This window comes from Eupeodes corollae, chromosome 3 (genome assembly GCF_945859685.1).
Source record: "Eupeodes corollae chromosome 3, idEupCoro1.1, whole genome shotgun sequence".
Taxonomy (NCBI): Eukaryota; Metazoa; Arthropoda; class Insecta; order Diptera; family Syrphidae; genus Eupeodes; species Eupeodes corollae.
Genome location: NC_079149.1, coordinates 46672183 through 46744271, shown reverse-complemented (window position 1 = coordinate 46744271; position 72089 = coordinate 46672183). Strand labels below are relative to the sequence as shown.

The 72089-nt window shown below is 33.7% G+C and overlaps 1 protein-coding gene across 1 annotated transcript; it reads left to right on the top strand.

Moving 5' to 3' along the window:
- The first annotated feature begins 29066 nt into the window (after nucleotides 1-29066).
- Nucleotides 29067-38465, top strand: LOC129949853 (uncharacterized). The gene is made up of 2 exons (XM_056061531.1): nucleotides 29067-32597; nucleotides 37880-38465. Exon 1 carries the CDS (start codon nucleotides 30140-30142, stop codon nucleotides 32528-32530), a length of 2391 nt encoding a protein of 796 aa, XP_055917506.1. The 5' UTR covers nucleotides 29067-30139; the 3' UTR covers nucleotides 32531-32597; nucleotides 37880-38465.
- The last annotated feature ends 33624 nt before the right edge of the window (nucleotides 38466-72089 follow it).

The following is a 72089-nucleotide window of genomic DNA, read 5'->3' as shown; positions in this document are numbered from 1 at the left end:
ACAAATATTGGAATTTTTTTGACAGCTTGTTTATAGCTATTATTAGAAATTTCTGTAATTGAACAAAATTTCCTGATTGAAATCCCCCGAAAAATGTTTACTAACAGAAATCTGGCATCGGAGCTGTGTGAAATTAGAGCACAAATCAATGGAATGATTCTTTTCACTTTTGAACATTAAGGTACCGGTTGTTCAGGAAAATGAATTGCCGTCCGGGAAATAGAAAAATGCACACTTTTTTATCAAAAAAAATCTTTGTTTGATTTCCAATCCATCAGTACATAATTTTCCTAATCAAAGGGAAACACCATCAAATATCAATTCAAAAAATTTCCGGATCAATTTCAATATATAACTGGACTCTTAACTGGAGGGCTTTGGATATAGTAATTAGAAGATATAAAAAAGTTGTCAGTTGTGTCTAGAAGAGATAGAACACTGATAGTGTACTTATCAGGGCTAAAATAGAATTTGTTTGTAATGATAACTTGAAGTTAATGCAATTGATTCTGTAATGATTCTTAGCTTGACTCCAAAACCGTGTTTGCAGGAACACTCTTTTAGTGCTCCAGTCAGCCAATTAAAACTTCTTGTGCATTGAAGAAAAACGTGTATAAAATGACAGCTCCAAAAGTGGCAGCTGCCCAAACAGCGGGGTTATTCAAAATAAAACTTCTTGTTGAAAAACTTTTCACGTTTAAGATCGATGTAGTTTAAATGTTTCAAAGTATTTGTTGAATGAAATAAGTTTAATTAGGAATTTTGACTCTTTTTGCTTTAAACCCAAAGAGATTGCAGTTTCGGCGAGCGAGAGAAAATCTTTTATGTTTTTATTTTTATGTTTTACTCAATTTTCATAGTTATTTACCTTAAAAAAGTATTTAACTTTTATGAGAAAATAAAACAAACACTAATTCCTGATTTAATTTAAACTTATTTATAAAATATGCAATTATTTAATCATTTGTTCGATCTCTTACTATAGTTTCAATGCTTTTTTGAGTTTATTTCTTAAAGATACAAATGTGGAGATAAAACAATAAAGAGTATTAATGAGGTATTAAATATGGGACACGTGACCTATACAACATCTTACTTTTCAAAAGCCTGTGGGTTCAAAAAAGATAATGAAAGACCCTTGAAACACACGATGCTGTTGCTGTTGTTGTGACTGCTATTTTGGAATAGTGAATGGAAGCTAATGAATGAGAATGAGTCTTTGCAGCTACACACTTGTCGTGCCATTGGCATTTAATATCTATACCTACCTATATAGTCGTTATTGTCACTAAAAAAAAAAAAACAATTGATAAATTAAGATAAAATTATATGTGTAGATACTTTATTTTGCACCTATAAAAATCGATATCTTAAGTCAATATCGTATAGAATAGAGTATTTAAGAGACGGCCTTTATCTTATGCAAGTGTTCTTAAATTTAAAAAAAAAAGTCTATCTTGGAACAAATGTTATATTGACACACAAAATGTTATGACACATTGTTTTTGTCATAGTTTATATATTTGAAGGTATAACGGCTTTTATGTTTGTATACTGTCACGATTTAGTCAGCATCATTGCCGCCAGAGGCCTCTATAAGTTTTTGAATCTATTTAATTTGTGTTTTTTTGTTTTAAAGCTCGAGGCAATAATTGCAAATCCTGTTACTGTTACTAAAAAATCAAGTCAACTCGAAACTATCACATTCGGTGCGTAGCTTGTTTATTAGAGACTCACCACGCCTTCCAAATGCACATATGTTGAATTCACTGAACCAGTGAGCGGCTGTGGAACTGTGAAATATTAGTGCATTGCATTTGATTAAAGGAATGCAGATATTGTATATCTATACGAGATATTTTATCCATGACGACGATGACAGTCGAAGAACAGTAGAACTTTTTAATTGATAGCTGCGTTTTTGAAATTTTTAAAGTGTTTAGTTCGTTGTGAAACTTTAGTTCCTCGATGGACTCCTTTAAAATGCTGTAAGATAAATTTTAATTTTATGAACTGTCAGCTGTCAAAAAATAAAAGATCCAAATATATTTGGTCCGCTCTTCGATCTTTAATCATGTATCAATATTTTCGAAGTGATTTTATTTCCAACAAAATAAACTTTATGTTCCACACCCTGAGCTGTAAAATGTCAAGTTCAAGGAATAGAACCAGTATAATGACTTATACTCAGATCCTATGATACCTTAAACCCCTAAGTACTAGTACCAATATATTTCAGGAAGTTTGTAGGAATTAGTAAGTATTGTGTAGTTTAATCACATACTATTTGAGTAAAACTTTTAAGTTAAGTTAAGACTACTGCTCATGTTTTTGAAATACTACCGAAGTAATGGAAGCACTGATCTAATATTTAAAGCATCGATTAAGTACTTTAAATGGTACTTAAGTATCTGATTCTTGCTTTATCCTCAAGCTTTACATTTACTGGTAATTGAGTATTAAAATCAAGAACTTGTTTTTCATTTTTTTTTTGGGACAACACCCCATTTATTCGAGCACACAAACAACGATGGTCAGCGCGTTCAACTGTTATGCAAGAGGTCTCGAGTTCGATCCCTACCTATGCCATTTAAAGTCTTTTTCACGGGTACTGCCTCTTGCGAGGAATTGACAAATTCTCTAAGAGTAATTCTTGTCATGAAAACGTTCTTTCTCAAATTAGCCGTTCGGTATCTGCTTAAAACTGTAGGTCCCCTCCATCCTTGACAACAGTACTCGCACACAGGACTGGTTGGTTATCAACGGACTGTTGCGCCATCCATTTTTTTTTTTTAACTTAATAACGAATTGGTAAACACGTGGGGCTCGTTAAAGAATACGTTTTGGTGAAAATGTCTTTAGCAAGAAGTACCTGTATTGAAATGTTTTCTTTCAAATTATTATTCCATGGGATGCAAGTTATAGGTTTGTTTGAGCTTTAAGAGGTTCAGTAGGTTGGAGATAACAGAGATGAGTATTTCTTAAATTGCTAGGATAAGTAAAGATGTAGTTGTAATGGTTTGGACAGTTGAAAGAGTTGGAAAGGAAACGATAAATAAACAACATGTCAGATATATTCTGTCTAAGTTCTTCCAAAGTATTGGGATTAATTATTTGATATATAAAAAGGATCAGGGGATCTATAAGGAAACAAAAACTGAGCCACTTACTAATGGAAAGTACGGACAAAAGTAATATAGAGAAATCTATTAACGTAAAGGTTGGAAAATGCCCTTGTCCAACATTTTACAAAGCCAAGTGCTGAGTTGGCTTTAAGTATAAAGAAACTTCTTGGACACATAAGCAGAGCCTCAACTGACGTAAATAACCTTAAAAAAGGGTGGATTATGGAGAAAGTATTGGCAGAGTGAAGTTTGAAGACATATTTGTGAAAAATTAATTGTTTGACATTTGTTTCGTTTAATATAAAAGCAGTTCTATTTACATCAAGTTCAGAAACCATTGAGGTATAATTGAATAAGTTAAGAGTCATTAATCGACCTAATGGTCCCCAAAAACATTGTGTCATCAGCGTAAAGTAAGAAATGTGAAATATCTGTAATAAAAACTTGGGTGGCGCAACAGTCCGGTTGAGAACTAGGGCCTAGTGACTGACAACTCTCAACCATTCCTGTGTGCGAGTACTGTTGTTAGGGATGGAAGGGACCTACAGTTTAAAGCCGAATCCGAACAGTAAATTTAAGAAAACACTTTTCATGACAACAATTACTCTTGGAGAATTTGTCAATTCATCGCAAGAGGCAGTACCCGTGAGAAAAACTTTAGGTGGCATAGGCAGGGATCAAAACCAAGACCTCTCGCATGACAGTCCAACGCACTAACTATCATGCCACGGGTATTACAAAAATATCTGTAATGGTTAGGACAAAAAGAAGAGGACCGAAGTGACTACCTTGGGGTACACCAGAGGTAGCAAGAAAAGTGTAGGAGGGATCACATTTGAAGCTTGATGAGTTTAAATCTATTAAATATTTATTCAAAGGCTTTATCAATTTAGATTAATTAGTTAAGAGTGCAAAGGCCACAAATTTCACAAGGCTGGTAGTTGTTAACTTAAATTTCTGAAAATCCTACGTTGTCTAAGGGAAATGAAGATTTGCAATGAAAACCTTATAAATATCGTACGAAATGCTTTCAAATAGTTAATACGGATAAGTTTTGCGATAATTTTTTTTTGAATTGATGTCACTTCAAATATTGAAGTTTCGAAAAAGTTGAAAACTTAACAGTTGAAACCTTAATTCAATGAATTTCAAGAGCCATAGTATTGTTTATCTATTTGAACTCTGCCTCAATATGATGTCTTGAAATTTAAAGCCCACCACCCCACTGTTCTATGTGGCGGTGGCGGTTGGTCACAGCGGATTGCAGTCAAACACGCACGTATTCGTATAGTTAAGTTGTTGGTCGATAACACGCATACACGCATGCATATTGAACACTCTTTGAAAATTCGCACAAAAATTGCAGCCTTTTAGTTGGTGGTGCGTTTTGTTTATCGATATACTACACCACGGAATGGATGGCGTGTGTGGTCATTTTGGTAGATCCGAACGGGTTTTATGAAGTCGCATTTATGTTTCTGTAACTTTTTATTTTTGTTATTTTGTCAATTTATACTTGATTGAATGCAGCAAGTGCCACAGCTCAGTTCAACTCAACTTAGCTCAGCTTGTATTCCAAGTTCCAACTCCAACGCTTGCTTGACTAATAATCAAAGCTTCGAAGTCGATAAATTGGTTTGGTTTTTGGTTTTGGTGTGGTGCGCTGTGCTGCGTGCGTGTGTTATCGAAATTACCGCAGAGTCTATTGAAAGGGACAGAATTGGGTTAAGACGACGACGATGATGTTGTTGTTTTATTTGCTTGATATATACCTTCTGGTTGCAAGTTGTATGTACGTATGTAATACGTCTTGTTGCACTTCTATATAAATTTGCACACATTTTTCATGACGATTTTTAAGCGTGTAAGTGGTTTAATATATAATTTTTTAAATTTTGTTTCAATTGAACATCGTTATGCAAGTACAAACCGGGTGCAACATTTTTAAGTAAGTAGTTATGCCAATATGCGTAGATTTTCGTAGGAACGTAGGCTGCATTCATATTATATGCACTGCAATGGAATTCACCAATTTAACTTTTGGTCGTTTCATTCGTTGATAAGATGAATATGAAAAAAGATTCAAGATAGTATGTTAAAATGTATATTTCGAGTTTTGAACTAGTTTATAACCTTTTTTTTTAGCGGCCGACTAACCACGACGCATGTGTTATAAGTTTTCCATAAGAACGACGAACGGTGGAGTCTTATATTATTGAAGGATATTGAGATTCTGAGTTCGATTCAGAATACTTTTGCAAGGTATTTAACATCAACTATGTCTGTATAAAGCTTGTTTTTAAAAGGCCTTCGTTTTTATCGAGTTTATTCAATTAAAACTTAATATGTATAAATTTTATTCCATAATCGAAATGAATTCTCTGGTTTGATATTTTATTCCTTCCGTAATGGAAATAATTATTGAAAACGTTTATCACGTCGATTTGTTTTTTATTTTATCAAAAAATCTATAATTGTTTTAAGGAAATGAATGTTGTCATTTTATTTGATTTCTTAATTGTATTTAAATGAATGAAATGAAATTAATGTAAATGGATAGACTTGTGCATTGACTCGTAAATGTTCCTTCCGAAATAAAACATTCGTCAACGCCTTGGAATTGACTGATTTGGATCGTTTGCTACCGATAACGCCTGAACGGCAAAGATATTTACGACACTTCGACCAACCCGTTTTTCCACATAAACGACAGTATATCACACAACCAATATGTAAGTTCAAATTTTTGAGCTAAATTTGTTTTTTTCTGTCAACTAGAGCCAGAACTACGACCAAAATTTGGAGATATTGCTCTTAAAGTCACTGACGAATTTTAGCAGAAAATTTTTATCAAATGCATTTCTTGGTGCTTTACCATGACAAAAATTTTGAATACATTTACAAATAAAATATTTCAATGATAAGTGAAAGGATTCGTTTACAAATTAAATTCAAAGTTGTCAAGTTCCGATTGGAAACTCGATAGTATAGCTATTTGATCAAGATAAAAACAATATTAAGACGATCAGGGGAACATCGTAGTAGAACCGCAGTCGATTTTGAGAATATGGAAAGACCACTTCTCCAAATTATATAACGGCGATGACGAACCGAATTCCGATGAAAGGGAGATAGAACCACTCAACCTAGGCGACGCAGATCAACGAGTCCGCCTACCCTTCAAAGCAGCAGGTTTGGTAGGGAGCATGCACCAACTCACCTGCAAAATGAAAGCATGCCCGATAAGTGGAATCTCAGCATAGTGTGCCCGATACATAAGAAAGCAGACCCTCTAAATTGCGCCAACTGCAGAGTATTCCGTATTCTTAGAGCGTCTGAAGCTGTTCGTCAACCTGATTGGTCCTTACCAGTGTGGCTTCAGACCAAGAAAGTCCACTATCGACCAAATATTCACACTACGGCAAATCTTGGAAAAAACTTCAAATCGACATCCACCACCTCTTTATAGATTTTAAAGCCACGTATGACATCACTCATAGTGAAGAGCTCTACAGAGCAATGTCTAGTTTTGGCATCCCTGTCAAACTTATCCGTTTGTGCAGAATGACGATGGAGAATGCACACTGCTCTATCAAGGTCGGAAAAGATCTTACCGATTCATTTGATGTCAAAAAAGGTTTTAGACAAGGCGTACACTGTCATGCGACTTCTTCAACATCGTTCTGGAAAGAATTGTGCAAAACTAAACCGTCAACACTAGAGGCACAATCTTCGAAAGGTCCATCCAATTACTCGGATACGCAGATGATATTGACATAATTGGAAGATCAAAGCGTGATGTCAGTGGAGCGTTTTTGAGCATTGCGACGGAAATGAAGAAGATGGGTTTAGTGGTCAATGAGGGCAAGACCAAGTATATGCTGCCATAAAAAAAGGACACTGAACATCGACGTCTTGGACAAAACGTCACCATGGACAGCTATAACTCTGAGGTAGTTAAGGACTTTGTCTACCTAGGCACCGCTATTAATGCAGGCAACGACACCAGCGCTGAAATCAAACAAAGAATAACTCTTGCAAATTGCTGCTTCTTTGGACTAAGAAGGCAATTGAGAAGTGAAGTCCTCTCTCGATCATCTAAAATCATCATCTATCTCTCATCATCCCGGTTCTCATTTATGGCGCTGAGGCCTGGACCCTGTCAAAGAAAGATAAGAGTGTCTTAGGATGCTTCGAGAGAAAAAATCTTCGGGTGATTTTTGGTCCCGTATGCATAGATGGAGAATGGAGGAGAAGATATAACGACGAACTGTACGGGCTGAACAGTGATTCTGACCTAGTTAACAGAATTAAAGTCCAACGGCTTAGATGGGTAGGTCATGTAGATCGAATGGACATCAACGGTCCAGCCGGGAGGGTCTTCGAATCCAATCTCGAGGGACGGGCAGTAGAGGAAGACCGCGACTCAGGTGGCGCACTCAGGTGGGTGAAGACCTCAACAAACTTGGTGTGCGAAACTGGAGACAGCTAGCTAGGGACCGAGCTGGCTGGAGACGAATGTTGGTTGAGGCCCAGGTCCACCCCGGACTGTAGAGCCACCTTTAGTAAGTTAGTAAATAAGAAACAATATTAACGATAAAACAACAAAATTACCCAAAAAGTACACTTTGGCGTATACGCACTTTTTATAATATCAACGAATCGGAATTTTATTTTTACAACCACGGTTGCCACTAGAAATTTTGCATGACCAAAGCTGAAAATAAAAATGACCAATCGTACCAAATTAATTTGTGTCCTCACCAGTTTTTAACTTCCGATAGAAAGTTATTGTTATTGTTTTGTCGAATTGCAAATTTTGACATTTCTCGACGTTTCAAGGTGTGCAGAGTCTAAATAGAAGATTTTTAGTGAAATGTCTGTGCGTGCTGTGTGCGTACATTCGTACGTCCGTACGTTCAGGAAGTTTTTTTCGTAGTCCATAAAATCAAATAATGCAGAAAGATACAGAAAGGACCCTCAAAAAATTAATTGCGATTTTTTTTACCGCAGCAATTTAAACAAAACAAGATTGGTTAACTTAAATAAATCACGAACCAATAACGCTAGCGTCTTTAATTATATTTTGTATTATAAAATATATTGTAACGTGATAAATAATAATAAACAAGTATTTTTTTGGAAAAAGATCCAATTTACGTTTTTTTTATAAATAAAAAAAAATGACAAAAAATAATTGTCACCCCTAATATTTAACGAACAAAAATGGTAATACCTCTGAAATAATTGTATGCAACGAAGAATAACGTTTTTGACATCTGGTAAAATTTTAAGAAAAATTTAATTTATACTTTCGACTCAATTATATTTTAACAAATTAAAAAATCTTGGGTTCAAACTAATTGAAATTTAAAAATATTTTTTACGACATTCGGTAATTTTTATATAAAAATCCCACAGTCAGTTTTTTCATACAAATTTAAGTCTACAAAAAATAGTACGTAAGTGCTTCTAAAATTGGTAAAAATTGGTTTTCGACTAAAAAATCTCGTTAACAAATATAGATTTTGAAATCAAACTATTTCATTATATTCAAAATATTTTTGGTAGTTTTAGAATTTTGTAGAATAATACAACTGACAACTTTTTTTAACAAAATATAAACCCTTAGCAAGATTTAAACAAGACAAATCGGCAGACGGGATCTTAAGTTACGGGATGTGAAGTTATCAGTTATACCAGCCTCTTTTTTTTAATAACATTATGTCAGGAGATCGAATATTATCGCTTAAAAAAATGTACATAGACCAAACGCTATGGTTATTTTTCTCATCTTGAAGCTCTTTGGCCAGCATTATATTATTAATAGTATCAAAATTTAGTCTGTCTTTCGTTTTAATCATAGTTAATTAAGAAAAATGTCCCCTTAGCAGCAACTGAGCTGTAAAGAAGTAACATCAAGTTATAAACGCACTTACCTAAATTTTTAAAACATTATTCATTTAAACCGTTTTTATGATAGCTGACTTATTCCCAAAATTCTGACATGTCCATTTTATCCGTAAGATTATGATCTTGAGATGTGATAACTTTGAGATGTTGAGCCATCTGTCAGTGAATTGTGGAATGAATGCATTCAGCGTTCTGAAATGAATGCTTTCATGCATTTGTTATGGGGTGCGTTCAATTAAATACATTTATGTACCGTTTACAAATGAAATTCATTTTATTAGAATAGAATAGAGTAGAGTTGTTTTCTTCAATTTCTTTAAAAAAGGAACCAAATGGAATAAGAAATTACCATGCGACTAAGTAGGAAAATTATGACTAAATTTGGTCTTAAACGACCAAACTGGCAACCATGCTAACAACATATGTATGTATTTTTTTTCGACGAGAGCTTCTCAATTTGGCAATAATTTTTCAAAGATGGTCTTTTTGACAGCTGTCATCTGATTAGTGCTTAGTTGGGTTTGCCATTTTATAATAAAAAGATATAGTTTAGAAAAACATTTGCAAATCATGCAAATTTATTGACAAAATAATGGTCCGGTTCTCGCGATGCATCAAGTTAGTGAGGGATACTTTTAGCGAGTGCATTATTTTGCGTTATGTGCCTGTGGAATAGCGTCCAAAATCGAGCAATTTATTACCGTTGGATTATTTTTTGTCGCTTGTCTACGCAGATAAGCCCTACACGATTGATGCCTTGTAATTGTAAGAGAATACTCGGCGTGTTAATGCTGACAAACGGCCGAAACCGCTGCAAAAAGTTTTAACTACGTAGGTGAACTAAATTAACACATTTTTAAGACAATCCCTTATTGATAAGAATGGAATTGTAAACATAGCTATTAAATCATTAAGCAATATGTTTCAACCATTATGAGAAACAAGTTGAATTCCCTCCCTACTAAACTCTTCTTAAAGTTAAAGATTAATTTGCTGAAAAATATGAAAATATTCTTGAGAGATTTTGTTCTTTTAAACAGAAATATTTATTTTAGTTTAGTTTTTAGGTTTAGCTAAAAACAACAAATATTTCGTTATAAATTAACAAAACCCAATGCAATGCTGTCGTACTTATCATGAAGAGAACTGTATATTTTTGTGTGATAAAACCGATGACATTTTGCTTTGATCTACAATCATCTATTAAAAATCAATTTCTTAGCAATTCAACTATCAAAATGATAATTTTCCCAAGAAGAAGTATGCAAATGAATATTTATAGAAAATCATCATTAGTTAAATTAAATTAATTCAAAATCAAATAAAACTCAAAACTTGTTTAAATTTGTCTGTTTGTCATTTGTTTTAAATGACCCACATAATTCATCAACGTATTTATATACAAATGAAAACAAACCATTAAACAAAATTAAAGTTGTCAATTTAAATAAATTAAATATAAATTTATTGATGTCAATATAATGAATAAATATTTTTTTAAAGTTTTCTTTATCTTGTCCAAAGAACTGTTAAGTTAGCTTCTGGTATTAATTTTAGTGTAGTCCAGCACTTAAATTCACACCACTATCCAAAACCATCAGCACCACAGACGAGGAACAAGATAAGTTTCTTATAATTTTATTTTTGTAATCAAGGATACAAGATACAGGCAACTAATTGAACTAAGATACACATCGTAAATCAGGAATTGAAACTCAATAAAATACGAAAAAGAGAACGCTGGATGTTTGCTTCTTCTTTCTTTTGGTATTTTGTTGTTGGTGCCCTTCAGTTCCCAGCCGGGTTTTATTTTTTGATATTTTTTTTAAAGCGTGAGTAGCGAAGGGCATCCAACTTTCGTCATTCGTGGAGGAACCCTTTGACATGGCAATCAAATTAAATTCAGCCCACCAATTGTCTAAAGTTTCGAGCCAATCAATAAAAAGTGAAACCAATACGAAGACTTACGATAAATATATTGAAGTCATCTTTTAGGGAAAAATAATGTGAACATGTCGAGGGTATAAGCACAAAGCTACATAAATTTCAATTAAATTTGAGAAATACAAAGAAAAAAATTATTTTCAGCGATTTCTGTCCCCGATTTTTATTTGTTTCTGCAAAATCAAAATTTTAGAATTGCTTTATTTACATTCATTATTTCGGCTAATTTTGTGTTTTTGTAGGAACTTAAGTATAACATATTAATATTTTTAATTTAAATAATTTAATTAATTATATGATAAAATCTACAATTTGGACAAAGTGTTACAATTATTTTTAATTGGCGCCCGGGACAAAATTGGTATGAAATTTACTTTGTTGGAAAGATAATCTTCTGGTAATTTGATTTAAATATGATTTCTTGCATATGATCGCATGGTTCACACATAGTCTAATTTTGAGGTCCAATGATCGATTACTTTTTTCAACATTTGTATCCGTATATCACGACGAATGTTGCGGTCAATAATTTCGGGTTTATCGGAGTAGGTAGCTACGTTAAATAGAACGATCGAATTTTGTGTTACTAAAAGTTTCCTTAAATAAATCAATTGTGGAACGATCTGTGTGACATGAAAACCACAACTCCTGAAAATTATGGTAGTTCAATTAATGAAAGTACCGTTTTTAAGGTATTGGTCCAAATTAATTATGCCACCAACATATAAAACACTAGCGGTCCGTCCCGGCTTCGCGCGGGTAGACATAAATAGGCAGAGATATTTTAGTTATAAGCATGCTACTTAAAACGATCATGAATCACTTAATTAGAAACAAAATGTAAACTTATCTTAAAGCCTCCCTGTACACTACGTTGGCTATAGTATTTGTAGGTGGCAACAAAACGTATTGCTTTTCGGGAGATTCTACTCAGGAAAAAACCACATACAATTGCCCGTGGGAATTTCTTTCCTAACTTTCGATATCCTTAACTTGATACCAGCTATGGAAAAAGTTTGTCCCTGAGATTTATTTATTGTTATGGCAAAGGATATTTTTAAAGGGAACTGTAACCTTTTAAAAGATATGAGCAAATCAGTTGGTATCATCGGGATCCGCGGAACATGTGATACCTGTCCGGCCGACCGCGGAAACCGTAATGATAGTTTCTAAAATCACATTATCTCTTAGTTCTTTGATCAATAGTCTTGTACCATTACACATATTGGGCGGGCTTACATTTCTTAAAAGCATAACAGGCCTACCTATTTTTAACTTTAGTTCATGAGGTTGCAAGCCAGCAGGATTGTGGGCAGTGAACTGTATCTTCGATATTGCACACGGTGTCAACAGATTTGTAACATTTAAAATCACTTGGTAATTTGTCAATAACAATTTTGTTTATCTCATTTACTGAGTAGTTTCTGGGTGACAATATTGCTCTTGAACAGAACCAATGGAAATTTCTTACTGTAAGATTGTTGATGTCGGGATAGATTGTGTCTATAAGAATTTCTAGACTGTGAATAGTTTTTTCCAATTCAATATCCAACAGTACTTGGGAGCTGTTTGCAATTGGAGCAGTAAATTTTCCGTCTCCTAATTTAAGTATATTTTTTGAGAAATTACCAGCGCGGTTATTGCATAAATGTGCTCTCATAGGTGAAGATTTGAGGAACGCTTTAATAACGTTTACCTTTTGTTACAATTGGTAGAGTTTGGAGAAAGCCTCCAGCTCTATGGCTCATGGTGCACTCATCATCATTAATCAGCGAAGTGACCTGTTGGGGCTTTCCAAGTGGACCATTTTTACGGATTTAACATTCATACTGTTGATCTCAAGAAACAGCCAACGGTAATTTAAACTTAGATTGAGCCATTTTCTCATCATTTAATAGGGTTGCAGCAATTCCTGATTATTCCACTGCAAGTGCTAGTGACGTAACTACAATAGTTAGACATATGGTCCCGAGAAGTACTAGTTGAAATGAAGGAAGCCAAAACACCTGGAGAAGATCAAATCCCTCACGAATTTTATAAGTATTGTTCTGACGATTTTGCCAACTGAGTTTTACATTAGCTCAATGAAAATGATTATATCCCTCCATGCTTTGAAACATCTGTTATTCTTCCAATTTTCAAAAAAGGAAACCAAAATGTGGTTGAAAACTATAGAGGGATTTCACTACTTGATACAATCCGCAAGATATTTGGAAGTATTTTGTATAAGCGCTTAACCAATTGGGTTGAGGACCATCAGATACTAAGTGATTTTTAAGATGGCTTTCGTCAAGGATATTCCACTGTGAATCAAATTTTTACACTTAGTACAATTGTCGATATCAAACGGAGTAAAAAAGTTTATGCTTATTTTATAGACTTTAAATTCGCATTTGACAGTGTCGATAGAGATTTAATGTTTTATAAACTATCGGAATTAGGGCTACAATTTAAAGTGTGGAAAACACTAAAAAAATGTATACAAATTGCTTAGCAATAGTTTGGGACGGGACCTCAATGTCGGAAAGTTTTTTGACTTCTATGGGATTGAGACAACGATGTATCTTGAGCACACTACTGTTCTCCCTCTTACTGATGATATAGTTTGTTATTCAAACGGGGCAGTCTAATCAAAGTCTTGATGTATGCTGATGACATTGTGATGTTAGCCAACACTCCCATAAAACTTCAGATAATGATTACCAAATTGGAAGAGTATTGCAAAAGATGGAATATAACCGTAAATCGTGCAAAATCTCAGATAATGGTGTTTGGTAGTGGTAAGGGACTTCGGAGTGGTAATTTCAATTGGAAACTTAATACCTTGGCTTGATGATGACGTCACAAAATAGTATGAAATTTCATTTAGGAGAAAAACTAAAAAAATGATATCAACTCTGCTTGGTTCAGCTGCATGAAAAATAAAAATATTGGTCTACGAGCAAAATACCAGACATTTGAGGCTTTTGCTCGATCAAACGAGTACTACACATGCCCATGTCAACGCCCACTTATATTTTACATATTGGAACTGGACTTCCACCAACACTGAAACTACATTTCGACTAAATCCTTAAAGTGCTTAACATGAATGTATCTCGTCTTCCTAAAACAGTAGCAACCTGTGCCTTGGAAAAAAAATCGTCATGTTTTAAAAAGTGGAAGGAATTGGCTGAGAAGACCGGATGTCCGCTCAATTTAGAAGCGTTTAACTTTCATCAAATGAAATCATAGTTATACAATATTCGTCGGGTTTTTTTTTTTTTTTTTTTTTTTTTTTATAATTAGCAAACACTAAAAGGGTTTTTTATACCTTTAATATGCCAAAGACACAGTGTGAGCATTAGGAAAAGAGGGAAGGGTTGGATAGGAGGTGTCGGTGTACATTGGTTTTAAATTTCTGAACATTGCAATGAAAGGGAAAGATAGAGCGTGGCAAGGCGTTCCACATTCGCGTAGTACGGCTAAAAAAAGAATCTCTGTACTTCATAGTACGTCCGAAGTTGGGCTCAAGGGTAAACTGATGGGCATTCCTAGAAGCGCGGGTATTACGGTTAAATTGTTTAAGGGGAGGAATGCAACTGGCTATTTCACTAGAGCATAGTCCGTTAAAATAACGGTAAAAAAGGGTCAGACAAGAGACCTTACGACGATGTTCAAGAGAAGTAAATGAACTTATGATGATATTATCATCTATCAATTTAAATGCTCTTTTTTGAATACTGTCCAAGAGGCTTAAATAAGTTACTGGAGCACCAGCCCAGAGATGAGAGTTATATTCAAGTTTCGGACGTATATAGGTTTAATAGATTGTAGCCAGATCAGACGGAGAAAAAAATTTCTTGCAGCGTCTCAAAAAAACCTAGACATCTTGCGGCATTTTTGGCAACATCGCGTATGTGATCGTTCCACAAAAGGTGGTTGCTGATGCACATTCCGAGGATGTCAAGATTTTCTGTTTCGTTGATGCAAGTGCCACTCATAGATAGTGGCAAAGACGGTTTATCTCGCTTTAACGAAGCAAGACAGCATTGCGTTTTCGAAGCATTAAATTCCACACGATTTTTTTTTCCCCATTGTACAATGCTGTGTAGGTCGGAATTTAATGAGCTAATCATATTTTGCCGTTGCAGTTCCACATCCGAAGAGGAGGGTTGTGAGTCTGGAAACGAATATGAAAAGCTAAGAGTGCTATCGTCAGCGAAACTATGTATTGGATTAGAAGTAGCGGACAGGAGATCATTTATAAAAATGAGGAAGAGGGTCGGAGACAAAACGGAGCCCTGGGGCACACCAGCGTTTATTTTATGAGTTTCAGACTTGAATCCGTCCAAAACAACTTGTATTGAACGGTTCGAAAGAAAATTTCTAATCCAACGAAGAAGAGATTCGTCGATACCGAAAGCACGCATTTTCGATAAGAGAGCAAGATGCCAAACTTTATCAAATGACTTTGAAATATCAAGTGCAATAATCTTACTTTCTCCAAAACGATGTAAAGATCTGTTCCACTGTTCGGTGAGATGAACCATGAGATCACCAGTGGACCTATTGCTACGAAAGCCGTATTGCCGGTCATTAAGAAGCTTCCGTTCCTCAAGATATTTCTTAAGCTGATAGTTAATCAGCGTTTCCATGACCTTAGAAAGAAGGGACGTTAGTGCTATCGGTCGGTAATTTGTGGGAGAAGAAGATTCGCCTTTTTTTGGAATTGGCTGAACAAATGCAGTTTTCCAACTACTCGGAACGAGCCCAGAAGAATAGGATAGATGGAAAAGCTTACGCAGTGGTTTTGCTAGCGTGGAAGAACACCTCTTCAGAATAATAGCGGGGATACCATCTGGGCCAGCGGATTTATGAATGTTGAGATCTTTAAGAACTCTCGCCACAGTTCGAGTACGAAAAAAGATTGGTCCCATAGAATCATTTACGCGTTCAAGAACTGGAGGAGTCATGACACTATCTGGTAAGGTGGAATTTTCGGCGAACTGCCTTGCAAATAAGTTAGCTTTATCAATAGAGCTAACTAAAGGAGTGTCATTGACAACAAGCGTAGGAACCGAGGAAGAGGAAGAATTCCTCATGTTTTTTACAAATGACCAAAAATTCTTACTGCCTTTGGGACATTGCAGTATTTTTCGCCGTAATTTTTGGTCATGTAAAAATTTGGTTCTTCGAATATAGGCGTTGCAGGCCTTCCTGGCTTGCTTAAACTTTTTCCGGTTTTCCTCAGTTGGGTTGGCTTTAAAACACCGGAAGCTCACCTCTTTCTCCTTGATAACCTCTTTGCAGCTCGAATCGAACCATGATTTATCCTTGGGTGTAATACTTTTAACCCTATTCGGGATAAACGTTTCCATTCCCAAATGAATCATACTAGAAATCATATCTGCACTGGAGTCTATGTCGCTATCGAGGAAGCATAGCGACCAGTTAAAGATCTTGAAAAAATTATTGAGACCGTCCCAGTTGGCTTTCTCGTACTGCCAAACGGTTCTCTTTGGAGCTCTTTCTTTAACTGGATTTGTTTGACACGAGGAATTAGCAGATATAACACTATGGTCCGATGTGCCTAGAGGCGTCAATACACTGATTGTGTACTTATCAGGATCAGAAGTGAGAAACAAGTCAAGAGTATTTTCTGCTCGGCCGTTAACGTCTGATATTCGAGTAGGCTCATTGACAAGCTGAGTAAGATGGTTAAACTCAGCAAAAATCTCAGCACACATTCCTTCGGGCGTTGTCTGGCCCGAATGGCGAAGCCACGAAGAATTGTGAACATTGAAATCGCCCGTAATAACGATTTCAGTGTGAGGATACAGGGAGACAATTCTTTGTATGGAGTCAGACAGAGCATCAAATTCCTGAGAAGTTGAAACTCTGTCCAGGTTTGGGCTCCGATAAAGAAAACAAAAGTGAATGATGTGCTTATTCACGGAAAGTTTTAACCACTTGAAATTAAAAAGGGAGTTGGTACAATGACCGTATTGTGGTAAAAGTTGATATGCAACATCATTCCTAATATATATGGCGAGACCATGGTGTGAGAAGAATAATGGCACTAAGCAATACCCATGAATAAAAAATTCAGCAGGATCGGAATCTTCACCTACTTGGGTTTCACTCAATGCCAAAACAGCTGGTCTGTTAGAATTGATGTGGATGTATACAGACAGAAAATTCGATCTTAGCCCACGAACATTACTATAATCTACTCTAAAATAACCAGTCATTGCAATATAAAAAAAATCTTAAAATCAAAACAAACGAACTTCTAAGTATATTACTATATAAGATTTAAAGATCTTTACAATACAACCTCACTACTAGTGTTATGCCTTTAGTAGTGACGTTGAATTGGTCCGGACCCTGACAATCAAAACAGTAATCTACAATCCATTTGTTGTTGAATGAACCAACACATACACATCATTGAGCGAGCTTTCAAAAAGCTTAGCCCAATGCATGCACCTGCTGAGCCACTCAACTGTAAAAAAAATAAAAGAAAGAGTGAAGGGAATGCACTTACTGTGTTCTGGTAGGTTTTTTTTTATTATTTATTTCTTTTTCCCTTTGTGTTGCTTTTTTTTTTTTAAATATGTAATGCTGTTGTTTTTCACTGCTTTTTTTTTGTATCATTATTATTTCTGTTGTTTTAGTTTAATTTATTATATTTTTTATCACTATTTTGTTTGTTTTGTTTTGGTTTTATTTCAGTTTTTTTTTTGTTTCGTTTTGTTTTAAATAAATTAAAATAACGAGACTGCGACGGGGACGGGGACGGGGACGGGAGACAAGACAACAAATAATCGAAAAAAACGCAGAACACGACGAGTGCACATGAACCTCGCCACTCGAGCTTTCACTGACAACTGATTAAAGTGTGAACAAATCATCTATCGAAGAAGCACAATCTTCATTATACAGAGTATATTATCCTAAGCTCGAGCACGATCTCAGTAAGATAAGTTATTTCGGAAATAACGAGAGTGTTAATAAAATATCTACCATTTTTAAAACACGAGGAGAGTTACTGCCGTTAAATTTTATACCCCACCGCCAAGATCTCCCAATCCAATGTAGTATGTGTAATTTGAATACTCGTGAAGATGTAATGCATTTTGCGGGAATATGTCCCTTACTTAAAGAAATACCAAAACTATACCTAGGAAAAGCTATTTTCACAACGGAAGAAGTTATTTATCTTTTGATTAGAAATGATTGGTCAGTTCTTTATGAATTTGTAAAATCCGCATTACGATATCGAAACCAAATTTTAAGAGAAGCATTATAATTATAGAAATTATAGGTAACTTGAGTAACTATTTTGTTAAATTACAATTATATTGTCAATCTGACAGACGGCTTTTGTCATGTCAAAAAAGATTTGTTAACCTTATGTAAATTTGTATTAGTTATTGTATCTAATAAAATCTTATTTTAAATCTAATCTAAATCTAATCATTAATACTCTTCGCAGCGTATGCGATGAAAGACATTTTACGGCTAATTTTTTTTACACCTACTGTGGGTTTAAATAGGAATTTTTAAAGATTTCTATAGTAACCTAGTACTAAATATAGCCTATGTTACTCAGTGATAATGTAGCTTTCTAATAAAAAAAGAATTATTAAAATCGGTCCAGTACTTTTTGAGTTTATTGGTTACATACAAAAATACAAATGTTTGCTCTTATAATATTAATAAATATGAATATTATATAAAATATACCAACAGTCCTTTTTTGTGAATGTAACGGTGTCTCAACATACATTATGTTATTCTATTCATGTTGAAATGCCAAACCAACAAAATGGCCGCCAGTTGAAATAGTGTTGCCAACTTAAGGTTTCCAGATTTTTGACATTAATCTTTTACGGTTCCCCATCGAAATGTTGTTTCCAGTGCCATTTTCTATTCAAAATAGTCCAATGACGACCCCATCATACAATCAGCTCTTCTCTGTGAATAAATTAGAGTCTTGCCAAAAATTGTAAGGTTTACAATCTTCGGATACGGCAAGCAAGATCAAAATGCTCCTTGTCGGTAAACATGTCTTTTCGATTAAAATCGTTGTCCAACTATGAGTGAAATGGTAAGCTATTGACAATGATGGCCGGTTGATGTACAGAACATGAACTTCTGAACTTAAGCTCAGCAGGTATGAACTATGAACCTGCTACTAGAGGGCGTTCCCTGGTAGTATGAAAGTGTTTCATCTGTCAAATATGTGCATAGCTCACGTTCGAAACGTCATTCAGTTTAAAGCGAAGTAAGTATTTCAATTATAAATCAAAATCATAAAGAAAAATAAAAGTTGGTCTGAATGCATCATTCTTTATTCAGTCGTAAATCGTTTATTACGTAAGAATTTCGTAAAGATGTAAATAATTTAAGGAATTTTATTTAATTCCACAAAACATGTGTTTTTTTTTATTTGTTGTATTTCCCAACCAAAAACAAACAAGCCTTGAAGATTACAGACATTTACCAAATATTGATGTCAATGAACGCGGAATTATTTCAATTTGTCTTTTATAAAATGGAAAAACCAAAATATTTAGTTCATATTAAAAAAATTAAAGAAAAAACAAATTGATTAAACAGAAAAAAAACAAAAAATTTACTAACTATGCTTTTTAAGTTCATGCAAACATGGCCCAAATATTTTTTGTGTTTTATTTAATTGTCTTTTATTATATTGAACTTTATTATTTATTTAAGTAGTTATTTTATGAAATATTTTGGAGACCTATAAAAATGCATAATAAAATAATAAAGTCAACAATTGATTTAACACCATTTGTTACTAATACTAAGTACTGATTAAGGTTTTGTTTTGATAGTTTAAATTGTAATAAATGATATTTATATTAAATTGTTATAGAGGGACATTCAATTTTCGGTTTAGAAGCGAAATAAAACACAAACAGAACAACGACACATTTTTAATCAACAGTTTATTTGCTAATATTACCCGTGTTTTGTTGGAAAATCTATCAATAGTATAGTAGGATTTTACACGAATAACAAAATCAATATCCGCAGTATGAATACTACCGATAAAAGTCAAAGTAGAATCGTACTACGGATGGGTTTTTGACATTTATACGAGTCTCGAATGGATCTTATGTGATTTCGTTCTCAAATGTTGGCACGATTGATATTGCATTTGTTTCTCGATGGCTGTGTTCGTTGAGTAGTTGTGCATTTGGAATCATGTGTTTTCCATTGGGGAACAAATCAATCTGTTACTTTTGATATTATTTAGTTTTGTTAATGAAAATGGACTAACTGGGCTTATTGTGCGAGAGAAAACAATAGAATTCTATGTTTCCACCAAAGGTTTATCCCAGTTTAGATTAAATAAATCTTTTTGGTGTTTTCGCCGCACAAGAATGTTTAAAAATGATTAAGTTTGACAGCACTTTCTAAAATGCAAATGTCGTTTTGATGTTTCTTATGAAGTGCGAGTGAGTTATGTTAAACAATGAAGAACTGAATAGTTCAGCATCATATAAGAATATGCTACCTACTCAATGTCCATTTTTCCTTAATTTGATTAAAAAAAAACTATATTTTTTGTACACAAACATGCAAATATATAGAGAATTTAGGTGACCTTCCAACTCCCTTCAACGCCACATGTTAATGTAGTAGTCTACGAACAAACCCCCTTCTTGAAGTTTTTATTTTATGTCAAAGCTGCAATTGTTAAATGAAGTTTTTTTTATAGAATCTCAATTTCCAGATGTTTTTGATTTTTATTAGTTTTAGTTATTTTTTTTTTTTGCTGAAGTTAATTTTAACTTTCGATTTTCACAAAACTTTCTTCTATTTGTTTTTTATTTGTTTGAATTATTATTTTGACGGGGTTCCTTTCAGTTGTACCAATTTTTGAGTACTAAAATCATGCTGCTGCCGATGCGTTTGCTTTGGATTTTTCTACTATACTATTTATAGAGTTCCAAAAAAATACGACGTTCAATTGTACTAATATTTAAATACAAACATTTGGCTACTGCCGATGGGGTTTCTTGGGGATTTTCTCCTATAATATTTATAGAATGCCAAAAAACACTGCTTATGTTTAATTTTGCTTAAGAGTGGAAAACTAATTTCATTCGAAATGCTACCTTTGAAAGTTTAGCTTATTTTTTTTCGGCCATAGCTCAAGTAGGTAATGTTAGTTTCTAAATGGCAAACATTCAACTTATATTATGATGCTTCAAATGACAGACTTGACTTTAAGCAACGAATAGTTTTGATTACTGCCTTACATCTGCGAACTGTTGAGTTATTTATAAAGACCCAGAATTTTAGCAAAATCTTAATTTTCTGACATTTCTGTAGCTTAATGTTGGCAACACTTGAAACGAACAGTATGACAGCTTGGAATTTGTTTGACAGAAAAATACACGAAAGCCGTAACTCATATATTAGATACATATGAGAAAATTGACAGAAAAAAGTTATCCAATAAAATAAAACTTCTTTCCTAGCAACTACAAATTGTATTATTGTTTTTTAATCTCAAAACCAACACAAGCCTTATCAACATTTCTAAACATTATTTACATAATGTCTGGATGTAATCTCAGCAATAAAAATGAGTGTTACTCTTGACAATGTTCGCTTTATGAAGTAGCGTTCTTTTTCTATACGTCAATGTTATAGACATGACATTAGCAATATCTCCAAAAAAATGTAAAGAATTATTTAAGTTACTAGGAAACATTTCTTATAAAATTATTTTTAATACATTTTTTTAGCAAAACGAAATTATTTGTTATTTAATCAATTGCTCCCAATTGTTTTGATCTGGTACCCAACCACCCAAGCACCTACCCTTGAAATGTTTGTATATTATTTTATTGTTTCAAAAGTAGGAGATGTTTGTTTTTACTCAGTTGCTTATTTTTGGAAGGTATGTTGGCTTTTGGGAATTTTTCCACGAAATGTTTTTTTTAGTACAAAAATTGGGACTGCTAAAGGTTGATTCACAATGTTTTGCATTGTGTTGAGTTCAGTTCTTGTCTTGTCGAACAAAGCTCAAAATTCAAATCTTTACTACTTGCCGGAATTTTGTGGAACTAAAGGTCACAAAATTAAATCTAATTTTAAGTTGATGTTTGGTTTGATAAAATATTTGACATTAAAGAAATTCTTTTTATAAAAATACAATGAGTTTTACCATTTTCGTTCGCATTTAAAAAATATGTATTTAAGGTTTTTTAATTGTTTAATTCTAATCTCTATTTACTAAGAACAATTGAACGGTGCGCCTCTTTGGCGAACGCGACGTGCAAATTACTTAACAACCTATCCAAAAATAGCTTAAACGTAAGGCAATCCATAAAAGTCATATTATTGTATTTATTGTACAAAAGTCGTTCTTTTTTACTAAAATTTTATTTACAAACATAAGTTAATTCAGAAAATTTACAATCTTTAAAATTCTTCGAACATGCATCAAAATCGTGTTTATAATAAAAGTATTTTGCTGGTGAAAACAAAACAAAATATTGTGTTTTCAAAATAATTTCTTATAAGCAAGTAAATTACTTAAAAACACATTAACCATTTATTTAATTTTAAAGATACAACGCACCGAAAAATGTTCCAGAGTAATTCTTTATTTTTGCGAACATTTTTTGTTTGTTCTTTAGAATTTTATGATTTTATTTTCTAATTTTAGTTTAATGACTTAAAATTTGTGTAATGACAATGGAAATTTTCTCTTATCTTAAATGGCGCCATTTTAAAAAAAGAATAATGATATTAGAAAACAAGCAGAAAAACTGGATTGAACTGGAGAAAACTTCTTCAAACTGGGTTAGGTGTATTGTGTATAATCTAAAGGGTGCCTTAATGAAATAAGATTAAGGTAGGCAAAGAAAATAAGAGTCGAACGACAGGAAACACATTGCTTGTTTTTGTTTGTTTTTTTAATCACAAAAATCAGAAAATTTTCAAATACTAGAACTGAACACTTTTGAATAATTGTACAATTTTTATTATTTGCTTGTGAAGGAGCTTTTAATATTGAGAACTGTTTAACAGTGCGTTGTTTATAGAATGTATGCTTTTAACGATTTTCATATCGTCCTTAACCCTAGAAAGATAACCTTATTTCATATCCCATAAGTGATACACATGATTTGTACGTCTATTCGACGTAGGTTATCTTTCTAGGGTTAAGGATCGTACACAAAAGGGTACATTTTCGGTAGATACGATCAAAAGTAGTGGCCCTAAATGCTCTAGAGTATTCCTCATTTGGCAATAAAAGGGTTATAGAAAGATCTTCTTAATTTAACTTGATAAGAGACATTTTGAAGGTAACAGAAATCCATGTAATGAATTGAGGAGGGAACTCTAATGAGAAAGTTGTTCAAACACTTTAGAATAATAATTAGTGTAATTACAGTCGAGCTCTTGACTAAGTTCTAGAAATTTGAGCACTTATGCACAAATCCAATTTACTTAGTAACAGTGCAGGGAAAAAATAAATTATCACAAACAATTTGTTTTAAAGCTTTGGGAAAACGGGAAAGTTTAGAGATTGTTCTGTAATTACTAATTTCAAACTTGCTACTTTAAAGACTGTAATTTATCAAAAGCCTTCTTCCATTCTTCTTCTCTTCTTCGGTTCCGGCTGCTAGGTTAGGATAGGTTAGGTTATAGTGGCTGTCCAAGATGGAAAAGGACACACTTAGGCCAGTTTAATGGCCCATTGTGATGCCACATGAATCTTGAGGCTTCCTCCTAAGCTCAATGGAACCAGCTTGAGTCTCTTACGAAACGTGAGAGGCTGATTATACCGATATGATTTAGATCGTTAAAGAAGAATTCTCCTAGGTAATTCTTGCATTTTCGAGCTAGCGCAGGGCATGTCCATACAGCTTTTGCAAAAGTCATTTGAGAATACGCCTAGTCTCGTGGCGTGCTTTCCTATTAGACAACAGTGTTCGGTTATGACACCTATTATCGAGCTTATATGCGATCTGCTAAGAGAGAGCAAGCACCTTGAACGTTTTAAATCCATTGTTGGCCAGATGTTTTTTGTGGCTTGACACGTGGTGATGTTGGTCCACCTGGTGCCTGCCCTCCTCGCAGCGTCTTGCATTAGTAGCAGTTTACAAGTAGCGATTGGTATAGCAAAGGTGAATATTAAACTGTTGCGCCATCTCCATTAGAGATGATCGGCAGTTATGGACTGTTGTAGAGTTTGTAGAGACAGAGTCCAGAGATTTGATAGCGGCCTGGCTGTCAGAGAAAATACGGATATCAGATGTTGATATCACGTTTTCTTTGAGCCAAGACAAGATTTCCTTAATCGCCAAAAGTTCCGCCTGGAACACGCTACAATGATTGGGAAGGCGGAATGAGAGACTTAATTTCAGTCCTTCAGAGCACACACCACCACCAACCCCTTCTTTGGTTTTTGAGCCATCTGTGTAAAAGTGGATTGACTCATCCTCCAAGAATGTCCTATCCTCCCAAAAAGATCTGGTAGGTATAGAAATCTGGAAATTTCTGTCGAGTAGCCTTACTCTTCCTGGAGCATAGGGCGGCAACCAGTTCCTTCCACCTCTCTCTATTCTTAGCACGATACCTCAGCTGGGACCACGTTTCCAAGTTTTGGGACCGAGCTTCTAGGCCGCCTTCTACCTTGAGGATTCCATTGAAAGCACTGCAAGAATTTGTAACGCTCTCGAGATGCCAGCAGGGCACTTCCACGTTTCGCAGGCATATAGCAGCACGGGTTTTACGTTGGACTCAAACAACTTTTACTTGGTACGGATCGCTATTTTCGTGGAATTCCACATTTTAGAAAACATTCCGAATGCACTATTCTATTGGTGACATCCAGGGCCGTTCCACCATCGAGTGCCAAATAGCTTCTCAGATAGTTGAACTGGATGACCTCTTCTACTGCCACTTGTCTCACAATTACCTGTTGTTGTTGGTTTCGGCTGGTGTGCATTAACTTAGTCTTACAGGCATTAATCCTTAAGCCGCTTGATGCCTCTTGAGCGTAGACTCGATCTTTGATTTTATCCTCTCGAGAATGATGGTTGCCATTAACTTTATTGCAGTTTTTAAGATCGCCTTTTTTTGGTAGCTTGACGATTACCCCGTCCTTCCATTCCCTAGGAAAGGTTTCGTTTTCCCAAACAGACTTAACAAGTGGCAACAAAATACAGGCAGCCAAGTCGAGGTCTGCTTTGAGGAATTCGGCAGGTATGCCATCCAGCCCAGCTGCTTTGTTGTTCTTTAAAAGGTGTATCGCGGTTCTTATTTCCGTGCATGTCGGAGGTCAATATTAATGCTTCGGGTAGATCTACGTATGTCCAATAGTTGATGATTTGCATTAGCGTTTGTATTTGTATTTGGTCATCGTTCAGCAGTGTACAGAAGTGCTCCTTCCATCTCCGCAATTGATCTTCCATTTAGACTAAAGATCCTTAGTGATTTTGTACAGCATCCTCGCGTTACCTCTTCTTGCAGCTTTCTCAGCGCTTTCTACCAATTTGTCTAATCTGGTTCTCCTATCTCGTCTCACACACCTCTGCACTACCTTGAGCTGCTCTATACTCACTTCGCAAAACCGTTTTCCGAAGAGCATCAGTTTCATTATTTATATTTATTTTGAGTGCTCTGCGGTGTGTTATTTTGTCCCAGGTGTCTTGGGTTATCCAAAAATCCTTATCTCTAGATTGCCTCGGTACCGCTTGAGATCCAGCTTCAAAAACTCTTTTTACCATGCCCCACAACGTCTCAATGGTAACATTTGCGTTTAACCCCTCATTTGACGCCTTGTCGTTAAGAGTGTTTGCAAAATCACTACAAGTATTTGGGTAACTAAAAGCGATTGTATTAAATTTTTGTCCTGTTGCCGTGTCTGTACGTCTCCGGATAGCAGCTGTTCGCAGTAGAATTGTCGATAATAGCAGATGATGGTCGCTTCCTGCATCTAAACGTCTCTCGTTCCTCACATAACTTTGTGGCAGGTCTTACGTGGGAAAAGGTTTTCACCTAAAACCAGTTGACGGGCATTACAAAAGTCGACAAGCATATCGCCATTGTCATTTCGTTTATCAATACCGTGTCTACCCATAACTGGCTCAAGACCCTTGTTATCCGAGCCAACTTTGGAATTGAGGTCCTCCATGATGATAGTTATGCCACTCTTTGGAACCCTGTTGTTTTCTTCTGCTTCATCATTCTTCGGAGCGTAAAACTGGATGATGGTGAGTTTGCGAATTCTGGACTAAAACCTTGCTGTCACTATGCTAGCCAAACTGATTCCCCGTAAATTAATCTTTTTTTTAGCCTTATAATTCAGCATTTCACCAACATCATTCAGTCTTTGACCGCTACTTGTCTCATCATCCCCAGAATACAGCATCCACGTCCGCTTTGTTGCTGATCTGTGCTCTTCTTTTCATCTCTACTTCGTTTCAAATGGTCTTCTTCCATATGGTTCTGAATTCATCTCAGCTTAGAGATAGTGCGGAAATTCCAAGAAGGGAGATAATTAGAGGAATTCCATCTGGGCCAGAAGAATAATAATCTTAAAAAAAGGCCATACGAACATTACTAAAAGTAGTCTGGGGGCAGTCTCTCCAGTATAGGATACAATTCTCATTTATTTTTACGGGAATATCAATGAAATGCTGCTGAAAGTTTCTAGCAAACGATAGTAGTACCCATAGCATGATGGTTAGTGCGTTGGACTGTCATGCAAGAGGTCTTGGGTTCAATCCCTGCCTGTGCCACCTTAATTTAAAAAAAATAATTTTCGCGGGTACTGCCTCTTGCGAGGAATTGACAAATCCTTCAAGAGTAATTCTTGTCATGAAAAAGTGCTTTCTCAAACTAGCCGTTCGGATTCGGCCTTAAATTGTAGGTCCCTTCCATTCCTGACAACAGTACTCGCACACAGGAATGGTTGAGAGTTGTAAGTCACTAGGCCCTGGTTCACAACGGACTGTTGCGCCACCCCATTTGATTTTGATTTGATCTTTATGATAAGTAAATTTTACTGAATAGCCATCCGACTTCCTTTTTGTTTTAAGGTATTTTTAAAACAACTTTCCATATTTTTAAAAGAATTTTCCATATTCAATTATATTTGGCAAATAAATAACTGGAAAAAGGTTACGAACATCAGAAGACATAGTTCTTATGAGATTCTTGTTTCTTTTGTTTCGGGCACTTTAAGCTCCTTCGTGTAATGGATGATAAAAGCTGGCATTTTTGCATATTTTATAAGGAACGATGTCTTTTATACTGGAGACGAACAATCCCCAAAAACAAAAATCCCAAATCCCAAAAATCCAAAATACCGAAAATCGTGAATTTCAAAATCCTGAAAAGGCATGGGTATTCTGACTTCCGGGATTTTGACTTATCGGGCATTTGGATTTCGGAATTCCCTACCCATTTTATACAAGTTTCCAGTATATTGTAAAGGGATTAAACTGTAACGTTTAACGTCATTTAAAATTGATATATTCTCCATACCAAGAGCACTTACATACACTTAGTTTAAAAAGTTTCCTTACAGCTGCCTAATTTTAGTGTTTTTTTGAAAAAAGTACTAGGAATAAATGTAAAAACAAAGTTTCTACCTTCACCTTTTCACCAAATTTAAAAAATTGTGATTGTGATTTTCAAAAACCCGTTTTTAATATGTATTTTGTTATAGTAAATATTTTATCTCGAATCAATAAAAAAAAGCTGCTGTACGGAGACTATGTGTATACAAAATTTTCCCATAAAACGTTTATTTTCGAATAGCTCTATATTTGGAAGCTGTCATCTTTTAAAATTTGATAAGTCAAATTTCCATTACTAAAATTGCAAAAATACACGCTTAAAAAACATTTTTGACCTTACTTGATTTCTGTTACGGTCAATGAATTAAACCAAAATTTAGAGATATTGATGTGGACGAAGTTGTGAACCAAACTCAATTTTGCAAGAAAAGTTTGATCACCAAATCTGACAAGAAAAAACGATAAAATCTGTTAGAAATATTATAGACTTTCATTCATATTTGGTTAAAAGGTATAACTCTTCGAGAATATTGACTATCTATCATATGTACCTACATATATGTAAATGTAATTTTTTCAACATTAAAAAATTGAAAATATTTATCTCATTTCAAATTTATTTCCTTTTTTCTTATTTTTATGTACAGCGATAAATATATCAGAACTTCAAGAATCTTCTGTCACAAATTAAAATTGTCTTCTGACATAATAACGAAAAAAAACTGTATTTTATCAAAAAATTCATTGCATGCATCATCGCCCTTAATTGCCAATTCAATTAACTATGCACATAAAACATTTGCATGAAAAATCAACCAAAAAATTCAAAGACTAAGAACAATAATTCTCTTTCTACATCATCGTGCCGTGCACCATGATCGCGTTTTTAGCTGCTACATAATAAAGTAGGTATATATGGCCAAGGTTTGGCTTTTTTAAATTTTGTTTTTAAAACTATCTAGATACATTTTCTTAAGAGTGTAGGTATCTAGATCGTTCATATATTCATTTTCCCATCAGGTGCAACTTGCAGCCACATCTACATTTATTCTTTACCACGTGGGTTCTATGTATAATAATTTTTAATATGCAACTTAATTGAGAAAAAAAAACGATCTTGCCTTGTGCGTATCCGCCAGACACCTCTCAAACAAAATAAACCTCAGACCTCACCTTTTTCAAAAATCAAAAAACAAAAAACTAATTTAAATAAAAACGATCTACAACAATTCCATCAACCAGCCAAGTCAAGTCAAGTCAAGCCAGAAAAGCGGGTGGACCATTTAAACTACATCAGGGCAGTCTCTGAAGAAAATGCGTATGCAGACACGCAATCTATAAAAGCTTTTACCTCCCATAAGTATCTTTCTGTTTCTATATACGAACATATCCCCCCATTTAAAGCTTTTTCATTCATTGTAAAAATTGTTAGGCTCTATTCAACAGTACACATACTCTCGACACTATAGTAGTATCTGCATCTCTAAAGTCTATAAAATCAAGTGTAGGTATATTCGCGGTCGATCGCATTGACGCTGAAGCAAAACGACACACGCGGGGTATACAACGAAATAATAAATGTATCTATCTCTATAGGTACGAACCATATCTACAAAAAATAAAGGAGAATGTCGACTGTGCGCACACCTTTCAGACGATTCTCATAGCAGACACCAGACACTACGGATGGTATATAACCGGCTAAAAATCAATTTGCGATTTCAGTCTAATCAACGTACTCCAACCCGGCACAAGCTTTCCTTCTCTCGTTAAACTATATAAATACATTTCAAAATAAAAAGGAATAAAATATCTAACATTCGGGTCTTGAAAAAAATAAAAATAATATAAAGAAAATAATAAACACTAAAAACCCCCAAGGACTACCCAAGAAGCTATATAACATAAAAAAGTGCACCCCAATTTAAAAAGACTATATTTAATTTAAAAAAATAACACTGAATGTGATAATTTCAAGTGTACCTAATTTAAAGTGATTTCGAAACATAAAATGTGAATGCTTTCTAAACACTTCTCACGATAAACCATACGAAAAAAAAGAGAACATCAACCTTAAACTCCTCGCCTCGTTCGGGCTCATTATAAAACTATCTATTTTGAAAAAAAAAAAATAAAAAACGGATTACGCGTAACACAAAAAGATACTTTATACTTTTAACAGTATCCAAGTATTCCAGGTATCTGCTTTAACAGAGATACTCGTACTCGTTGTCTCCGTACTCCTCAGTCCGAACAGAAAAAACAACAATTGAAAAGTGAAAGTGAAATTTCTTCTATTACACGATCAACGAAAACAAAAATTACATCGTCCGTTCGTAGCTTGAACCTTCTCTGCTCCGTTTGTGGTTTCAAGAGCACAAACTAGTAACAGTATCTATATCGTTGTTGAACTTCAAAAATACTTTTTTCTTCATATTTCTTTCTTCCTTTTGGGTTCGAAAGAGTGAATTTTCTTCATTTGGTGTTATTATTTTTATTTTATTACCATTTATTTTTATTATCTGTTGTTGTTTTGGAAAGAAAGGTAAACCAACAACAACAACAACAACAAGAAAAAAATACAGTATCATGTCCAAGTGTAGAGAATACGAAAATGACTCAAGCGTAATGTATTGTGCGGTTAAAGAAAGTGAAAGTGATGCATCAAGCAAAATAACCGAGACCTCTGGAGCGACAATGTCGACCACGACAACATCGTCGATAACGACGGAAAAGGGGATAAGTAATTCTGCCTTATCGACTCAAGCGATCGTGCCGATTTCATCATCGTTGCCGTCAAAACTTTTACGTCTACAAATGCACCAACGTCAGCAGCCAGTGCAACATGATGTGATTGCAGTTTCCCAAAACGGAATGCAAGTTTACACAATCAGCAGCGATCTGCAAGATCAGCAGCAGCATCATCAACAGCATCAACAACAACAGCAGCAGATGCGTGATCGCCATCAGCAGAATCTCATTGATCTTGGCAATAGTGGTGATTCAATGGAATCTCTGTCCGAAGAGGAAGACGAGCTGAAGCCACTGCCCAAGGAACAACAACAGCCAGTGTTGAGTGAAATAACAAACGATCGTTTCCATCACGGCTTACATCATCACCAATCGTTGCCAAATCACTATTTGCAATATCACCTGCGAGATGAACACTCTACCAGGCGCGGTTCGTTTGAAGGCATCAAGATCGACCAGATGCAGGCCAAGGACTATCCTAATAGCACTGGCGGCCTTGACAATGAACTTGAGAGTCAAGTTATTGAGATCGATATGTTGGACCCATTGGAAATACCCGATGATCAAATGTCCGAGGAAATCGTTGAGCAGGTGGAGTTTTATTTCTCGAATGAGAGCATCTTGAAGGATGCCTTCCTGCTGAAGCACGTTCGTCGCAACAAGGAGGGTTTCGTGAGTCTCAAATTGGTGTCGAGTTTCAAGAGAGTTCGGCAATTGACCAAGGATTGGAGAGTTGTCGGACATGCAGTGCGCAGGAAAGGCAAACACATCGAACTGAACGAAGAATGCACGAAGGTTCGTCGAGTTGATCCATTGCCAAGCTTCGACGAAACAATGCCTTCGCGGACGATTGTAGCCTGTGACTTGCCCATGGATAAGTTGAGTATTGAAAAAGTATCCGATATCTTCTCGAAATGTGGAGAAATTGCTCTGATTCGGATCCTCAAGCCTGGCATGGCTATTCCAGTTGATGTTCGTCAATTTATGAACAAATACCCAGAGATGCAGCAAAAGGAATGTGCGTTGGTGGAATACATCGAGTCGTCGGCAGCGAGGAATGCAAAGAACCTGCCCGGAAACTTCCAGGTATTCGATATGGTGGCCCCGAAGAAGAAGACCGGTAAGAAGGCAGTCGCAGGAGCTCCGGTCGTGAAAATGGTTGAGAACTACAAGAACTACAACTACGAGAACACCTTTGAACGGGCACGAGGAGGAAGTTTCAGTGGAAATGTACTGCCCACCGACACTGATCTGCGATTCAGATTACGTCGGAATCATTCAGACTTCCATGTCAAGGGTGACAGCTTACATCATCACACGCATTCGCACAGTCACCATCAGCCACAGCAACAGCTGTCACAACAGCAACAACAACAGTATGCACATCACGCACTTAGTCACTACCACAGTCTGTCTCGAAACAACTCGCTTGATAATGCCAATTCCAGTGCTGCGCCAAACAACATGAATTTCTATGCGTCATCGCCACGCCGTTTCAGTAACACTGCCGAGATGGTGGCTCCAGTTAGAAGGTATTCAGCTTGTTCCAATGATGGTTATTCCACTTGTTCTGAGGTGTCACGTCGTCCATCAAACTGTTCGATGGAGGGTTCAGAGATGAGACGCGATTCTGGATGTTCAGAGAACTGTCCTTGCTTGAACAGTCGCCGTGGCTCACAAAACGTTGAGCCCTATCGCAAACTCTCCCACGGCTCCGACTCAGACTGCAGCCAACGAAGATTCTCCAACGGAACCTTCCCCTTCGAAAGGAACTACTCAAATGCCAGCAATGAAATGGTAGCAATGCCTCGTCGTCCTTCAAACGATTTCAACAACTTTAGTCGAAAGCCTTCGGCGGACTCGACCACAGGAATGCTAATCGAGAACGAGCACTCATATCGCAGGTTCTCAAATAACTTTGATCCCAAATGCAAAATGGCTGGCTATGAGTACTACAATGGCAGACGTATATCAACAGACTCCGGCTACGATCGCAGATGTTCCTTGGGCTCAGACTTCGAAGGCTCACCCAGATCGAGGACGGGCAGTTTTTTGAATAACTACAAATCTGGTGAATTCGAGGGATCACCAAGGTCACGAACAGGAAGCTTCCTGAATGCAGTTCACAAAGCCGAAAATGTTGTGAGAACACCAATTGGACCCGATGGCAGCAAGGGTTTCGGCTCGAGAGCCCGGAAATTTGGACAAACTGTGGCGCCCGTGAATTGAGCACACGTCTAAGAAGCGATATTGGAGAAGAAACAAATAATAAAACGTGTGCGAATTTAATAAAAAGGTGAGTTTAAGATATAATATTTTATTTCTTGAACAATGTCAAGGTAATGCAACTATTTTTTCGCAGTGCCTTGAAACTTTATTTTTATTACTTTTAGAAAAAAAAATGTTTTTATGGGTATGTTGCTATGAGTAATACTTTTTTTTCTGTTGAATGTTATCATTATCTCCAGTTTGAAGTTCAAATAAGATCAAGACAGTCCTTGAATATCTTGATTATTTGTTCAGGTGTATATTTCTAAAAGAATTTAAGAGGAAAATAAAAGATACTAATTTCTAAAAATAATCATCTCATGAATAAATCTAATGATTTGATTTTATCATTTTCGTCACCTTTTTCAAAAACACAATTGACATAGTTTAATTGTTGCTATTTGTGGTCTATGAATAGTGAATAATGAGTTCTTGAATTGACTTCTCTTTTTTTTTTTAAATATAGATATGACAATATAATCAATATTTTTGTATAGAGAGGTTCCAATCTGTCTGGTTCTGGTATGGATTTGATATCATGTAGCTTTTAAAATAATGTGATCTAATGGTTGCCGGTGTTTTTATTTTTGTAGCATAGAAATAAACTTGATAAAATATTTGTAGAATTTCCTTTAGACTTTAGATTTGAAATAATTCACTTTTGACAATTTTTGTACATTTTCAATGGCACGAAAATGGAATAACCTAAAAAGTATATTATTGTCTATTTTGACATCAAAGGGTTAAGTTCAAATTTTTGGAGTGAAAAGAAACCAGTTAATATTGAAGTTGCAGGTAGTCTTTGCAATGGTAATTCAGAAAAAAAGCATCAAAAGTACAAATTTTACGAACATTGAAATTGCATTTTGAGTTTTGACGCCCGTGATTTTCTCATTTCAAATATTGTTTCGACAGACGTGTAAATGGTTGCATTTGTCCTGCAGACGAGTCACCGAAAAAGCTTTTTCGAAGTTTTTAGGCTTTTTGGATAAATATAAATAAATAAACTAAGTGGTGCAACAGTCCATTGAGAACAAGGACCTAGTGACGAACAACTCTCAACTATTCTTGTGTTCTTAATTCTTAATGTTGTCAGAGATGAGGACCAAAAATTGTAAATGTTTTAAATAGAAAACCATGAAAATTCTACAAATAAAAACTGTTTTAAATGTTGCTAAGAAAATATTATTTACGTGATAGTAAAGAAAATTAAAATGAGAAAAATGTATTGAAAATTCCTTTCACTTCGTTTTATGAACGCCATTCTATCGGACATATTTTGCGACACTGTTTTGAGCGTACTCGATCTTATTTCGTCAGTTGAATGTAAAATTTTAAATGATCAAACGTTGACAATATGGTGTTTCAGTATTAAACGAAGATTTGAATAACGAATCAAACAACGAAACTAAAAAAACTAAGACTTTCTCTGACGATTTAGCGGATTGTCTTAAGGCTTTGGCACAAACATCCCGTTGATTATTTTAACGAAACGTCTATAAAAACCATGTTAACAATGTTGTAAAAAATGTGTATGTACTATTTGTTTTATGAAATACTCCGAAACTATCAAATAGTTTTGATGAAAAAATAATTCTGATGTTGTTTTAGTCTGTAGAAAACGTTTCATGTTGGTTAATGTGTTGGCCTTCATGTCGGAAGACTTGGGTTTAATCCTTGCCTGTGCCATCTAAAGTTTTTTTTCACGTGTTTTGCCTTTTCCGATTAATTTAATTCAACGACGTTTTGTCAAAACAAAATATCATAAAAAAGATGTCTGTACGTACGTTTGTATGTCCGTACGTTTTAGTGGTCTATAGCTCAAGAACCAGGAGAGATATTGCCTTCAAATTAATTTTGTTATACAGGCAATAATGCAGAAAGGGCTCTCAAGAATATTGCATGGGTGTTTTTTTTACCATAGCAGTTTAAAAAAAGGTGAACATTTTTGTTAACTCAAAATGCCCCAAGAACCAAAAACTTTAGAGACATGAATTAAATTTTATATAAAATATTGTAACACGATACCAAACTACTTTATTTTAAAAAAAAATCCACTGAAAAAAAAAATTGTCACCTCGAAAATTTTACGAATACAAAAATGTATTTCCAATACAATTTTGTGCAACGAAGAATAACGTTTTTAACAATTTAATTTATTTTGTGGTAAAATTTTGAGAAAAATCAAATTGACATTTTTTTTATAAAAATTTAGGTAAGCATTGATTTTCGACTTAAATGTCTTTTTAAAATTTTGTGATTTTGACTTGAATCTAATTTTATTTTTTGAGAAGTATTGTTTTGAACATTCAATAAAGTTTTTTGAAAAATCAAAAAAGAAAACATTTCTAAAAGTTAGTAACTATTGGTTTTCGACTCAAATGTTTTTTCAAAAATTAAAAATATTGATTTCAAACTTATTTTGTCCCCCATAAAATTTTATATAAAAATCAAAAAATTGTTTTTTCAATAAAAAAAATAAAATCTACAAAAAAAAGTACGCAAATTTGGTAAAATTAATTTCATTCATCGAATTTGCATTTGTTTATATAGAAATAAAAACTTTTAAGAAATGCTACTAACATTGGTAAAATAGGTTAACTACTAAAAAATCACGTTGAAAAAAATATATTTTGAAATCAAACTATTACATCATATGCAAAATATTGTTACTAATTTTAAAATTTTTTAGAATAATTCAATTGACAACTTTTTTAACGAAATGTGAAAACCTACAAACCTTTTAAGCAGCAAGTGAAATCGACAGACAGGATGGGAAGTTATCAGTGTGAGCCACATCTGCAATCAATAGAATTTTCATGCGAAACTATAGACAGTTCAATTATTTTTGCTCATATGTTCCCTTTCAAAAACCCACCCACTTCTTACAAAAATTAAAACATCAACGTTTAATTGATTTTTTATCAAGAAGTACTTATTAAAACTTGAACAATAAGCCCTTGGGTTTTCTTAAATAAAAAACTTTGCAGTTAGTTTATTAAAATGGAGAAATTAATCAAAATGTTTGTTAACAATTCAGAAATGCAAAAAATACGTATACGCATAAGTGAACCACGAAAATCCTTAATAATGTACACATTTTCCATGTTTTTTGGCATTCTATAAATAGTATAGTAGAAAATTCCCAAGAAAACCCATCGGCAGTAGCCAGATTCTTGTATTTAAAAATCGGTACAACTGAAAGAAGACCTGTCAGAACAATAATAAAAAACACACACATTAAAGAAAATTTTGTGAAAATCAAAAGTTAAAATTAACTTCAGCAAAAGAAATAGTAAAACGCACAATTTTCAAAAAAATTGTAAGAAAACATCTGGAAATTAAGATTCTATAAAAAAAATTCATTTAACAAATGTAGCTTTGACATAAAATAAAAACTTCAAGAAGGGGGTTTGTTCGTAGACTACAAAATTAACATTTGGTGTTGACAGGAGCTTGAAGCTCGACTCAATTCTTTATATACCTGAATCGAGTTGAAATGAGTTTGATTCAACACAATTCCGGTCGGGGATTGGAGTCAAGTCAAAATTTGTAAAGAAAAACCTGTGTAGAGGAGTTGGTTTTACAGATAATTCATTATGGTCTTTTTATTTGCATGTTCGTGTACAAAAATTATTGTTTTGTTTTAATCAAATTTAAAATGCACATTGAGTAGGTAGCATATTCCTATATGGTGCTGAACTATTAAGCTCTTCATTGTTTAACGCGAATCAAACAATCTCACTTGCACATCATAAGAAACATCGAAACACCATTTGCATTTTAAAAAGTGCTGTCAAACTTAATCATTTTTAAATCTTTTAGTGCGGTGGAAACACCAAGAAGATTTATTTAATCTAAATTGAGATACACGTTTGGTGGAAACATAGCAAAACTTAATTATCTTTTCTATTCTTGCAAAATAAGCGAAGTTAATCCATTTTCATTAACAAAAATAAATAATATCAACAGTATCAGATTGATTTGTTCCCCCAATGGAAATCACATGATTCTAAATGTACAACTACTGAACTAACACTGCCATCGAGATACGAATATCAATCAATCGTACCAAATTTTGAGAAAGAAATCACATAAGATCCATTCGAGTATAATTGTCAAAAACCCATCTCTAGTAAGATTCTACTTTAACTTTTATCGGTAGTATTCATACTGCGGATATTGTTTTTGTTATTCGTTTAAAATCTTACTGTGCTTTTGATAGATTTCCAACAAAACACGGGTATTGTTTCACATTTACGGAATGATTTGTTAAGAAAGTGAGACTTAAGAAATGTTCTTCTTTTAATGTGAATAAATTTAAGAAATTGGCGAATTGCTCATTAGAAGAATTTTCATCATGAACCAAATTTTCGTTTGCTTATACTCGTTAAAGAAACTTTTTTTAATGGATTAAATTGTTTTGATCCAAGGAAAATCAATTAAGAAACCTTCATAAAGAAAAATAATTAATTAAAAAAGCTTATTTGGTAGTTCACTAATTTTGTGTACCTCTACGACTACTAGGTATTATTGTCACGAGGATTACCAAGGATAGGTCTTTTATACTTTAAAAGATAAAGTATTGACCAATGAATATATACTTATGTGTATTGGAAAAATTAGGTTTTAGCCGAAGGAAAACCTAATTTTTCCAATACACATTTTATACTTTTTGTTAATTATATTTGATACTTGAAAAAAAAGCGAAGTTCAAATAGTTTTCAAAAAAAAGTTTTGTCGCAAATACTAAGTATTGATGAAGTACTTTAAATATTCCTCAAGTACTTGAAATACTACTCGAGTACTCAAACTGCTGCTTATTTATCGTTAAGTACATTCGAATACAGACATGTTTAAATACATGACACTTAACATTTCTTCCAAAACACTTATATTTGTCTTTTTTTAAGTACTTGTTTCAAGAAAATATGGAACAAGTAGTCGGCCTTAAACTTAAGAAGGATGCTTCTTAAGTTCTTTGAAGATCTTCATGAGATGTATTAATACATTTGTCTAACTCTTTACCAAATTTAAACGCATTTATAACCTATAACAATTATTGTAACTCTTAAAAGAAATCTACAACAGAAGTTCTTCTAAGATCTGTTAGCTTAAAACTAAAATTTTGTTGGTAACTAGTTTAATAAAAAAAAGAAAAATAGAGATTTATAAAATCAGCCAGTTATTAATTATTCCAAATGGACCTTTTTAAAATTACACACACATTTATTTTTTATTTTTCATTTGAAACTATACATTTCCAAATTTTATTAAATTTTCTTTTCTTTCTTTTTTAAAAATTTCTAGATCATAATTCGATGCCGTTCGTTCATATAATTTATAGAACCCACCAATACAGGATTGGGAGCCATCAGAGGGAATAATCATCATTCAATCAAATAAAAAAAATGCTGCCTCTGATAACTGTTAATCGTTAATTTCTTTTTTAAGTGCGCGCAATATTTTTAAAGGCCATGAATTTGTTAATATTTAACATAACAAAAAGAATTTAAGTTTTTTTTTGTCATTTTTAAATAATATATATTTGTTTTTATTTTTTGTTCTTAAGTTTAATAGGTATATGTTATTTAATTGTTATTATTTTTTCTCAATTTATTATGTTTTTTTTTGTTGTATCTATTTTTATTTGGATTTAAAACAAGAAAATTGTTTTTAAATTATAAATATAAGTAACCTATTTTATGTAAGTTTAAAATTTATTGATTAAAAATAAAACGAATTTATTGAAATATTTACATACACAATTATTAAAATAACATTAAATTAAGAAAAATATATTTAAGATTGAAAAATTTACATAAAATTGTTTAAGAATGAAACAAAAAAAAACTGTTATCCTAATTGAATTAAGAAAACAAGGTGCCAATATATATTTTTTTGTATAATAACTATATTGTTGATAGGTATTTTTATATAAATATATATAAACTGAAAACACAAACGTTATTTTAATATCTATTGAATTTAATATTGTTAATTATGTTATTATTAATATTAAGTATTTTAATAAAATATTATTTTATCAATTATCGTTCGATGACTGTCAATCACAAATGAAATAAAATTAGCAAAATAATTATGCAATAAAGTGTTTTATTTGTTTATATTTTTTTATTTAATAATTTAATAGCTTAATAATATTTAAAAACCTAGCAAAGCTTTATAGAAAAATCAGCCATATTTGTCAAAAAAATCTAATTCAGTTAAATCTTAAATTCCATTGGCATTTATATGTCACCAGCTGTCTAATTTTTGCTTCATTTTCATTAAGGTCTTCAACAGTTAGAATAACTTGCAGCTTTCAAAATAAGTTTTTGTTGTATTCTTTTTAAATTCCATTTGCTGTTTTTGTTGTTATTGTACTCCAAGTTTAAGTCACAGATTAATAAACCCCATACAAGGATACAATGACAACAGAAACATTTAAGAAAAACAAGACATTATAATTTGACATTTAAACTGACATTAGGCTTATGCTACAAAAAAAATGGCTTCACCTTTCAATTATGACGTTTAAAACGTCATCACCATCATAATAATTGGTTTCTACCGTGTCGCGTCAGAGCGAAAGTCTTTTAATTGATAGCGTCGTCGTATAGTTATAAACAAAGTAATGATCTTGATAAATTACTAACTCACAAGCATAACCACTATAACACCCCTTTTTTCGAAAAGCTCATTCGGGCCTATTGTTGGTTGCAAAATACTTCGACGGATGAAGAGTTTCTGCGCGCATGAGCTATGCTATTATGCAACTTAAATAACTGTGACTACAACGTATACAAAAACAAAAAAACTCACACACAAAATTAAGGTGGAGGTCTCGTGAAAGTAAATGTGAGACTCTTAACTTAGCTTAGACCTCAAATCTCAGGCCCCTTTACAGAAAGACAAGCAAAATAAAATGGAACACGAAAAAGTTTACGCGCCTCATGGGCATATAAATTTAACGCTAAGTCGTCGTTGTCGGTCGCTATCGCTACGCAGCCAAAACGTGATCAAGCTTTGAATTTGAACAGCTGAACGCTTGGCTCTGAAGAGTGAGTGTTATAAGTCGATTGGAACGCTTGACGTGGTTTTGGCTGAACTGGGCCTATCGCCAATATGTGCTGAGGGTGAGGCGTTCTTTTATTACCCGCGTAGTCACTTACACTGAACGTATGTGAATATAAAGAGAAGGTAGTTGGATGGTGGATGGCGTTGCAACATTATGACGCACTTTTTAGCGGCTTTGATAGATTTGTTACTACATGCGAAGTTGGTTCAAAAACAACACAACTCCTAAAGTCTGTTTTTAAATTCCGGTCACATTTAGCATGTTGTTGAATTTGGCCAGTAGTAACTTGGAGTATAGGTTAGGTATGTTTGAGTTTTGTGGTTTTATGAGTTGTTTTTGTTGTTGTTTCTGTTTTGCAGCAGTTCATTGGACTTAAACGCTCTTTATTTCATTGTGCGTTATGTCACAAAGCTTTATGGCGATAGTGTTATTGCTTTTGTTTTATAATATAATTACAGTATTTTTCTTCTGAGGTTTAGCCTTTGGACGGATTATGCCAGACAGATCTTTGTTTTTATGGGTGGTATGTATATTTTTGAATGTCGGATTATTTTTTAAGTGTTTTGTAATCGATGATATATATGCGGAAAGAATATTTAACATTGATTTATGTATTGCAAGCGCATAGCTGATGGCTGAATGCGAATGGCTAATGACACAGCCGGCAGACACGTTGGGAACATAAAGATTTGAACATTATTTGTGTTTTCAAAATCTTCTTTAATTATTCTTTCTTTATGCAGAATGAAATTTTAAATGAAAGAAAATAAAAGAAAATGATTATTATGGTTATGCAGCAGAAGAAAAGTAATTAAAAGTACATTACAAGAGTTTGTATCAGTTCTTAAAAGTTATGGGGGTTTATGGGTACATTTATGAAAACTGGTTTAAACATTTCATGAAGATTAGGTTAACAAAAGCAAACAATTAGAAAAAATCAATTTATCAAAGCTTGAGAATTTCTCTTTTGAGTAATTACGTGTAAGAAGTAATTGCCCTAATTGTACATATGTATGTTTTGTGTTGAAAAAACTATACCTTACATCACTTACAAAATCTATCAATCTTCTTTGATTTGACTCTTGTCAAAAATTAACAGGAGCTTATAAATTTAGACCCAAATAACCCTTACATATACTGAATAGATCTTGAACGTTTTTGTTTCCAATTCATTGTTTTTGACATACAAATTCGATGAGTTTAAAATGATATTTAAAGATAGCTTAGTTAATATCGTTTGCGTGTCTGAGACCTGGTTTTACCCGTCATTGAGTAGTAGTCTTTTTTTGTTAAATGGATTTAAAAACCTTACAGAGCTGATCGAACTCACTGTGGTTGAGGGGGAGTCGCGATATTTGTGAAAAACTATATCCGGTCAAGTCATGTTAAGTGTTCAGATGGTACCCAGGCATGTGTTTATTATTTTATTGACATACTCGACGGCGACAATAAATGCAGTGTCGGTTCTATATACATGCCATCTAGAGTTGCAAGTTCTGGTCCGATAACACCGATAATAGAAGAAATGTGTTATCGAGTACCAAAATTAATCATTTGCGGAGATTTAAATATTAACCTCCTTAAACCCTCCTTTAATTGTTTTAAGACTTCAATGAATTCTCTGGGGCTCTCTTTTGTTAATAATATTGAACCAACACATTTTAAGCCTGACTGTGTACCTTCTCTTCTTGATGTTTTCCTTGTAAGCGATGTTAGTCTTGTAAAATGTTCCAGTCAGCTACCCGTCCCAGTGTTTTCATATCATGATCTGGTTTTTGCAACTTTTGATTTATATCTTGAAAACGAATCTCCGCAATATTTCGAGTATCGTGATTTTCGTAACATAAATGTCGAATCTTTATTTAGTGATTGCTCATCTATTGACAAACGTTGATAATCAAATTGAATGTCTTACCGTTGCATTTAGATCGCGTAGTTGTCCCTGGCTTTCTCTTGAGATCAATAATGCTATGAAAACAAGAGACGTTTCATACCGATTTGGTTGCGTAGAAACGCTTCGGCAATTCAAAACATCTTGGAACCTTGTAACTAAATTAATAAAATCAGCTAAATACAATTTTTATAACAACAGGTTCAACTCAAATCGTTAATCCAAGTATTTTTGGAAAGAAGTCAAGAGCATTGGTTTAAGAGGAGATTCTTCTATTTCCGTTGATAATATTGATTTAGAGGAGTTGAATCAAAAGTTCTCTACTCCCCCAACCCAATTCCCAACTGGGCAATCTAGTGTTTCGGAAAACGATAGAGTCGATGCTTTTTCTGTTTGTTCAGTAGATGAATATCAAGTAGGTAAAGCAATATTTTATATTTAATCCAAATCAACTGGACTTGACAACATACACCCAGACTTTTTAAAAATCCTTCTTCCTTTCATACTTTCTCACATAACCCACATTTTTAACACCATCATAATGACCTAGATCTATCCCACCTCCTGGAGAAAATCTAAAGTTATACCCATCCCTAAACGAGGAAAGAAAATGGAATACAGACCAATAGCTATCCTTCCTTTTTTATCTAAGGCTTTTGAAACTATCTTAAGTAACCAGATTAAAAATTATATTAAAGATTCACGTCTTCTTAACCCTCTCCAGTCAGGATTTAGATATGGATACAGCTGCATCTCAGTCCTTTTAAAAGTTTCTGAAGATATAAGACAAGATTTAGACTCTAATTATACAACTGTGATAACCCTACTTGACTTTTCCAAAGCGTTCGATTGCTTTAACTCTAGCCTTCTCTGTAATAAACTGACGAATTATTTCAATTTTTCTGACACAACTAAAAATCTTATATATTCGTTTTTGACTAATCGCATGCAAGCCGTATCGTGTAAAGGTAAAATGTCTTCGTTTCTTCCTGTCAATATAGGTGTTCCTCAAGGATCTATCCTTGGTCCTTTACTGTTCTCTATGTTTAATAATGATTTGCCATCTGTTTTATCTTACTGCCAGTTGCACATCTACGCTGATGATGTACAATTATATATTAGCTTTCCTATCGGTATGATTAAAGATGCGATAAAAAAAAATGAACATTGATTTATGCTCAATATTCGATTGGTCAACTCGCAATGAACTTGTACTCAATCCAGAAAAAAACAAAAGCTATTCCAATATGTAAAAAGAAACCCCACCTTGTAAATTTTCCACCCTTTACTTGAACGCCTGCCGAATCGAATATGTCACAAATGCAAAAACCTAGGTGTAACTTTCAACAGTAGGCTAACGTGGGACACCCATATCGATACTGTTATCTCAAAAATGTATGCTTCACTCCGAGGACTATCTGTTACTAGAATTTTGCCTCCTCAAGTTAAATTAAAGCTGGTTAAATCACTTATCATACCAATAGTAACGTACGGGTGTGAGATATTTGCAGATCCTCACTCCAACTCGCTTCGTAAGCTAAAGGTAGCATGCCATTGCTCGGTTTGTTTTCAACCTCCGAAGATGCGATCACGTTTCGTTTCAGGCTCATCAACTTTTAAATTGCAACTTTTAAGCTTTTTTTAAATATCGGTGTTGTTTGCTTCTCTTCAAACTAATTTTTAACAAGACTCCAAATTATTTGTTTAATAAGCATGATTTTTGCTCTTCAAATCGTTTTACCTTGTTGCGCTCCCCCAGCTTTACTTGTTTGACATCAAGGAGGCAATTTTTCGTGTTTGCTGTCAGACTGTGGAGGTCACATGAGGTCTGGAATCGAACATAGAAGGTTTCATCAACTTTGTTTTGAATATTTCTCAAATTTGAACTGAGGTAACTTTTTTGTAATAAAGTAACTTTTTTTGTAATTATTGTAATTTCTTCTTCTTGCGACTTTAATTTTTAATTTTGTTTTTAATTGATTGTTATTGAATAAATTATTAATAGTTTGCTACAATTGCTTTAAACATAGTGTTTACATACTTGCATTATCCTTAATAAATATTGGATTATATCCTGTACTATTTACAAGTCAATCTTAATGTACAGCTGTTTTTTTTAATCAATTAATATCAAAATATCAAAAAAATATGAACAAATATAAGAGGACAAAATTATTTTACCATTTTTGCAGTACTATAGGTAGCGAAGAAATGAATGGACTCTGTTTAGGGAATTAATTTTGATGTTTCGTATTTCTAAGCCGGTCTTACTTTATATTGGAAAAAAATAGGACTGGGAGAGGTTAATGCAGACATTTTATTTGGATTTAAATTAGTTTAAACGACATACAATTATTAAATGTCAATTCCTTGTTCCACACAATCTTGGAAAGTCTTTACAATATAAAAATACTTCCAACACACTTAGACCAAAGTACGGTCCGTTGTGATACCACATGCATCAGTTGATCAGCTTAACTCGTCGAACCAATCGGAGCTCCGAATGAAGCGTAGGAGACAAATAATGTCAGAATTTTTTAGATCGCTGGTATCGTTGAAGTAGTAGTCTCCAAGGTGGATTCTACGTCTTTGTGATAAGGCAGGGCGTGTGCAAAGAAAATGAGAGATTATCTCCTCTTCCTCATCGTCTTTGCAACTCCTACAAAAATCATTTGCAGGGGCTCCAAGTCGAATAGCATGCCTTCCTATTAAGCAGTGCCCAGTCAGGACACCTATAACGTAGCTAATGTGCAATGAAAATCTACTCAGAGCGAATAATTGTTTTGAGCGCCTGGCGTTAAGATTAGGCTAAATTAGTTTTTTCGCCAAACAGGTGGTTGTGTTATTCCACATGAAGTTTGTTTTCTCTATGGTATCTTGCTTCAGCATGAGCTTACATGTTGCTAAGGGGATACCTATGCTAGCATTGTGAGCCAGCAGAGGTAAAGTTGTTCCGCTTTTTGCAAGTTCTTCTGCTTTGCAATTTCCTGGAATGTTTCTATGGCCCGGCACTCAGAAAAGGTGAATGTTGAACTGTGTAGCCATCTCCGTAAGAGATGATCGACAATTTAGGGCTGTTAGTGAATTACTGGAGACAGAGTCTAAGATGCGTATATCATTAGTTGAAATAACGTGTTCTCTAAGCCAGGATGGGAATTCTTTTATAGCCAGGATTTCAGCTTGGAAAACGGTACAATGATCGGATAGACTAAAGGAGAGACTTAATACTAACTCCATCCTCCGTTTTTGATCCGTCCGTCTGTATAAAAGTTTATAGGAACATCGTTCAAAAATGAACGAGTTCATTATAGTGGTTTGGCCAATTCCATTATTGATCCACAGTGAGGAGGCTTGAAGTCGTAGGGCTGTTCGTTGGACTTTGCTGAGTTAATCGCGATTTGTCGCTATATCTAGCGGCGTCCACCATACCGCTACTCCATAAGTACGGATCGGCCTTATGACCGAGATATATAGCAAGTGTGTAATGCCAATGGTCTTTTTACAGAAGAACAGGGCTACTGTGGCCTTGTTTATTGTCTCTTGAATATTAGGTTTCCAACTTAATTTCTTATCCAAATTATGATTGGTGATAGGATTTTTGGAGAGGATTTTGCGCTACCTGGATGCTTCAGAACAATCTTCCACGTTGCTACAGAAGTTTCTCCAGGACTATCGTTTGGTTTTCCTCAGTTCTTTTTTATATATCTTTAGTGATTCTTTATATGAATCCCAGTCAGACATGTCTCTAAAAGCTTTCGCTCTGTTAAAGAGTTTTCTGCATTCTTTTCGAAGTGGATATAGCAATGAGTTCCACCAGTGTGGTATCTTTTCACCTCTTTTTTGTATAAAAGGATATGCAGTATCTAGAGCTATGTTTAGGGCTAATGTTATATTATTGACTTTGTCATCAAGATCTTCAGTGTTGGAGGGGGTATTAAGGGGCCAATTTGTTCTTTTTGGATTTCAAAAGATCGGTTTATAAAGTTAAATTGGATGTATCTATGATCAGAAAAGGAGTGATCTTTATATACCTTCTAGTTCAAAATATTATTACTAATGAAGTCGGAGACAAGAGATATCTAAAACTTCTTGTCGGTTTTTAGTAATAAAGTTTGGTTTTTTACCAACGTTACTTATGAGTAGGTTTGTGTTTAGAATGAAGTCGAAAAGAGACTCACCCCTGTTGTTTATATCCGTGCTACCCCACACTGTATGGTGGGCGTTAGCATCACTTCCTATGATGAGGCCGATGTTGAGCCTTTGCGCTTCAGCTTTTAATCTCTCCAGGGTGACACCCAGGAGAGGGCCAAGGTGGTCGTGGCCGAGATACGCCGACGACCCAGAATGTTCCTCTGGCTGTTTCCAGACTTGCGGCGGTGATATCTCGATCGCTGAAATTAGGGAGTAAATATATATTTAGAGTATAACCGCAGCATTTTCACTACCGTACTCCCGATCAGCCTCCAACACAGTGATATCGGAGTCATCTTTATCAGAGGACGATTCTAAAAGAATGTCCTCATCTCCGCTGTCGTAGACCTCGGCCTCTATTGCGGAAAAACCTTGGTCGGTGGTAGGAGCTTCCACCACCGTGACCGATGTACCAGGTTTCTTAGCAGCCGTTTCTGCTTGTGTGGGTGGAGAAGGGGGAAGAGGTTGTACCTTGGCCCCATCTTTTTTGTAGACCCTCAGCGGTAATTCACTAAACCCGAACCTGATCACACCTTTCGATTGCGCCAGAGGAGGAAGGGACTCTGCATTGATGATAACAATTGCACCCTTGTAGGGTTCCTTTGGATTCTCTAGTTTCGCAACCTTCCAGTTGTGCGAAGGAAGGGTTGGATACATACATATGACATAATTGACAATTTCTGTTTTAGGCAATGAAAACTTGTTTTTTATTATTAGTTTTAAAACAATAAAATCTTAGTTCGAAGATTTAAGGTTCTGTCAAAAATGTATTTAATTTGGTATTGTAATGAAGTTAATTAGACAAATTAATATGATCTCTTAAATGTCAGTACTGAACCAAGCTTTAAGGAGAAAGTGCGCAGAATCATACCCAAATAATGGAAGTAATCACAGTTTTGTTCCAAATCATTCGAATCTAATTTTTAACCGTTATTACTTGAGTTTCCTAAATTTGTGTCTATTATCATTGTTTTGAAGTGCTCGTTTTTTTCAGTTGTTTACACATCAAAAACAGGTGAATGGAATGATACACACTTAAAGAACGCATTAAAATTGTTTTAATGCAGTAATATAATGGTGATATCATTATTGGGCTCAGAGACCGTGTGATTTAACATCTTTATACATTCTTTTTTACTACACTCTCCCTTATTATTACAAGTAATCTTCTGTCTGAAACTTCTAATCTACTAACTACGACTTATTTTATTATTGCTTCATTTACTAATTTGTGTCTTTGTTACTTTAGAATTTCAAAATACTATTGGCATATTTTTAAATTAAAACATAAACTATTAGTTTTATAATTAAATTTATGTTAATATAACATTTTTTTTAATAAGATCAAATACTTTTGGAGTGGAAATACCATGTTTAAAAAAGCAGGGTTTTGTTTTTTGATCGAGTTATAATTTTTTGGGATTGACTCTAAATTTGGAAATTGACAGTTGAAAACGTCAATTCTAAGTGAATTAAATTAAAATCACGACTTGATAAAAAAATATCTCAAGTTGTGTTCAACTCTGACTTAAAAAAAGGCCTAAATTGTTTTTCTCAGTATTTTCAGTTTTTAAATCCACACACTTTCTTTTGGAGGTGGACTATGAACGGTAGTGAAAAGTTTATTGAATTCTGATCTTGACGGCATTGTAATATAGGAAATTAAAAACCATACACAATTTAAGATGTCTACTCTTTTAAAAGTTTAAAGCTCCCCCAATTTCTCTATTCATGGGTGCTACTCGTATCGAAGTGGAGTGGCTGAAGAGCTTTCAGTACTAATTTTCTACGCTCTCTGATCTGAACATAACTTTTAAAGCCTTTGTCATCTAGTACAATTCCTATATTTAGTCAGAAGTTCTTATAACCCAATTGAATCCCTTGGACGAAATTCAAAACAGAGCTCTAGAAATGATAGACGACCGTTTTCTTTCCAAAACATTTGCACCTATTCAGCACCGTCACAAATAGCCAGTTGCATTCCGAGTCACAAACAGTTAAACCATTGAATAATTACAATGTAATTTAAAATATTTAAGTATTAAATACTTAAATTTGTTGCTCAAAGTTTAAATTTAAAGCTCGCATGGTATTTGCGAAATTCAAGTTTCCGCTAAAATAAGAATGAAGTTAGCGAACAAAATCTTAAGTAATAAAAAAATAAGTTTGCTCGGCATCCAAATTAGTAGCTTTTAAAAATGCTAAAATGAAATAAAAGATTCTAAGAAAAGTGTCTGTGTTTGCGTGCGTACGTCCATATTTTCGCGACGATTTTTCGTCGCCCATAGCTCAAGAACCAGAAGAGATACCGACTTTAAATTAATTTTGTTATAAAGATAATAGTGCAGAAAGGGCTCTCAAAAAATTGCGTGGGTGGTTCTTTTTACCATAGCAGTTTAAAAAAAGGTGCAAATTTTGGTTAACCCTAAATATCTCACGAACCAAAAGCGCTATTGACTTTAAATATATAATTTGTATATAATATGTTGTTACGTGATACCAAACAAGTCTATTTTTGAAAAAAAAAAATACAATTAACGGGTTTTTATAAATAAAAAAAAACTGAAAACAAAATTGTTCACCTCGAAAAAAAATTGTTTTAGACATTCAGTGAATTTTTGATAAAAATCCAACTGTTTTCTTATACAAAAATAAAATCTACAAAAACAGTACGAACATTTGATGTTCGGTTCTCGATATTACGTGAACAATAGAAGGTATTGACTTCAAATTAATTTCATTCATCCAATTTGTTTTTGTTAAATTAAAAATAAATACTTTTAAGAAATGCTACTAAAATGAGGAAATATTGGTTAACGACAAAAAATATCGTTAACAAAAAAAAACTTTGAAATCTAACTATTTCATCATATATGCAAAATATTGTTATTAATTTTAAAATTTCTTAGAATAATTTATCTGATAACTTTTTAACAAAACACGAAAACCTACAAACCTTTTAAGCAAGACAAATTGCCAGACAGGATGCGAAGTTATCAGTGTGGGTCGCATCCCAGCCCCTTTTATAATTTTAATGTTGAACCCTCCCACGGGTACGATAGCCTTGTTATTATTTTACTCAAATTCAAAGTTAATAAATAAATAAGAACCAATAATTAAGAAAAAGCTCATAAAATGCTACCTCAACCCAAAACTAAAGTTAAATCTAGTAACTTTTTGTTCTTCTTTCATGAAAAAAAAATTAATTAAAATTTGTATAGTACATGACTTTTTAACAAAAAGAAATAACATTTAACAACAGTTTTAAGTAAATATTAATATAAGAAAATGAAGAGTACATCTTGGATCCAGAATAAACCCTTTAAACACCTCGCAATAAATCCTTCAGTGATAAACACAATAAACACCCGTGCCTGGAATTATGTTTATTATATTTTATAACATAGAACACACGTTAACTTAGATTTTAATCTTTTGTCACCTAGTAACAGAAAACTAACATAATAACCCTAATAAAATAATTTGTTCCTTCATAGTTTTGATTTATGTTATAGCTTAACAACTGGGTTGAACTTAAAACCAATAAACACCTTAGAAACAGTTTTGGAACTCCTTGATATTCTTTGTTTATTAACATTCTATGTTTTATAAAAAAAAAAAACAAACAAAAATAAAACTTTTTTTTTCAAGACTTTCAAATAATCTTTTAAATGTTTTATACTTTTTTAATTTAGCCTAGTTTATTATGATTTGTTTACATTTCTAGATAGACATGTTTTATTATTTTTTTATTTGATCAACATAAAATAATTTATATATTCCAAGGTTTAATTTAGTTTTGTTTTTAAAATGATTGTTGTTATCTAAAAACGGCATTGAATTATATTCTAAATATTATAAAAGTAGGATTTATGGAATTTTAGCTTAAGTAAATTTAAGTCAGAACTATACTTTTTTATTGCTGATGAGTCACTTATTTCTAGACTAAGGCTCAATTTTTCAGTTCGAGTTTCAAGTTTACCAAATAAAAACACGTTGATACTTTCTTGACTTTTATTTATTTTAATACACTGTAATAAAATACGATGTTTCGTTACTGGGAAATTAGGCCTTATACTTTTAGAATTTAAATTAAGAATGTTAAGGACCATCTCGCGTACGAATCGAAAATAAAACAGAGCAGAATTTAATCTGTTTTTCAAATTTTGCCATGCAATTTTGAAAAGTTTATATGTGAAGGAGTTTCCAATGAGAAGTTTTATTTTGATATTACAAAAATGATGTTTAGTTTTTTATGACCAGAAAAAGAAATTTCAAAAGGGGGGGGGGGTTCTAGAAAGGAGCTACAAAATTTTAGAAACTCATATTTTTATGTGCCGAATTTTTCGAAATTATTGTTTTTTTTTTGCAAAAAATATTTAAAAAAAATACTACTAAAAAATGGTAGAACTTTATTTTCGAATCAAACAACAATTATACTTGATTTTAAAATTATTTAATTCTATCCAACATTTTGTTGAAATTGAAATATTTTTTTATTTTTTATAAGAAACAAAAACTTTTTAAAAACGCTACTAAAATTGGTTAGTAAGTTTTTGAATACAAATCTCGGGAACAAAAATAAATATTGAAATCAAACTTATTTTAACATAGTTCATTTTTAAGAACAACTTTTTACTAACAACTTTTTTTTACAAAGTACAAAAACCTACAAAAACAACTAAAACCGATAAGAAATGGTGTTCGACTCAAGTACAAAGAAAAATATTCACGTAAACCTTTTTTTATCTCAATATCACGGCTGTGAAATTATCAATTTAAGTTGTATCACAGCGTCTTTTTACTTGCGACTTATAGAATGAAGAAATATGAGAAATATTACTTCCATACAGAAATTCGAACTCGAGATCTTGATCAAACATTACAATGGTAGAAAAGTCAAAAAAGTGGGTCCCCCAATTCTGTCTGTCCGTCTGTCTGTCCTCGCCCATACAAACTAAAACATAGGGTCAAATGAGATCAAACTTGAAAGTTAAGGTTTTAAGCAGATTGGCATTATGCATTTTTAATTTTTTTAGACCATCCGTTTGGTAAAAAATCCAAAATTCGAATTTTCTCAAATATTAACCGATAGTGTTTTTTTTTAATTTTCTCTTAAAAGTTTGTTCTCAATTTAGCTTTTTGTAATAAAACAATCTATTTTTGTATTACTCCAGAAGAACCCCCATACAACCGTTATATTAAGTTTTAAGTTAAACTCATTTATGAGTTGTTAGCGATAATTCAGTGCTATTTGTAAGTATTTGATGATGCAGTTCCAATCCTTTATTCCATTTAAGAAATCTATTTTAGTGTTGAAATCAAGTGAACCACTTCCTAATGTATCTCGGCGAATACTTCTTAAAATTGGGCAAGTTCCCACAAAATGTGCAAGAGTCTCTTCTTCGTTGCAGAGAGTACAGTTTAGATTTTCAGTTTCTGTCCTTCGTGTTCCATTGAGCATAATGAGCCCTGGTCTTGCTTTCAGTATCCGAATTTTGGAGACATCGCAGTCATCCGAGACGTAAACTTCACCAGCAGTAGAATCAAGCAAATGGTATAAGCTGTGTTTTCTCGTTTGTTGTGCTCTTTGCAGAGACACTAAGTGCTCGCGCTCGATTATTTTAACTGCTACGCCATCCACAACCAGCTTAAACAGAGTTTTGTTGACATATTCCCGATTGAAGCTAAGATATTAATCTTAGAAGTTAATTTGACATCTTTATTAGTGATAAACCGATTCCACGTAAAATTTAAGCTATGTCTAGCTTGTTTAGCTCGTTCTTTGAAGTGCTCCGTTAGGCTTGGTCCGGAAGTTAGCCATATACCAAGGTACTTGTATTTGCTAACAACTTCAATGGTTGCTCCGTTGAGCTTCGAATTTTCTTGTTGGCTAAGTCTACCACCTCTTTTTCTAAATACCATCACTTTCGATTTCTCCAGGTTTATAACAAGATTCCACCGTTGACAGTATTCTCCCATCTTATTTATCATGCCTTGTAGTCTGTCTGGCTTATCAGCTATTAGCACAATGTAATCCGCATACATTAGCAATTGAATTTGCATTCCATTCAGCGAAATAACCCCTCCTGTGAACTCATGGATATCATTTACAGAGAGTGCGAAAAATAGTGGACTCAGAAAGCAACCTTGTTAAACACCCATCGTTGTTTTAAACCAGTCTGACAATTGTTCTTCATCTTATCTGTTGTTTTATCATACAGATCTCTTATAATTCGGATGAGTTTCTCAGAAATCCCTAAAATTTGCAGTTTGTATTAAAGTGCTCTTCGGTCGATATAGTCAAACGCCGCTTGAAAGTCAATGAAGAAGCAGTAAACTTTCTTGTTGTCATTTTTTATAATATTGAAGAGGTTAAACAGATTACCAGCAGTGCTGTAGCCTTCTCGAAATCCAGCTTGGAACTCATTTAGGATACCATATTCTTTTTTTTCCCATTGCTGTAGTCTTGTTAATAGAACTCCGGCAAAGCTTTTTGCAATAGTGTCCATAAACGATATTCCTCTATAGTTTTGGAAGATATTCTGATCACCGTTTTTGTAAATTGGGAAAATAATAGTTTTTTTTAAATCTGATTCCACTTTTCCACATTCGAGCATTCGATTGAAAAATTTAGCTAATATATTTATTGCTGATTGTGGGGCTTTGTAAGGAACGCATATGGCACTCGGTCTTGACCTGGCGCTTTATTTCTTTTTGTATTTTGAAGTAATTGATTTAATTCGTTGACCGTGATGGGGTTGTCGAGAAGAGGAGGAGCAGGATTTTGAAGCATGCTTTCGATATGCACTGGAGGCATGCGTGGGTTGAGTAGCACCAAGAAATATTCTTTAAAGTCTGCACTAGTCAAAGCATTTTCTTTCAAAAATAGAGTTGTTTTCAGCTCTTTTGCTAAACTTCACCAGTCCTTAGACGTCTTCACCTCTTTCAGTTTTGCGCCAATCGATTTGTAGTACTCTTTTTTGTGTTTTTACAAAGATTCTTGTAAGCTTTATTTGTTCGAAGATAAATTTCTTTAATACTTTGTGACTCATTTTTCCTCAGTTTTTTTACCAATAAAAGGACTTGTTTCTTGCTTTTTCGCACTTTTCATTATACCATTTCTTCTTACCTTCTACTCTTTCTTTGTGTCGTTGGTTTCCGGCCACTGATTTTATGACATCAATGATGTTTTTAGCAGTCCACTCTTCTCGGTCTTGTAATGCAGCAATGGCCTCATAAAACTTTTCTTTGTATAAATTCTTGGACTGATCATTCCATACAAGTTTGGGTATCAACTTGAGCTGTGAAACTTGTTCCCTGTTGTAGTCCTGCTCCAAAACGAGCTGCAAAAGATGCATCCATTGTTCAAAACATTTTTCAAACTCATATAATGGGATGCTATTCAGGTCTTCCAGCGATTTTTGTTTTACCTCCTCTTCAGTTATAAAACGCTTTCCTCTCATGTCCTTTTTATGTCTGGCGAACAAAAAGAAATCACACGGTGTCAGATCCTGTGAGTAAGGGTTGTGAACGATTGGTGTTATGCCGTTTTCTGTCAAAAACATGCATTAATTCGATGCTTCTTTTACTCGCCTAATAATAATAAAAAAAAATCTTACGATTTTCGAAACAAAAATTAATAAATCAAGGTTTATTTTAATCTTAATATTCATTGTCACGATTTTTTTCCTCGAATGACTCCCAAACTACTTAACTGATTTTAATCAAATTTGTAAACCGTGTGAATTTTGATCCAACTTGAAAGATATAGGATAGCGAATTATTATTGTGATGAATTTATGAACGATTCTAACAGATGGCGATATCTGTTGACAGGATTGAGTAAGTATTCAATAACTTGCGCTATATCAAACTTCCAAACGTTTTATATAAGCTATAAAAATAGAAATAGAAATAGCTGCAGTATGGCGGAAGAGCTCAATTATAATTTGGGATGAGTGCACAAATGGCTCACAAATATTCACTCAAAGCATTGCATAGAACCATACAATGTTTTAACTAGTACATATTTTTCTCATAAGCAGCTTCATGTAGCATTCCACGTGTAGGAAAACCTTTGAACCTATTTGTGTTAGCGAAATACAGGTTAATCAAAAATGCACCGATTAGTGCTAAATTAAATTTTACTTAAAAGTATCTGTAATTCAAAATAATACATATTATTGTAAAAATATTTTAAACTATCCACCCTACCTACGTCATTTACAAGTTTAACTATCAAATGTTATTTACTTAAATCTTTGTAATATATTCATTTGTTACAAACTTAAAAACAAATAGCAATACATTTTAGATTTAATTCTTATTTATTGATGTTTGCTTTACATCAACTGTACGAACATTGTGTTGAAAGTTCTCACCCTTTACATTTTAAGCCAGTAAATTTGTATACCAGCTTTAATGTTTCCGTCTTCGTTGGTAAAAATCATTTAATTGTAATAAGGGGTAGCGGTAGTAGAAAATTAGTCATAAAAGTCACCATGTTTTTTTTACAATTTATTTATGTAAAAAAGCATGGTGGTGTCTAGCTACAGCAACGTATGGCCGGGTTAGCTAGTTTCATATACAGTTGTGTTCATAAAAATAGCAGTGCTCTTCAAATAAAACAAAAAGGCCTTCAATATCAACGTTATAATATAATTTATTAAACTTCTAATATTATACTAAAATATTTGATTCATAATAACCGAAAATAAGTATTATCGATTTTTTAACGTTAGCTTTGTCCAAGTAAAAAGCAGTGCATGACAAAGTACTAGATCTATTACGCAAGAAGTAAAAAAAACTGTAATAAGTTATATAAAAGTATACAAATAATGTTAGCTTACAATTAGTACTTTGTTGCATAAATATAGATTTTTATGATGCTTCGCTACGTAGCATCGAGTCCACTAAAACCTGACACCTCTTGACTGGTATTGCGTTCCAAGAATCACGCACTGCTTCCCACAATTTTTTGAATTCTTGGGTTTTGCTTTATGAACTGCGTTCTTAACATCCCCCAACAAATTTTCGATGGTGTTAAGGTCGGGGGATCTAGCGGACCACTCAATAACGGGTAACATCTTCTGAGGAAATCATGATTTTGCCTTTTTGACGTATGCTTTGGGTCATAGTCTTGTTGGTATACCCAAACCAACGGCATTTCCTCTTCAGCAAAGGGTAACATAACCTCCTCGAGAATTTTCAAGTACTCGGTTGCATCCCTTATGGGATTAATAGGCCCGACCCCGTAATATGAAAAGCAAGCCCATATCATAATTTGTCCCCCACCATGCTTCACTGTTTTTATAGAGTACCGTGGATCGTTTGCTGCATTTAAAGGTCTTCTCACATATTCTCGACGACCCTTGGACCCAAAAAGCAATACTTTGCTTTCACCGCTCCACAGAACATTCCTTCATTTCTCTTGTGCCCAGTCTTATTGCACTTTAACAAACTCCATTCTCTTTGCCACATGCCTTTTCGTCGAGAATGGTACCTTGCGTGGACTTCGGGCTGGTAACTTTGCTTATTAAAGACGTCTTTGTATTGTGACAGCGCTAACAGACAGTTGAAGTCCATTTCTTATTTTCCTAGAGCCTATGGAAGGGTTCTATTTTGCTAACTGAACAATTTTTCTGCCAGTTCTTTCAATAGTCATCCTTTTTGGGCCTTGCGTTTTCGGCTCATTTTGCCATTTTATGGCGTTACTGGCCATTTTTGCTGAGCAGCCTAGGATGTCTTGAATAATATGGTAGGTTTTTCCCTCCGAACGCAATTTTCGAAATTCTTCGGTGCAGTGTCTTGACCGTCCCATTACTTATTTTTGAACTTATATTTATTAATTTTGTATATACTAGTATGTTATAAATACTTAAAACTTTAAATAGTAAAATATTTACTTACCGAACTTATTTACTTATGAAAAGCACTGCTATTTTTATGAACACTTTATATCCAGAGAGTTTGAAATAATGTGTGTTCACCGGGAAAAGTAGAGTATAACTTTAAGCTAAAAGTCTCTAATATGAAACGAATGACCGTTAGATGCAAGTAACATGTTATTTTTTTGTAAGATTTTCCGTTATTTAAATAATTGACAATCGAATAAAATTTGAACAGCACTGCTATTTTTATGAACACAGCTGTACAACAAAATCAACTTGACAAAAATTTGTTTAATTTTTTTGTGTAGAATTAAATAAGCTAAAAAGTGAACCCACAATGTTTAACCAAAAACATGTAGTTTTTGAGTAACTTACTAAGAGTGTACGTACATGAGGTTTTTGATTGCTAAGGACAAATAAGCGAAGCTCTCTACCAAAATTAACCTCTGTCGAATTTTTTTGAATCCAATATAAAAGTTTCCTGGAATGTTTCCCAATAATGGGCTGTTTAAAATTAAACTTGATATTGAAAAGCCTTACATTATCTAGTGTGAATAAAGATTCAATGTTTTGTGTTCAGCAGACATTGATTTGCTTTTTCCATTTCGGTAGATTCGACCGGTGGAAAGCTTCACAAAACTTTGCTCGACTAATCTGAAGATTGTGTAAAAATTTCATCAAAATTAGTTCAACCGTTCCCGAATAAACTTAGGTACATAAATTATGTATGGTATAAAATAAATCCCTACTAAGCCAACATAAATAACGAGTATAATTTTTGGTCCAGAAATCTCTTGACAGTATTTATGACCTTCCTCACCTACCAGGTAACGAACAAGACTCTACATAATTATGTGAACTACATAAATGTGACAGTTCATTCACGTCTAGTGAGATTCATCATTCATATGCCCTTCACACGATTATAGAAAACTGAGTCACTGGGGTGTAGACAAGTAAAACATCATCAATCCTTTTCATCACGTTTCTTTTTTATTCTCATATCACTTCAACTTACAACGACATTCAGATGATTTTATACGAAAGCAAAAATAAATAAAAATAAAAACCTGCACATAAAGTTCATCGCCGTGATCTTACAAATTATACTTTATTTTATAGTATCTTCTTTTCGTTTCCCTCCCATCACGAATCATTTCTTAACAAGACGACAACACTGTAATTTATGTCATTCTTGACACGCAATATCACCATGATCCATGTGATTTGATTATACGATTGGAATATATAAAATGTTGTTCCGGAAAACGATATTTTTCAACTCGGAATTGAATGCTGAAGTATACGTTCCTAGAAAACCTACCTCTCTTTTCCATCTTCCTCGAGTCATTTTAGTCGTGCATTTAATTTAAAAGAAAAAAAAAACAATTACAATTTATTATTATTTCCAATTCATTACAATTTTATTGATCTTCCACACACCCCCACACCTCTCATTGGAAATTTATAAGAAAATTAAAAAAGAAAAAAGCTCAATGAAACGATGATATTCCGAGTATTTCTGTTGTTGTTGTTGGTTGTTCATGTTCATTGTGCTTTATATGAATGACATGTCAGTCAAGTCAGTCGGTTTAGTTTTGAAAACAGTCGGTGGCCTTATCACGTTTGGGTGTTTTATTTTTATTTTTAATTCAAAATTGGCAGGGACCTTCGGAAATAAAAATTTGCACGGCTTATAAACAAAGCATATCAAAGGGAAAGCGCGCAAAGCTTTATTTTTTGTTTATTAATTTTATTGTTTTCATTATCATTGTCATGCCTGAAGTGGAAGTGTGTAGAGTGTTGTGAAGCGGTAGCATAGCACCACAAGTAATGGCGGCCATATACATATAATGTAGGAAGGGTAAGACTAGGTGCAATCCAACCAGGTGCGGATGAAATAAGGTGCAATCAGAAATCATATGACCGAAGCTGTAAGGTGCTTTAATATTTGTAATCCACACCTGGTACCTTAATCACCAATTATTCCTTTGGAATGATAAAAAATTGTTATTATCAGTATTTTTCAAATATTAAGATACAAGTTTCACCTGTATTTCAGTAGAATTACTGCACAAACATTTCATACTCAATTGTGCGGTGAAAGTATGAATGTCAAAACATCGTTGTAGGCTAGACATGAATACCTCAGGTTTCAGTTTTTGACAAACCCTAAATAAAATAAAATAAAATTAAATTAAATTAAATAAAAAGGTTTAAAAATCTCAGTGAAACATGTTCGTTTCGAGGCTAAAAAATACAAATCGTTATGAAGCTGAAGTTTCTGTTTTGAGATTTTTTTGAGAACAAACATTGCTTAAGGGTATTCTCATGACTCAAACATCTTTGAAATAAGATATAGGTCAAGTTAATTGTATTACTAAATAAATAAGCTATTTTTTCAAATCAAGGCTAATTTTTATCAAGCCCGGGGAGTGAAAAAAAAACTTAATTTCATTTAATTTTAAAAACTCACTAAAAACTGTTTTTAACTTCTCATAGGAAGTTATTGTAATCGATCCGATTTTTCCAAATAAACATTTTGACATTTCTCGATGATTCAAGGTAAATCAAAGATTTTTAGAGAGATGTCTGTGTCAGCTTGTGTATGTACGTTCGGGACATTATTTCTCGTCATCCATACCTCAAGAACTGTCAGTAATATCAACTTTACATAAATTTTCTTTTACAGTTAATAACATCGAAAAATGCCAAAAGAACTTTTAAACAAATAAGTGGGTGTTTTATTTTATTATATCCAGCATTTAAAAAATATTTTGGTTTTCCGAAATATCTTACGAACCAATTACGCAAGCTACTACAATAGTAAAAAAAAGAGGCTGGGATGCGACCCACACTGATAACTTCCCATCCCGTCTGTCGATTTGTCTTGCTTAAAATTTTGTCTATATGTACTCGTATCAATTTTTACCAAATTTGCGTACTATTTTTTGTAGATTTTATTTTTTATGAAAAAACGGACTGTTGTCTGACTGTTTTATATGTATAAAAATTACTTAATATCGAAAACAATATTTTCTGTGAAATAAAATAAGTTTGAAGCCAATATTTCAAATTTTTGAAAAGATATTTGAGTCGAAAATCAATTTTTACCAATTTTTAATAATTTTTCTTAGGTTTTAATTTTTTGTACAAAAACTGCCAATTCGATTTTTCTCAACATTTTTCTGAATGTTGAGAACAATATTTCTTGTAAGATAAAATAAGTTTGAAGCATTAATTTCAAGTTTTTGAAAAGATATTTGAATCGATATTCAATTTTTACCAACTTTAAGTAATGTTTTTTTTAGATTTTTATCTTATAAAAAACTGTCAATTTGATTCTTCTGAAAATTTTATCAGATGTCAAAAACATTATTCTCCGTTGCACAAAACTGTTTTGGAGATGAAATCGTATTTTAGTAGTAAAATTTTGGAGGTGACACATTTTTTTTGATTTATAAAAAAAAACCGTTAAGTGATGTGTTTTCAAAAAATATACTTCTTTGATATCACATTACAATATATTATATAAAATTTAATTCAGGTCTCTAGCGTTATTGGTTCGTAAGATATTTAGGGTTCACTTAAATTGTCACCTTTTTTTAAACTGCGATGGTAAAAAAAACCACCCACTCATTTTTCTTGAGAGCCCTTTCTGCATCTTTCTGCCTTATTATCTGTACACAAAAATTTATTTGAAATCGATATATCTTCTGGTTCTTGAGCTATGGACGACGAAAAAAACGTACGGACGCACAGGCATCTTTCTAAAAATCTTTTATTTCGACTCTAGGGACCTTGAAACGTCGAGAAATGTCAAAATTTTCAATTTGACAAATCGGTTAGTTAATCAACTAACCGTTTTCTTGTAAATCAAAACAACTGAAACAAAATATTTATCACTTCGTATATATTAAGAACGAAATGTAATATTACCTCCATAAATCAAAATCAAATGGGGTGGCGCAACAGTCCGTTGTGAACCAGGGCCTAGTGACTTACAACTCTCAACCATTCCTGTGTGCGAGTACTGTTGTCAGGAATGGAAGGGACCTACAATTTAAGGCCGAATCCGAACGGCTAATTTGAGAAAGCACTTTTTCATGACAAGAATTACCCTTGAAGGAATTGTCAATTCCTCGCAAGAGGCAGTACCCACGAAAATTAATTTTTTTAAAAAAATCAAAGATGTTATGTAGCCTTCAAACTAACTTTAACTTAAATATTGTTTTTAACATTAAGTATACAATTTTTGGAACAATCCAATTGTCACTTTTTACATAAAAATAGGAACTTACAACATTTTTAAAAACTGATGTACTACTCAAATATTTCGAGAATACATAGAGGTACTGAGTTCGAAATTATTTCATTCTATAGAGGGTTTTCAGGGCGGGTAAATGTTGAAAAGGCGGGTAAATGTTAAAATTATTGAATAAAACAAGCTGTGTGTGAGGTATTAACAACATTTGTTTTCAAAAATATTTAAAAGGTGCATGTATGCCATTAAGTGTGGAATATGACTTTATTCAAATGCTCGCTTCGTCTTTTTAGGGTGGCACGGATCCGAGTGGTCAAATTTCCAATGTCTTTTCCACATAAATCGCGCTGAACATGAGCGATGGCATGCGAATTCAAGAAACCCCGAAGGAAAAAGTCCAGCGGGGTCAAATCGCATCACCTTGTTGGCCAATTTGCATCACCTCCGCAGGAAATAACCTTACCCTCAAATCGTTTATACAAAATGTCGATCGTCGCTGTTGAAGTGTGGCACATAGCGCCATCCCGCTATAACTACATGTCGTCTAGGTCCATATGGTTCAATTTGGGCCATAGTTATCATTGTTTTGTAGCGCTCTCTGTTGACGGTGACCGCCTTACTAACTTCATTTTCAAAAAAGTACGGACCAATTACGCCACTCGCTCAAAATCCACACCAAATGGTAACTTTTTGAGAATGCATTATTACTTGGTGAATCTCGCGTGGCTTAGTGTCGTCTTATGCTTGTTGATACAGACATTCATCCAAAAATGCGATACAAAATACGATTCGAAGCCAAGTTAGCGAACAAACGGCGTGATGAACTTTGAGCTCCTGGGCCAATTGGATCTTGAACAGGTATAGGCCTAAGTCCCGAAGCAAAATTTGTCAACTTGAAATCTGCGAAATGCCGAGTTCTTGTGCACGGTGAGGAATAGACTGCCTCTGGTTCTGCTGTACACTTTCACGGAGCGTGGCACTGTGTATAGTCATTATAAGGGTATTCATATCCCCTTGAGTGCGCGTACAAATAAAAAAAGATGTCACCAAAACAAAATGGCAGCCACAGGGCGCCAAAATCTACCCGCCTTGGATAAAAAACTTTTATGCAAAAAATTTATTGTAAACGAAATATTATCTTCTTATAAAAAATAAAAACTCTCAAAAAATACTGCTACAATAAATAAAAATTGATTTTTCAACTAAAAATGTGGGGAGCAAAAACAGATAATGAAATCAAAATTTATTAATATTTTTCGACTCAAGTTTTAGTTTTAGTTTTTTTTTTTATTAAATTTAACCCTGCAGTTTAATTGCAAAATTAATATAAAAAATTTACTTATTTTCAACAAATAATATTTTATAGACTTTTATAATTTTAAGCTATATTCATTTATTAACCTCTTTATCGTATAATTTAATTGGATACGCTCCTGAATACAACAGAATTGAATTGCTGCAAAGACTTAACGCATTTTTTCCTCATTTTGTATGTTTGATCAAATGGATATTTATTTTATTATGCTACAAAGTAGTACACACTCGCTTGCCTACGGCTCAAAATAATCTCAATCGATCAAGGTTTTGTTAATAATTTTACCTGTGATCGTAATGATCAGAAATAATGCTGATTTTGTATTAATTATTATTGGTAAATTTATAATAGTACACATACTTTAACTTTTCTTAATATAAATCCTTGCTTAATACAAGGTAACCATGTATAGCATGAATTCCGCCACTGTTGTTCTTGTTTGGAAAACAAAATGTAACCAAATGCAAGGCAAATAAAGAGTACAATAACTAATTAATGGCTATTCAACAACATTTGACGGTAGTCGTGGTGGCCCTTAACAGTCGACTCTTCCACGTTTGGTGGCCAAATTTAAGACGACCAGTTCAATAAACAATCAGAGAACAACCGTTCGTTCAGGGAACGCAAGATCGGGCGAGAAAATCGCCGCGGCCTGTAAAAGTGTACAGCAAAACCCGAGGCAGTCTATATTCCTCAACGTGCACAAGAACTCGGCTTTTAGCAGACTTTATAAATAAATAAGTTAGGTGGCGCAACAGTCTGTTGAGAACTAGAGCGTAGTGACTTACAACGGGTACTACTTAACTTAACGCAAACTTTAACTGGGCAAATTTTATATCAGGACTTGGGCCTACACCCGTACAAGATCCAACTGACCCCGGAGCTCAAAGTTCATGCCTAAAGACAACGCCGTTTGTTCGCTGAATGAGCTTCGAATCCTTTGGAAGAAGAATTTTGGCCGAAATACATGCTTAGTGACAAGGCGCATTTTTGGATGAATGGCTGTGTTAACAAGTAACGCGAGGTTCACCAGGTGATAATGCATCTTCAAAAAGTTACCGTTTGGTGTGGATTTTGGGCCGGCGGCGTAATTGGTCCGCACTTTTTACGATGATAACTAATTTCTTATGTCCCAAATTGAACCATATGGACCTAGACGACATGTGGTTCCAGGAGGATGATTAATGGAGTAGCTTGGTAGCTTAAATAAAAAGAATTTTAGCAAATAATAACACAGAAAACCAGAAAAGGTTTTATAAATAACAATAAATTTATAATCCATGAATTATTCAACAAAATAAGATCTAACAAACTTCTGGATGGTAATTTGCTGAGTTAATATCTGCATAACAATAATACTGAGACAAACATAAAAAAAAAACATTGTATGACAATTTAAAACGCCAAATTATCCAACAATCAACTTTTCGATCGATGAATGTTGTTAAATTGAAACTCATTTTTATGTTTTCTTTTATTACATGTTGTCAAATTGTTTTACAACAGAATTATAGTTTCATAGTTTTTTTGACATGTGCTTGTGTTGATAAATATACAAATATATTAAAGTGAATAAAATAATTATTTTTTATTTAAAGTCATAAGTATAGAGTTTTCCAAATGAGAACTTCCGAGAACGTACGTGCGTAGAACGTCGCATCGTTTCAAATTATCAATCGACCTTAGCATGATGAACATTTTGAGGTTCCTGAATACTTGACAGTTAAAATTCGATGCACTTTTTATTTGGATCCTTATGCAGCTGAAAAATAAAACCCTTACCATGATTCAAACCACCAACTAATGCTTTAAAATTTTATTAAAACTACAGATTTATACTAAAACCGATCCATAACAACTTTAATAAATACCAACATACCTAATCTAGCGGCTGTGAAAGCACATCTTTAATTTAGTTTTTTTTTTATGATTCCGAAAATATTACAAACCTTTTAGATATGTTTGGTGACTCAACAAAATATTGATGTTCACATATTTTAGTTAAAAATTGAATTTTATAAAAAACGCGGATTTCGTATGCAGACTTTTGTCACTATATTTTTTAAGTTTTAAAGGGCGATACTGGTTAAAGTTCTTAATAAAAGTGATGTTTTTTTCGTGTAATGTCAACAAAATAGACCTAGACCATTAATCCTTTTTACATTTGTTCAAAAGTTACCAAAGTCGTACGCTAGGCTTTTATCGCCTTGAGTATGAAAGCTACTTCACATATAAAATTAAAAAAGTTTTAAACCCTTTATAGAAACGGATATAAGAAAATTCAGAAAAAAATTCATGAAATCTGTATTTGAATTGATTGTACGGTCCATATAATTTAATGATTGAAATGTTGACCTTGACCGCGCCTTAAATGGTCAATCCGCTTAATCTAATTTGGGAATACTCTTTCCAACATTTCGGCCGATATCTCACGAATAAGTGCTTCAATCTTGTCTTCCAATGCGTCAATTGAAGCGGGTTTGTCTGTATAGATATGAGCTTTAACAAAGCTCTTCAAAAAAAGTCTAAAGCCGTTAAATTGCACGATCTAGGCGCCTTTTAGTAAGTCTATTGTTGAGCGTGCTGTGTGGGGCATTTGACATCGTCTTGTTAAAACCACATGTCATGCAAGTCAAGCTCTTGCATTTTGGGCAAAAAAAGAGTTGAATATCATCTCACGGAAGCGCTCACCATTCACAGTTACGTTACGATTCTCATCATCTTTGAAGAAGTACGATCCAATGATGCCACCAGCCCATAAATCGCACCAAACTGTGACTTTTTCTGGTTGCATTGGCAGCCTTTGCAATTCTTCTGGCTAAAATTCACTCCAAAATCGACAATTCTGCTTATTTACGTACCCATTGAGACAAAAATGAGCTTCGACGTTGAAAACAATTTTTTGTTAAGAAAGAAGATCTTCGGTTAGCTTTCCAAGGGCCCAATCACCAAAAATTTTACGTTGGAAGAAGCGCATGATGAACTTTCTTAACAGAGTACGCATTTTGATAATAAAATTCAATAATTTGCAAGCGTTTTTTGTTAGTAAGACGCTGCATGGTTAGATTATAAACCAAAGTGAAGATATTTGATAGTGAAACAAAACATGAAACGTGCGTCAACTATTTAAACTAGTGTTGCCAAAAAGATAATAGCTAAAAAATCACCCTTATATAATTTTCATATACAAATGATGCACTAAAGACTTATTGAATTCGCTGCAGATAAACATGCTTGCATTGAAGATATCGCCGAAAAGCTCCTATATATTAAAGCTTAATAACATCAAATAAGCTGTTTTTGATCTAAAATAGGTTCATGTATTTGAAAACTAAAAAGTGATGTTGAAAAAATGTTTTGGGTAAATTTTAGATTTCTTAGAACTAAATAGGTATTAGTACAAGCTGGGGTAGCCAATTTTCTATAAGCGGGCCATTTAAATTAAATTATTATGGAAATTTGTGAAAAATTTGTATATGAAATTTTAAAATAATTGTTATTTAAAAAAAAATTAAATCTAAAATTAAGTTAAAATATTTTCAATGAAACTTTTAATTTAACATATTAATGAATTTTGCGTTTAACCATTTTTCATAGTTTGATGGGTTCCCATGAAGTGTTATGAGGACACAAAGCTCACAAAGTTAAAAGTATATGCATTTATATTTTGATTAGAATTCTGTTGTGAATTCTGGTGTCCTCCAGGGTAGTCACCTTGGTCCTATTCTATTTGTTTTATTTATTAATGACTTGGTTTCGATCATACAAAATTCGTCTGTCCTTATATATGCTGATGAAATCAAAATTTAAAAAAAAAAATAACTCTACATCTGTTTTGAATTGGGTGTGGAAACCCGAAGTGCTACCTTGGCTACAACGAGGTAGTGGTCCGAGTCGATGTTAGCTAATCGGAAAGTTCGGACATCCATGATGCTGGAAGCGTGTCTTTCGTCGATCGCAATGTGGTCAATCTGGTTGACGGTATATTGATCTGGAGAAGTCCATGTTTCTTTGTGGATGTTGAGGTGTAAAAAACGCGTACTGGCTACCATGACGTTTCGCCCCGAAGCAATATCTATGAGCCTGAATCCGTTGTCGGAAGTGTTGTCGTGCAGGCTGTTCTTCCCGATTATTCCACCAAAGATGTCTTCCCTTCCTAGCTTGGCATTCAAATCGCCCAGGACAATTTTAATATCGTAGCTTGGACACTGCTCAAATGTTTTGTCTAAAAGCTCGAAGAACATACCTTTGGTGTTGTTGTCTTTCTCTTTTTTGTGGGGGCGTGTGCGCATATCAGGCTAATGTTGCCGAATTAAGTCTTGATGCGTATGGTCATGAGGCGCTCATTGATGCACCTATAGCTCAAGACTTCTTGCATAAGTCTGGATCCAATGACGAAGCCACATCCAAATAAGTGCTGTTGGTTTTCGTGGTAGCAGTCACCATAGTAAATATCGCAGTTTTTCATCCTCTTTTTGCCCGGCCCATCCCATCGTATTTCCCGGATGGCGGTGATGTCTGCTTTATAGCGGTCTAGGGCCTCCGCTAATTCTTGGGAAGCACGTGGCGAGTTAAGGGACCTCACATTCCACGTGCATATCCGAAGTTCGTTTGCGTTGGTTGTCAACAGTAAATCCGTCCGTTTACGAGGCTTGTTGGTGCTTCGCAACTATGAAGTTTTTACGTGGCCAGGAAGTCATACCGACGGCACAACCCCCAACCTGGAGGGCAGATCCTAAGTATAACTCCAAGGATGGGGAGCCGGATAAAACCGCTCCTTATAGGCCTGGGCTCCGAATAATTCGTAGAAGCCCTATAAGGTGTCCACTAAGTAGTTCAACGTTATACTGGAACTGTAGACGCCACCGTCGCGTCGATTCCATCTCGGGAATTCCTCCGCTGCCGTCTGGATAAATAGAGGTGCCTTAGTGGAAACACCTCTCCCCGCCCTCTCTCGTTTGCTGCCCCCAACAACTTTCCACTGGGGTTGGAACCCAATCTCCAGTTGAGGTATTAGTCACCCCATGTTCGGGAGGTGAGAGTAGGAGTTGATAGACAGAGGGGGGTTTTGAGGAAAACCTGTAGACGCTTGTGTCCTCTTGTCTACCAATTGAACATCTTCTAGCGAAGATGACCTTTGTCCAAATTTTTGCGAACTAATCGAAATTATTGAACTATATGAGAAATAAAACGTGCTTTATAAGTGTTTCTCGAGCAAAAACTCTGCTGGTTGTATTACACTTTTTATTATGTCACTAAAAGCTTCGTTCAATTAAATGTTTAATTGATATTCTTTTTTGATCGTCCAACAATTTATTTAATATCCATCTATAGTCAATGCAGTAATATGAATCAAAATGTTTGTCACTAACTACACAAATATAAATCTTCACACCAAATGCCAGGTAGGTATGCTCGACTATTCACAAATATTCATTATGTGCAATTAAGAAGATTAAGATGTCATTTTCATTTGTGGAAATAATGCAGCACTTGGCAAATTTGAATATTAAATTAAATACGCTTGACACTGATGAGTTTCTTGAGAAGTATGTAAGCCCATCAGCCGCATCACAGCATTGCTCTCTAATTAACTTTAATTTGTAGACAATCCTTCGGTTATTATAACCAAGAGAGCATCATCATCCCAGGTTTCCATATAGTTTGAGTATTTATGTTTATTTGTATTTATATTTATACCCGCTTTATAAGCGTGAAACGAACATAGGCGTGAATCTGTCCGATGTCGTTAGGATTTCGTTCCTTAGCACACTGATGGCTTTTTTTTGCGGCTATGGCTTCAAGCCAAATAATTCACACATTGAACGATGAAAATGTCGTCTCAAATTAGTTTGTTGGTTATTTTGGTTTTCTTCATTTATAATAAGTCTGCTAAGAAAGAGAAGGGGTCGCAGTGGTAGTTGCGGGTTAAAAAAAATTCGAAGGTGGAGAGAGAGGATAGAACTATACCAACGATTTGAATATATGAACATTTGTGGTTGGTTGGGAATGATTCAAGAATTATGATTTAATAATTTATATTTTAATGATATAGTTTATGGGTGCTAAGTGTTCATTAACACAGAAATGCCGGCATCCGCCATCGTCCATCGGTATCGCCACGCCAGCCGCAGCGGGTATTTTTAATTAGTTCAAAACAGTTGAAAATGTTATTTTGTTAATTTTGAAACATAAATTTCTTTAGTTATTAAAATTTTAAAGCAAATGTTTTTTTTGTTTGTTAAATTGTATCTTCTTGTATTTTGATAACAATTTATTGGGTAATTATTTTGTTTATTTAAACAAATTAGTCAATGAACATTTGTACAAAAGTTTATTTTATATTTAATAAAATTGTAAACGTTTTCATCGACGTTTTAAAAATTAGTTGGTTAGAAATTATAACTTCAAAAAAGTTTCAAACAAAGTTAAGTTGCAAGAAGAGAGTGGACAGAGAAATGCAAGCTAGGAACGATCGCGGGCGTCTAAAAAGACTGGTGCATTGCTTCTTTAGTTTTTGCCCATTATGAATTGAGAAAGGCTTTTTAGTGCTTTTTTCATAATAGCTAATTTATGTTCTATTTCTTATTCATTTTTAAAACAGTGATAAAGCTAACTTCAAGAAAATCGCCTTTAACAAAATGGAGAACGCGCTTTTATTTTTTAATTTTATTATAACCAAATTAAAATCCATTATTCTTTTTGCCGTCAACATTAGTTTAAAATGAATGACAACTTAAAACATGACTTTTAAAGATTAATCATACCGGACAATTCAGCGATTCCTTTTCGCACTTGCTCCACAGAGCTCCAAGTCTTGTATCAATCAGTTTAATCTGTTTACATAAAAATGTTTGACACATTGTTTTAGTTTCAAAAAAAAATAAGTTTACTTTCTCCATAATATTTTAAGTTGTAAATTTAATGTGTATAGAACTTTTTTCAAATTTTAAACAGATGACTAAGGAAATCATAGAACTGACAACTTGGGAGAAATGTAAGAAAATGAAAAAACTAATACGGAACATACTCGTAAGTTTATTTTGAAATAGATAATAACTAATAAACGAACATTTCGTAATATATTGGATATTGTTTTCATTTCCGGGACTCTTCTTTTTTGTTGCGAGGCAAAAGGAGTGGAGAAGGTGGGTATTGTGGAAGAGTAGGATAAGGGTGAGGTAGGAAGAAGTGATAGGAAGAGTTTGGAAATGGTAGACTGGAATGTCAAGCTTCGGGGGACGCGGCCTGCTTGCGATGCGTGGCAGTTAGCTCGCGGGAAAGGGGGGCGGGGACTTGCCCCCGAAACTCAACCTCACCGGCAACAAAACACTGGTCTCACATAAGGTGCAAAACAATCGGACGGACACTTACCTCACTCAAGGGCACTGCAGATGTTTTTGCAGCTTGGTCTATACCCACCCAGCCTGATTGTCTTGCGGATGGTCGGTTTCAGATCATATCATCCGTTACCACCCTGCTACCCTTGGTACCCCTGAAAGAAACTTATTCGACCATTGCTTTGCTTGGACGAAACAAAAAAAAACTGTTTTTTGCAAACATCTACATAAATAAAAATCACCTAACCACAGCAATGACATGTTTAAACAGTCAATAATGAAAACTGAGCCCGGACATGAAACAAAGTTTGTTTCACATACAACTTAACCCTTCAACCAACTTAAAGGACAGTACACTAAACCCAGATCTCCCCCGTAACGCACTTATCGCTTTCCCTTGGAATTTCTCTACACTAAGGTTTGGAGAATTTCCTTTGAGGCCAACAACGTGGCAAATAAAAGCTACATAACTCGGAATTACAAAACAAGATACAAGAACATTTGGGTAAATATGAAATTTCGTTTCTTAATAATAAATCTTGACCAGGCGTCTACAACAACTTTTTCTTCTGAAATTGTTTTCCGGTCCAAACCTGGAAATTTGTTTGTTCGGAAAATAAATTCGTATTTAACTTCTGTTAACAATTACCTTTTTCCACTTCACCACATCTTGCTTTGGTGATCCCATCCCAGGAGCTTAAGTTTTTCTTTAGGACTAGTCCACAATTCTTAGAATGTCTCAAGTTATTTTCTTGAATTTTTGTTGCCAATGTCAGCTTTTAGTTTCGTTTCAGAAATCATTGCAGTACAAAATGATATTTATTTGTCGTTCTAGACACACATACAAGTTTTTAATTACCAACAAAAATTCTTAATAAAGCATAATAAATAAGTTTTACTTATGTTTTTTTACTAATACCCAGAATCTAATCTAAAACTTCTTTATGCAAAAAACGGTGTAATTTTGTTTGTGAAATGCCTAATTCCAAAGAACCGTCAAACCTGTTCATCCTTAACACAACGGGCTTCAGTAGAAATGTTCTCAGTTGTTTTTAGTGTTGTACCTCAAGGGAGTCACCTTGGTCCATTGCTGTTTATTAACTTCCCATACGAAGTTATTGTAATGGTTCCCATTTGTCAAATTGAAAATTTTGACATTCTCGACGTTTCAAGGTCTCTGGAGTCGAAATAAAAGATTTTTAGAAAGATGTCTGTGTGTACGTAGGTTCGTACATTCGTACGTCGCGTTTCTTGTTATACAGATAATAATGCAGAAAGGGCTCTCAAGAAAATTGCGAGGGTAGTTTTTTTTAGCATACATAGCAGTTAAAAAAAAATTGAATTAAATTGAATTAAATTTTAAATTATAAATTGTAAAGTGATACCAAACAAGTATATTTTTAGAAAAAAATCCAAATAACGGTTTTCTTATAAATAAAAAAAAATTGCAAAAAAAAATTGTAACCTCGAAAATTTTACTATTAAAAAATGATTTCATCTCCAAACAAATTTTATGCAACGAAAAATAACGTTTTAAACAACTGGTCAAATTTTGAGGAAACTCAAATTGACAGTTTTCATTATAAAAAATAAAAACCCAAACAAAAATTAACAACATTTCGTAAAAATTCATTTTAGAATGAAATATCTTTTCAAAAATTTGAGATCATGGCGTCCATTTAATTTTCACTTATTAGAAATAATATTTTCAACATTCGGAAAAATTTGAGAAAAATTGAATTAATAGTTTTTTTTTCAAAAAACGTTTTTAACAAATGGTAAAATTTTGAGAAAATTCAAATTGACAGTTTTCTTTATAAAAATTAAAACCTAAAGAAAAAAATAAATCAAAGTTGGTAAAAATGATGTTAAGCTCAAATATCTTTTCAAAACTTTGAGATATTGGCTTTTAACTACTTTTATCTTTTAAAAATTATTGCTGTCAACATTTAGTAAAATTTTGAGAAAAACTAATTGACAGATTTTTACAAAAAATAAACTCCTAAACAAAAAACAATACTAAAACTTGGTAAAAATTTACTTTCGACTCAAATAGCTTTTCAAAAATTAAAAATACTGTCTTCAAACTTTTTACTTCACAGAAAATATTGTTTTCGATATTTCGTGTTATTTTTAAAAGTTTTTTTATAAAAAAATAAAATCTACAAAAAATAGTACACAAATATAGTAAAAATTGGTTTTTGGTTCTTGATATCTCTAAAATTAATTTTATTCATCCAATTCATAAAAATATAAGAAATGCTACTAAAATTGGTAAAAATTTGTTTTCGACTAAAAATCTATTTAACAAAACTAGATTTTCGAACTAAACTAAGCATGACAAATCGACAAAAATTATGTGAAGTTAACAATGTGGGTCGCATCCCAACTTCTTTTTTAGATTTACTTTTGAAACCGCAAAATGGATAAGCCTAGATAAGGAACTCATTATCTTTAGGGGGCAAAATAAAGCGCGCATAATTTCTTCGCTAAAGCCTCAAACAACTCGAAATATTCAGCACTATCAGAAATTAAAATCAAGGATTAGGCATGGGTTAGGGCAAGTTCATTCAAGGTACAGCAGCATAAAGTAAAAACTCTTTTAAACTGAAAGCCAAATATCATAAAATTTGTCCTTTGCATATATTTAAATCTCCCTTGAAATACTTTTGGTTCTTGATTCTAATGGAAGGAGTAATTAAACATTTTATCAAACCTTCCTAAATAGAATGTGACCCTTTTATGTTGTGAAAAATTTCATGGAGTCACATAATTAAAATATTATCACGCCGTCATTTTAATCGACAGATTTTAAACACAAAATTATTTCAAAAATGCTTAAACTAGTCAAATATCACAATAGAAAACATCTAAAACTTCAATTTATTTGGTTCTTAGCTTAATTGCTTACCCATTTTCATTCAAATTATATTTTTAAAAAAGTGACATCGAAATTTCATTTCTTTGTTAACACAACCGGAACCAATCGCGATACGAGACACCACATGATACACGCCTTTTTTTAATAATCGAACTTTTATTTGTATTCACTTTTTTACTGCACAATTAAAATTAATTTTCTTATTTTACTCTAACGAACTTAACACTAAAGAAACCGAATTCAAATTTTCAAATTAAACCGCCAATTAACATTACCAACACTACAGAACAAACCAACCAACCAACCGACGCCGACGGCGACCGAGCTACGGAATGAATGAAAAGGAAAATAGTTTAACCGTAATTCACATTTTACAAGAAATAACACTAAACCTCTCAATTAATCAATGTTTTTATTGCATTAACTTAAACTTAACAGCTAACTTCACAATTTGTTTAAATTTTTTTTACCGCACAATGAAAATAAATATTTTTAATTCATTTTTTGGTTTCGAAATCGAGACAAACGTGAATACAAGAATTTCACAAAAAGTTAGGTACTGCCAAATACCAAAGAAAAATATCAACGAAAAATGTTGAGAGGATATGAACAAAAATATGTCATGGTGGCCGATGATGGCAACAAAGAGAAGTAATGGTCGTGT

Coding starts and splice junctions, on each gene's coding strand:
- LOC129949853 (XM_056061531.1), top strand. CDS start 30,140: ATGTCCAAGTGTAGAGAATACGAAAATGACTCAAGCGTAATGTATTGT.